Source organism: Apium graveolens, chromosome 1 (assembly GCF_009905375.1).
Source record: "Apium graveolens cultivar Ventura chromosome 1, ASM990537v1, whole genome shotgun sequence".
NCBI classification, from domain to species: domain Eukaryota; kingdom Viridiplantae; phylum Streptophyta; class Magnoliopsida; order Apiales; family Apiaceae; genus Apium; species Apium graveolens.
In genome coordinates, this window is record NC_133647.1 from 142,599,398 (window position 1) to 142,671,486 (window position 72,089).

At 33.4% G+C, this 72,089-nt stretch overlaps 3 protein-coding genes across 5 annotated transcripts; all 3 read left to right on the plus strand.

Annotated features, from left to right (window-relative positions):
* The first annotated feature begins 15,775 nt into the window (after positions 1 to 15,775).
* Positions 15,776 to 21,579, plus strand: LOC141667627 (glycoprotein 3-alpha-L-fucosyltransferase A-like). 3 transcript variants are annotated; one of them, XM_074474202.1, is made up of 7 exons: positions 15,776 to 16,346; positions 17,155 to 17,315; positions 18,206 to 18,447; positions 19,174 to 19,278; positions 19,858 to 20,014; positions 20,198 to 20,425; positions 21,031 to 21,209. In XM_074474202.1, exons 1-7 carry the CDS (start codon positions 15,987 to 15,989, stop codon positions 21,056 to 21,058), a joined length of 1,281 nt encoding a protein of 426 aa, XP_074330303.1. In that variant the 5' UTR covers positions 15,776 to 15,986; the 3' UTR covers positions 21,059 to 21,209. The 3 variants fall into 3 exon arrangements, with proteins under 3 accessions (XP_074330303.1, XP_074330295.1, XP_074330289.1); XM_074474188.1 differs by having other exon boundaries at positions 15,779 to 16,346; positions 21,045 to 21,579; XM_074474194.1 differs by lacking the exon at positions 19,174 to 19,278 and having other exon boundaries at positions 15,778 to 16,346; positions 21,045 to 21,579.
* Positions 21,580 to 22,612: 1,033 nt separating this feature from the next.
* Positions 22,613 to 24,862, plus strand: LOC141707639 (protein FAR1-RELATED SEQUENCE 5-like). The gene has a single exon (XM_074510925.1). The coding sequence runs from the start codon at positions 22,613 to 22,615 to the stop codon at positions 24,860 to 24,862; it is 2,250 nt and encodes a 749-aa protein (XP_074367026.1).
* Positions 24,863 to 53,948: 29,086 nt separating this feature from the next.
* LOC141667642 (ferredoxin--nitrite reductase, chloroplastic) lies at positions 53,949 to 56,650 on the plus strand. Its single transcript, XM_074474213.1, has 4 exons — positions 53,949 to 54,441; positions 54,861 to 55,215; positions 55,350 to 55,638; positions 55,764 to 56,650. Exons 1-4 carry the CDS (start codon positions 54,057 to 54,059, stop codon positions 56,502 to 56,504), a joined length of 1,770 nt encoding a protein of 589 aa, XP_074330314.1. The 5' UTR covers positions 53,949 to 54,056; the 3' UTR covers positions 56,505 to 56,650.
* Positions 56,651 to 72,089: the final 15,439 nt, after the last annotated feature.

A 72,089-nucleotide genomic window follows, 5' to 3' on the forward strand; every position in this document is an offset into this window, starting at 1 on the left:
ATAAGAATTCTAGATAGGCAAGAGAGGGTATTAAGAAATAAGTCTGTGTCATTAGTGAGAGTTTTGTGGAGAAACCCAGTGGTTGAAGAATCAACCTGGGAGCTTAAGAGTGAAATGTTAGAAAAGTATCCTCAGTTATTTGCATAGTGAGATTCTGAGGACAGAATCTTGTTAAGGGGGGGAGAATGTAACGACCGAGGAATTACGCTTGTATTATATTATAATAATGATAAATTATGTGTAGTATTATGTGATTAAATGTGTTAAGTTGTTGAACCCTAACTGCTATGTGTTATGTGTTGGTTGTTTTGATCCAAACGTGTTTTGGATATTTATTGAGCGTTTTATCGTCAGTTATATATATATTATATCAAAACCTGTATAGCTCAAAATTATATTTTAAAAGCCCGTATTTCAAACAAAATCATTGGCCCTATTTTGCCAAAAATGCCCAATCCCATATCGCTATTCTGAACCCCTAGACGTTTTACAAATTGACCTTTTTCGCGAAAAACGACTTTTCCGGACCCCTTCGGGTACCAAAAACCCCACAAAAATCACATTTTTATTTTTATATGATCATGAAATTATTATATATCATTTTTCTTTGTATTTTTGTATTTTTCACAATTTTTGGGAATTTTTAGTATTTATTTTATATTTATTGAATATTTAAAAATTCAATATTAATACCCAAAAATTATAAAAATTGGGGCCAAATATTTTTAATAGGAGTGTAATTAGACCCTTAATTTTACTTAGGGGTATTATTTTCATAAATATAAATACCTGAATTATTATTAATTAAATCAGTTAATTACAATTAAAAATCAGAAAAAAGAAAAAGAAAAAGAAAGGGAATTAGGGTTAGGGTTTGGTGAAGAACAGGGCAGCAGAATCAATCGGACTTTTGAACGTGATTCCGGTGTCAGAAATCGAAGTGTAAGTAGCCGTTTTGAAGCTTATAATCTCTACTTTTCGATTGTGTAACTGTTTTTGTTGTTCGATTAATCGATTTTAAAGTTGTTATTTTCGGGTTTATTTTTTTAATTCGGGTTTTGTGATTGAGTAGTTGTTTGATGATTCTGTTAGCATAGTTGTTTAGATCGTTGAAATTACAGTCGAACGGTACCGGTTTCGTCGAGTTTGGTGTTGATTTCGAGCTCGCCGGATTTTGACGCCGCCGCCGTGTTCGTTGAGTTTCTGGCCGTTGTGGACGACGAGGACGAAGGAGGAACAGGAAGGGAGCGTCGTGGTGTTGCTGTGCGTAGAAAACGAAGAAAAACGAGTATGAAATAGAGCGTTTTGGCTCCGGTTGGTTCGCCGGAATCAGTCCGCCGGCGTCGGATTCTGGGGAAGGGGTCGGTGTTCTTCGTGACCCGATTGGGTCGAAGACGACCCGGTTTCCAACCCGGTTTCGACCCGGTTTCGATCCAAAAATCCCCAATTTGATTTTCTGATTTTTGTTTCTGAATTCTTATTATTTAATTACATTTTATAAAAACAGAAATTAGATTTATTAATTCTAAAAATTTATTTAAAAATTAGTTTTAAAATCTGAAAAATAGTATTATTAATTTCTAGATTATTTTATTAAATTATAAATTTGAATTTATTTATTTAATTAATTATTTAATTATTTATCTAATTATTTATTAATTATCTAATTAATTAATAATTGGGTAATTAATTAATAATTAGGTAATTAATTAGTAAATAAAGATTAGAAATAATTAAGTAATGTGATTAATAATCTAATAATTAGTTAATAGTGCGAGTAATGATTCGATAATTGAATTATTATTCGAGCGTTAGTTATTTGAATAATATTGTAATAATTATTCGTATCGTATAATTAGATATCAGTAATTAATTAATTAACGAATCGTACGAGTTTCAATAATAATCTAATAGATCGATAATTATGCGGGAGTTGCGAGTGGCTCGTTCATATACGAGTGATTAATCGTTAAGTGATCTATAATTCGAATAATTCGTAGTTATTCGATAAATAGCGTATCAGTTAATTAAGTTGATTGATTATTTGTAAATAATCGATCTAATCGAATAAATATCGATAAGTTATAAATATTATAATAAGTTGTGATTAATCCTAATAATTAGGAATTTATTATTTTAAATTATTAAATAAGTAATTATTTATTATTTATTAGTTATTTATTTATTAAATATTTAAAAAGTGATTAATTATTTCGATAATTAATCACATAATTTTCAATAAATCGTAACTTCTTCGTTTTAACTCCAAAAATTATAAAAAAATAATTTTTGACTTTGATTTTTCTTAAATAATTATTTAAAAATTATTTTAGGATTTAAGAGGTTGTAATAATTATTTATATTGACCAATAAATTGAATTATCAGTGTTTAATTGATAATAATTCAACCGTTAATCCGATTTGAGCGAAACGAAGACCCCTAGACTCAGAAAAATGAGACGAATCCAATAAAAGTAGTTGTAAGTTATAATTTCTTCCGAAAAAGAGTGGTTTGGTGATAATTGATAGTTCGTAAGTCCTAATAGGGTATAATTGAGCCGAATAAATCCTGAAAAATTATAATAAAATCAGATAGGGCTAGTTAACGCGGGTATAAGCCTAGAATTGATTCTAAAAATAATTATAAATCTAAAAATTAATTATGTGCTTTATGTGCTACGTGCTTTATGTGATTCTGTGAATAGACGTGCTGTATAAATGTATATATATATACGAGTCAGATAGAAACGCATGGGTAGACTGATAAGGTTACGTGATATCAATTCAAGATACACGTATATAGTAAATTATCTAAACACCTATCTTTCCATGATTTGTTCAGTGTTAGCAAGGCAGAGCAAGCTAGGGTCAGAAGGCAGTGAGTTAAACCAGGTTAAGTACGCGCAAGGCAAGTTTTTCCCCTATTCTAAATTCAGGATAATGATTTATATTTCTTTTCTATCGTATCAATTCTCTTTGATAATCATTGTTCATATACACTGTTACCCATTTATTATTGCTTGTTCCAGTTTCATTTCAATTCTTGATTTACCCAATTTATTGAATTCCCTGTTCATATTTCAATTCCTTTACCCTACATATACTCTGGTATATCCTGGTATTGGGATATATCACTAGCATACCGATTATTTCGGATGCTCAGCCTTGGACTTGATGGTTACTATAAAGGCTGGGTTTTACCCAGACCATTAATTAATAGGCCATAGTTGCCTGAGTACTCCTTATGTTGGTTGGGTCTATGCAGTTGGGTATAGATCCGCACTATATTCTGACTGATCAACAGCTTATAGTGCATATGTTGGCTCTTGTTTCCTGTCTTGTTCATTTGGCACTCGCCATCATTGGCAAATTACTATTCGATACAGATACAGATGGTTGTTACAACCAGCAGCTTATTGTTTCTCTCATTTCTCTTTTTCTATACCATATATATATTTTTGCAGGCTTGTTGAGCAATTTTGGCTCATCCCTTTTTATTGTTACTCCTATTGTTTTACAGTTAAGGTAGAGAATGAAACCCATCAGGACCCGCATAGTCAAGAAACGAGTCAAGCAGCGGGACCCTCTTATACCAAGAGTGTTCCTTCCGATTCCCGAAGAGAGCTTTGAATTGCCAGATCAGGTGTAGCAGGATAAGTAGTAATGTTGGGTTGAATAAAAGTCTTGTGTAGTTTGAATAAAAGTTGTGTAGTGAAACTGTAGATAGAATAAAGTTTTGTATCAAAGATAATTCTTGAGACAGGTTTTATTTAGTTGGGTTTGTAATAATGTGTAGTGCGTGATTCTTGTTTTCAAACTCAGACCTTAAAAGATCCCGAGTAGTGATAGTTCGGGGTAATTATTATATTTATATTCCGCTTATGCAGGTTTAGTCGGTAATTATTGTTAATAATGCCCCAAATCTATACCCCGGATTTGGAGGGTGTTAGAGAATGAGTACTAGAATTAAACGAATGTTACTCGTAAATGTGACTATGTCGATAAAAATGTTTTTAAAAGACAAATATTTAAAAAATGGCCAAAAATAGCAATCAAAGATGTTATATTGTGCATCATTGGCATCTTAACACTGAAACCTAGATCTTAAACCCTAACTCAATAAATTTAATTCAATTTACTTCTAAAATCCAAAATGAGATTGGTGAATCCTAAAATGTTAACGAATATTAAACAGGGTTATACACTTATGTTTTAAAATTGTTTAATTTAGAGTTTATATTATCGAATCATAGGGTTTAAGTAGTTTGGCACTAAAACAATAATAAATAAACTTTAAATCAAAAAAATGTAAAAATAAAAAGGGATGTCAAAATATTACATCAACTGTTTTTATTCTACTCTAGCAGAGGAAAACATTTCATTAAATTATTTGAAAGAATTTTTGACAAAAATTGTAGTTCCCCAATGGAATAAGTTTCTTCATCTTTTTTTAAAAAATTAAATTAAAAAATGAATGTTGAAATCTAACATTAAGTATTGCATTCTACTATAGAAGAGGGAAAAAAATTCAATACATTAAAGGCAAGAGAACTTGGATAAATGTAGTTCTACAATGGAATAAATTTTTAATCTTTTGCAAAAATTTATTATACTCTAAACTAATAAACTCTATTAATAATTTAAGTATAGAACTAACAAAATGGTTTACAATTATAATCAAATAGAATTCTGGTTCTATTATGGAATAAGCCTAAAAGAAAAATTATGCAATAGAAAAACTGCTTCTAAGTGAGTTTACTGTGTTTTTTAAATTAAAAGGGATAGGGAATTATACATAATATGATTATAGACAAACACAGAGAATATTAAATCATTAAAAGCAATCCTTTAAATTAAATTTGTAAGTCAAAAAATCTTCCAAAAATGGTCTTAATACAAATTTGATTAAAATATCCACAAGACAAATATTCTATCAAATAACTTGTCTTAATCATCTTAATCGACAAAATCAAAATGAAAACTACATTTACATATCAGTAAAATTGTCACTATTTATTTCCATAAGCTCTTTAATACCCCCAACGATAAATCATTCACTTTGATGATTAGTCATGTTTGCTGCAAAAGAAAAATATGAAAAAAATATTAGAAACTTATGGTCAGCAATAATTATATCAGAAAACATACATTCGCTACCACATAATAACATTATCAAATTCTACTAAATGTTATTCATGTTATATAATCAGATAAATGTGATAAATGTTAATTTTATGTTTGCAATCTACCTTGAGAAAATAAAAAATGTGTAAGCGCACATTGATGAGGCTTGTAAACATAAACTTTTACCAGTATTTGTGATCATTTAAGAAAATCATATGACAACTATATCCGCGATCAATGAGGCAAATTGTAAAGGCCATATGAGAAGATAGTAACATAAGTAAAGATTGAGATTAAACAGTCAAGGACTTGAGGGCTAAAGCAATTAACTTCCATTTTCACATATTCTAAGATAACAAAACACAAGAGAAAATACTTTAATATCATCATGGATTTCGCAAAAATTTCTAATGAGAAATGATTTTACAGGTCCATTACTTGGTGGGAATAAGAATAAAGGTAACTATTTGCTTTTGCCTTATCCTGTCAACTTGGAGCTTCATCAGAAGTAAAAAAGAGCTCTCACTGCAAGAATTTATGGTCTCGAGACAGGTTGAATTATATCAGGGTTAAAATTGAAATATAACTTGCAGTCTGAACCTACTAATTAAATTTAATATAATTTTTTGTAACCGATGTTATTATAGTGGTTGGGTAAGCTTGTACATTTAAATATAAACAGAGACTCCCAAGACCGTTCATATAATCATATCTATCGGAGATAATTTTACGTACGGAGGATAAGAAACAAAGACAAATGATATTAAAGAACAACAACACAAAAAACAACTAAGAGAAAAAAATGGGGAACATGATACACATACCTGAATTAGAGGATGAAAATAAATGTCGAAAATAATATCAAGTACGTTCCAACTCTTTGTTCAACTGGTCATTAAGTTTATTTGGACATTTACATGAATCATGATATGACTTGATATTACAAGTTTTGCACATCCGTAACTTCCTCTTCTTCCCATCACGACTCAACTCTGCACCACTTACAATTCTTTTTCTGATACCTTTGGTATTGGTTTGAAGAAGGGGAAGAACTTTGCTAACACCAGAAGGCCTTACACCAAAAGATTCTTGTAGAATATCATTCTTTGTAACAACACAATTCTGAAATTTATCTTCAATGCTGATTTTCAAAGATCTCATCCCCTCCAATATAAAAGTCAACCCCAAACTATCATTTAAAACACTCCACAAACATCCTTGAAACTCTGTCCATATTTTCTTTGACGTATCTCATATTATAGAACCATCTCTATTCTCTAATTTATTACTAAACTTCAATTTAGAAAATCTCAGTTCTGCATTTCTCATCCAATGGCTAAACAAAAATTGATATGGTATTCTTTAAACTCTCCAAAGTCCTAAAATATAGAAACAGTGTTTACAAAGAAAACCAACTCTCGTAAAAAGCTTACAAGAACACTCAACATGACTCTCTAGAAATTTGAATTGAACCTCATAATATTTTTCATCAAAGCTTCTATCTCGAACAACATATTTATTCACACCATCAAAAACAATTGGTTGGTTGCCCAAGGAAACAACTAAATTTAATCTGTTTCTGAACCTTGTAGAACATCGTACGAGTGTAAACCTGAGCTGCGTGCTTTTCAATATTCTTCTCTGTTACAAGTTTTGGAATACATGTGTCTCCATTAGTGAGCTTTTTACTTTCATGAGCTTTTTACTTTCATGATTTTTTTTAATGGCACTCTCATAACACATATAAAATTCAAAAAGTGTGTCTCCTTTTTGCACAAAGTGATTGAAGTAAAAATTGGTGCTTTCTGACCTTGATGTGGTTCTGAGTAATGCTCTCATTGGCTTGTCACGAAAAAAGCAGGAATTCATGACTTCCTCATAGCATATATTTCATTCAACCAAACATTTTCACTTAATCCAAATTCCTTCAACACTGCGTCCCGTCCACTTTCAAAATCTGATACTGTCAAATATGATGACCATATAAACTTGTTTAGCTTTTCAATAAAACCAAACTCAGCACAAAAAACAGGACCAACCTATATAAAAAAAATCAAACGCTGAATACAAGGCACTATATCGATGGATTAGAATTATAAAATGATTACCTTGGCCGAAAACTTCTGCATTATACGCCACATATAATATTGACGGATATAATATATAAACACCTTAGATATTGTACTTTTCATAGCAAGGCACTAGTCAGTTATTATACACTTTGGAGGGCGACCAAAAACTTTTAAAACTATCTCACATGCCCATGTAAAATTGGTCTCGTTCTCATGGTTAAGCAAAGCAGAAGCAAACGTAACACTCTTCCAATGATTATCGACACCAATGAAAGGCACAAAAACCATACCATACCTGAAGCACAAAATTAAAAAAAATAAGAATAAAATTAAAAGCTATATTGAAAAACTGATACAAAAAGAAAGGGCAAAATCATTTAATATAATATTAACACTTAATCATGCAAACATAAAATAAAGCATCTTTGACAAAAATATAAGTCAACACATATTCTAAAATGTAATCAAACTACAAAACAAGCATGAGATGAATTAAAATTAAAATATAATACGATATACAATAAACACATATAAAAAGATAAAATAACTTTGATTAACTTACTTATTAGTACGATAAGTTGCATCAAAAGAAACAACATCCCCGAATACTTCATAATTTCTTCTACCTCGAATATCAGCCCAAAATAGACGAGTCAAATGACCATTTGAATCTGTTTGATACTCATAGAAAAATCCTTGATCAGATGTCTCCTTTTTATTTTCAAATTTTTGTAAGAGCATATCTGCGTCATGCTTTCCTATGTACAATTTAATATCTCTAATCCAATTTTGAAAATCCTTAGCAGTAGGCCCAATATCAGAATATAAACCAAACAAACTGTTGTAGATGTCATGAGCTCTATAAGCGCCAATGTTCGATTTTGCAGCATCTAAGATAAATTTACGTTGGAATGAAGTCATAGTTCGAATTGCACGAAGAAACTCCTTTCCCGATTCAGAAGTTAACGGATGGTTATGTCCCTCTATAAAACAAGAAATTGCATAGGTACCATCACACACATACTTGAGAATAACCTTTGCATTGCAATTACATTTTTTGGTAACTGTGTTCCTCCTTTTAACTTCTTCACCAATATAACCATATGTATGTGATGATTCAGATGTACCTCCAGAATCCTTTGAACCAGAAGTATCATATTGTCCTGCCTTTTGGCAAACAAGATACTTCGTCACAATAATCTTATTCTTTACTTTCTAAGTTGATTTGCGAACATTAAAACCACCTTGTACTCCATATTCAGTATAAAACGAAAAACACGACTCAATATCCTTAAACCGCTGACCAGCATATGGTTTGAAACTATGATCTAGGACTTTAGGATTCCAAACATTAGTGTAACTACTAAAAGAGTCATCAAAACCTTCTATCAATTATGTGATATTCCGTTTTTTTCAGAATTATTATTATTATTATTTGAATATGTTTATGTGATTTTCTAATGTGAAAGGAGTAAAATGGTGTATATTTTATTCCTGTTTGATGAGTTCGTGTTATTAAATGGTAATGTGCTAATTGTTAAGTGTTGTATCGATCCTTGTTAATTTCTGAAAATATTTACTTAAATGTATTATTTTCAAAAGTTATTTGAAAGTCGGTCATTATATTGATAATGGTAAATTGAGTTCATTTTGTAATATTAGGGACTGAGTGAATATTCTGTCAGCTATGTGTTGTATGTAATATTAATTGTGTGTGACTCAGTTGTGATTGAGTTGTATTATTAATTATTGAGTCGTATCATTTTGTTTTTGTCTTTAAAAGTGATTTTATTGAAAATTTAATTTCATAAAATATTTAAGTTATCTTTAAAATTATTTTTACGGTTTTATAATTTCAATAATTATTTATAGGAATTTATAAAATTTAGAAAATAATATTTCATCAATTATTTATCCCTAAATAATTTTCTGATTGTATTTAAGTGTAAATTCAGTATTAAATTCAAAAATATTTCAAATAATTATGAAACTTATATTTTATTAGTGTTTGAATATTTCGAGAATTTTAAAATTATTTTGGAAATTTTTCGGATTATATTCACCTGCACGTTTGTTCGTTAAATCGTAAAATGAGGGGCTGCTGTACAATTCAAAGATATTTTAAAAATTATGAAAATCTTATTTTATTAGTTTTTAAGTATTTCGAGAATTTTAGAAGTATTTCAGTAATTTTTCGAGTTAGTTTCACTCGCAAGTTTGTTAATTAAATCAAAAATGCGGGTTAGATGCACAATTCAAAAATATATTAAAAATTATGAAAATTTTATTTTATTTGTATTCAAATATTTTGAGAATTTTAAAAGTATTTTGATAATTTTTTGATTCATTATTACTCCCAAATTATATCATTAATGTATTAAAATGCGAGACAAAAATCAACCTACAGGTCATAATAGGACACGTGTCAAAACAGAGGACACGCGCACTGTGTGAGGGATGTACTCGTGTTTCGGCTGTATAAAAAAAAAGAAAAATCCTAAAACTACCCACCTACACCCCACCCCCCACGCGCCTAGCCCCCTTCTTTCCTTTTCCGCATTTCTTTCTCCCCCATTTACTTCTCTATCTATGTGTCTATCTTCTATATCACATATTTATATTTTTTTTTTAACTTTCAAAAATTCATATCTTACGAACCGTCCGTCCAAATTTAAATTGTTATATATATAAATGATCAGCGTTTCGATATCTACGCATAGGTATATATATATATTGCAAGATTTTGAGAAAATATTTTGCGTGGCATATTTCTGTGTTGATTTATTTTTTAGGCCTGGAAAAAGGAGTTTGACGGTGTTGATTACTCCCCATGATGTTTCAGCACGTGTATGCTTATGACTATTAATTTCGGATTTTTCTGGAGATATTTTCCAAACATCAAATAATCTCTTATGGTTATCATAATTTATTTTGGGTAAGGATTTTGAGATTCCGCTTTTGTATTTGGGTATATTATAGCATGTTAATGTTTATATATTTATTTCATAATTTTTAGAAGTTTTTAGAGAAGTCACTTTTGGTCCGAATTTTGGTTAAGGTGGCCGTGTTTTCGTCTCTCGCGTGTTTATACATGCAAATATAAATTATTCTATGTTTTAAATTTATAAATTTTATTAGAGAATAGTTGGACGGTATTGTTTGGAATTGATTTTGAGGGGTTCTGACCCCGGGAAAAGTCCGTTTTACAAAGACATTATTTCGAAATTTTTTCTAAAATATTTATTACAATTTCAAATTATTATCTTTTATTATTTTTGAAATTCAAATTTGATTTAATTAATTATAATTTATTTTAGTTGATTATTTATTAATTTAACTAAATGATTAATTTATTTTATCAATTAATTTTATATATAAATACTTAAATGAAGTGTAATTATTTATAATTAAGCCAAATAATATTCTAAAATTATTTTTGAGCTTTTAAAATTACATAAAGGTATTGAATATTCAATTAATATTATTATTAATTGAATTATTCTTATTTTATTTGTAATAAATAGACCGTTTGTCCGTTTCATACGACACGAACGCGTCTAGACTCAGAAAAAAATTCCGCTTTCATTAAAAATACTTTCGAGACCCAAATTCTTGTTTTTCGAAAGGTCGCTTGTTTTGCAAGTCATTCTGAGTCGATTATTGATCTAATAATTCATATTTTTGACCCGATTTCAATTCTAAAAGTACTGAGTCAAATGTTTTGACAAACCAAGTCATGTGTTATATGAATTATATGATATGTCAGTTACGTGTTTATGTGTTATATGAATTACGTGTGTAGTTTGGTTAAGAATCTTATGTTTGACTGTTTTATTGATGCGTGGGCTATCATATGGGTAGACGATAGGGTTTTGACGCGCAGATCATCGAATAGTTACCGGTTAGACGATTAAAGTGGATCTTTTAATTATAGATGCGGATCATTCGAGTTGATGAGGACAAGAAGTTGGATAAAGAGTGAAATAGAATGGTGTTAGTTATCAGGATTCTAGCAATTGCTGGAGCAACATATCCGCGAATTGTCGAAATAGAAAGACAGTGATGTCTTGAGACAGAATGTCAGAATAGTCGTGTCACTGCGAGTGTGCTTAACTGCTAAAAATTAAAGGAAAGTTTTCTACGCTATTCTAATTCCAGAATAGTTCAATATTTTACATATCCAACTGCTTATGATCATGCGAATATTGCTTTTCTATTCTCAGTTCAGAATAGATAAATATTTTACATATCGCTGAGTTAAATGCTTATCATGCAAGTACTATCTGCTATTCTAAGTTTAAAATAGTTAAGTGTTTTTGTTTATCCAAATACGGATTTATAAATGTTTTATACTTTGATAAAGATGATTTTGTAGCGATTATTCATGCCTATGTGAATGGGGGAATAAAAAATTATAAGGGTGTCAACTTTTATGACTCATTTCAATAAAACGTTTTAAGATTGGATGGTTGCATAAGAGGCCGTGGCGGTGGTCCAGTGTGAGCTATGTATTATACTTATTTATAATACCTAGCTAGGCCAATATGTGCCTTGGGTACCCCCTTTATTTAGTTGGATATGCTTCAGTATACCAGTGTTGCTCCGTGGATGATCAGCAACGACAATACACCGTCGTTCGAAGATTCCAATCTAAATTTCTTTATTATTTTCATAATCATATGATAAATGATTTATCAAGTATTTCTGTTTCGGATATAATGTGAACTGCAGTTTTAATTTAGTTTTCGGGTTGATGTTGATATTTAGTTTGTTGATAAATATCAAAAGTGGTATTAATATAGATGATTGATATTGACTTCAGTATGGGATGTTGTGAGCATCAAAGTTCGTTTTGATATTTAATTTGATATGACATGAGTATTAATATCAAGAGTTGGGTTTTGAATAAAGTTTATGATTCAGTCCATAATCATTATTTCATGTTATTGTTGTTTACGATATTTCTGTAAATACTGTTTTACGAGTTTTATTCTCGTCAAGATTCAAAGTTTTGCTGAAGAATTTCGCTCAAAAATATCAAACAGATTTTTAATACATTTAAGGAACTAATTATGGGGTTCCTTAACTAAATTTTTTGATTCAACAATTATGATTTATTTGTTCTACTATTGCAAATATCGGTTTTTATATCAAAAGACCATTTATATGTCATACTGAATTTGCTGAGCATTTCTTTCGATCGTACTTGCCTGTTTTTAAATTTAACCTCCATTGAGGATTAACTTGCGCTGTTTAGCCGCGTAATTCGAGGAAGCAAAGAAGAAGTTTTTGGAAGGTGGTCGGTTCAGGGTTTGCGGACTAGTGTAAGTTCTATGGTGTAAAGTTGTTTATATTATATTATATTATAGTTGTGTATTGTATAGTTGGGTCTAGTATACTTCTTTTCGAAGTTATACTAGCGGGTTTAGTCAAGTGATTTGGAATTGTTGAAAAGAGTTTTAAAATAAAGTGAAAAAATTATTTATGTGATTTGGGTATCTTGTTTCTAGAGCTGTAACCTTAAAAGATCTTGGATTAGTTTGGGGTCATAGATGTTAAATATTCAACTGCTGGCATTTATTTATTGACTTAACAGGTTAATTTGGATTGAGGTTTCTTCGTGACGACCAAATCCTCTGACCCCAGATTTGGGGGCGTTACAAATTCTTCAACCATATCATACGAACTAGAATCACAAACACTTTCAAACAAACCATTATTTTCCACGTATGAAACATTTCCTGAATGATAAAAGAAAATATAAAGAATATATGTCAACAAATATGTGCTAGAAAAATTAATCAATATAAGCTAAGATGTTTGATCAAAGCACAAAAGCATATTATAAATTACAGTTTGCAATAAAAATGTATAATAAGATCAGATGCAGGCACATACAAACAAAAACACATAAAAACGATCTAAAAAACTAACACAGACATACACGCAAAATTATTTAAATACATATTCAGTAATTCCAAAGGAAAAGACGTGTAGATCACATCAACTTAAAATGTACATAAGTAAAATACTCAAATAAACACTAATATAGAATCAGTAGTACTTCACAACCCTAGATTGTTTTAAATGCACAAAATTGAAATCTATTTTGTATTCTAAAAAAGAACAGAGGAACAAAATTTTATTATTACAACAAATACTTTGATTCTACTATACAAGCAAAAAAATGCCTAATTGCAAAATAAACTGATATGAGTCCAAGACATACAAACATGAAGCATATGTTGAGTTAATAACATACATTTTGAACTTATTGAACAGTCAATAATACTACACAACTCTAAATTATTTTCAATGCACAAAATTGAAATTTATTTTATATTCTACAAAATAATAGAGGAACAAACTTTTCTTATTACAACAAATATTTTGATTTTACTGTAAAAACAAAAAATTCATAATTATAAAATCAAATAATAACAGTTCAAACCACAAAAACATGAAGCCTATGTCAAAATCAAGCAAAGACAAATAATTAAAAAAGTAATACTAAATTTATTAAGTTGAATACATAAATTAGAGGCTTAATCAACTTAACGATCTTCAAATCAATAAAAATGAAGCTTTAAAGAAAAAAAGAAGAAGAAAAAGACCTGAAGAACAATGATTTTGAGCTGTAGAGTCAAAAATTTGATCTCGATTCGATGAAGACGCCATAATATGTGATAAAGTAATAGAGATTGAAAGATACAGTGACGACTGAGAGAGATGAAGAGTAAAAAAACCTCAATGTAGGTATTTTAATGAAGATTTAAGCTTTAAATCAACAAAACAAGAGAGAAATCACTGAAGAGAATGTAGATTGAAAAAGATACAGTGAGAGAGAGAGAGAGATGACCGAGAGAGATATGAGTGAGAGATAATGATGGAGAGATGCGAGAGAAGTCGCCGGAGAGATTAGAGAGAAATCGCCCGAGAGAACGAAGAAAAGAGAGATAAAGACAAAAAAGTGTATGTATTTGTGTGCATAACGACCATGTGACAGTTTTGTCTGTTTTATTTAATAATTAACTTCTGAAATTTCTGAACTGTTCGATGCATACTAATCCTATGGCTGTGATTAAAATAGATGGTTCTCCACTGGACTCTATTTAATATGGTTCTCCACGAAGTAATTGTCTATATATTTAATTTGACTTTTTCCGTCAAACGATAAGTTTTTTTAAATCCGACTTCACTATATTTTTCTCCATCTTTCAACGATTGATTTGCATACCATATATAATATATTTCAAGTAATTGAAAAAAAAATTATTTGGTTTCTAGTTTTTATTCTAAAATTGGTTTTTATTAGAGTAGCCCATATATATATATTAAATGTTATGAGCACTTTAATATCACAATTATTTCAGTTAATCGTTTAACATCATTTGACTTATCGATCCATCAATCACTCGATTAAGCTCGGTTGTTGATTTTATATCCATATACATTGTACGATTATAAACTACAATAATAAGAGAGTGAACACTGTAACATGAAAATGCTATTGATATAATCCGGTAATTTTCGTGAAATCGAAGTCAAAACTCGATAATAACTCCAATAAGCTCGAAAACTCGATAACCTGTAAAAAAACTCGATAAGCTTGAACTCTTTAAAATGGGACAAACTCCAAAACTTGTTAAAAAAAACTCGACAAACGCGATAAAAAATTCGAAAACTCGCGAACAGCTCGAACTCGACTCGTTTATTTTGCAGGTCGAGTTTCTAACATAATTTTCAGAATCGACTCATCTTGATAAAAAAAACTCGAACTCGAATTTGATATGGACAAACTCGACTCGACTCGAATTACACTCCTATTTTTATGGCTCCGTGTAAATAATACACAGACAACGGCTGATCCGCATAAAAGATGTACGGATGCACACAAGAATTTTTTTTAGTCTTAACCGCTAGGACAACTTAAAAATTAATTGTTATGAAAATATTTTCCAACAAATGACAAATGATCGCGAGAGATTTGGACTAGAGCCGATAATTACGCACACGATAAGAAAATTACGGGTTTGGGCTGACCTTTTCCATATACGAACATGAAATTACAGAAATATATTTAGTATCTGTTTTTTATTTATCTTTAGGTACACAACATGATCGAAAGTACACGAAATAAATAAATATATTAAAATTATATGAAAATTTATCTTAAATTAATATTTTATATATATTTTTTCCGAAAGATAGATACAAAATAGGTTCAAATTTAAATTTGAACTTACCACACTTGCTTCCACATTTTTTTATTGACTTAAAACTCGACTTGTAAAAATTTAATATGTAAATATATATTTTTAATTTTTTTATTTAAAATTACACGAAACATGACACAAAATGTATACGAAATAAAGATACATAAACATAAATACAAGCATGACACGAACACGAAATAAATTCTTAACAAATTGAATTTGGGTTAGACATTTATAATATGAAAATGAAATCGAAAGGAGAAAATAAAGGTTTCTCCCTTCCATGGTCCATGCCCATACTCATCATCCAATCCATAATCCATATGCATACTTGCATAGTTGCATAACACATTTCACTTCAAAAATAGAACATTCAAATGGTCCACAAGAAACAAAAGTAGAACCCACCATTCACACACACAACACTCCCGAAGTCTTCTCTCCTCTTCTTTTACTTTTACCCCCTCATCATCTCCTCAACTAAAACAAACACACCCAACAAAATGTATTCAAAATTAAACAACCCCTCTTTAACCAAATAAACACCAAAGATTCAAACTTTATACATTTAACAATGAACCCCCATCAACCAGACATTACCCATCAAAAATTCAAGAAAAAATGCTCAAATTTAATGCCTTTATGTGTTTGTTTTGTTGTAATTGCTGAGATTTTGTTTCTGGGTCGACTCGACTTTGCTAACAAGAAATCTTTGGTTAACTCGTGGGCTGACTCGTTCTATCAATTCACTAACTTGCCTTGGTCATCTAGCAATTTTAGTTTTGATGATGATGATGATGTCGGGTCGGGTCGGGTTACTGTTGAGGAGAGTTCAGGATCCGAAAGTTGTGAGGAGTTGTTGGAAAAAAATGATTTTGTGGCTTATTCTAGGGATTTTGAGAAAGAACCCGTTTATGTTGCCGGGGTGATTGAGGTTCGACCCATAACCCGTTTTTGTTGTAATTTTGTGGTGCATTATTTGTTTTTGTTGTGCATTGTTTGTTTTTTTTGGTTTTTTAACCTATTATGATTGTACAGTTCTCAAGTTCGATGGTGTAGTTTATGATAAAACGGTACTCATTTTTAGATATTTGTCAGTATTGTACGATAAAACCATACTCATTCTTTAATATTTGTCATTTGACATTTCTGCGTAACTAATAGTTTAGTTCACACAAAAGAATTTAAATAATAATTTTAACTATGCGGTCAATAGTGTGATATGTCGAATGACAGATATGCACGTACTTGTGGATTGTTGTTGGTTGTTTAGAATCATAGAAATCACCATTTTTGTGGGATTCTGAATTATTTTGGTTCTTTTTTTTTGTTGCAGTTTTAGTGGTTAGCAAATTAGCAGCTTATATTGCATATAAGATGGGAGTTGCTATTCCGTGCTCTTCTAAGCAATGTAGCTTTAAACTGATTTTAAAAGTCTAATTGGTAGTCAGTTGTTCAAATATCTGGTTAGCAAATTCTGGTTAGCAAATTAGCAGCTTATATTGCATATAAGATGGGAGTTGCTACTCCGTGCTCTTCTAAGCAATGTAGCTTTAAACTGATTTTAAAAGTCCAATTGGTAGTCAGTTGTTCAAATATCTGATCACTTTATGTCATGTAGATTGTAGATAAATACATACGATTTTAACTGTGGAAAAACTTCTCAACTTTGATTATGTTCTTTTTAATTTTTTTTACAAGTTTGTTGAGTTCTAAACTTTCTCCCGTTTGCATCTACGCAGAGCTCAAAATCTTGTGCGGTGAGATGTATAGTTGGATATCATGATGGGCAGAAGCCTGATGGTACGTTTGGGCCTGAAAAAGCACATAAGGAACCCACTATACTTCGATCAATGGAGCCAGTTAGTTACTATATGGAGAACAATCTCAGTTACGCACGACGGTGGGTAAGCACATTCCGAAATGACTGATTGATGTTTAAATTTAAGATATATGGCACATCTCCTACTGTTGAAACTTATATTTTCACTTTCTGGGACTGAATGGACTGAAGTGTTTATTGGCAGACACGCCTTGCATTTTAATATTGCTAGACAAATTCGGGGAGGGAAGTTAATTTTCATAAGAATTATGAAAAGGCTGTGATTGCATGTCCATTTTTCGTTACAGCACTACCTTGAACTCTTTGGCCGGGGAAAGTTTGACCAAAAACATATCAAGAAACATCCTAAGCTTATTTTACTACCATATAGAATTACCAAAAATAATTGTTTTTAAGAACTTGACCATTTCTTGGCGGTTACTATATCTTATTTGAAATTCCCTTGAAGAAAATCTACTTGGCGCTATAAGTTTTCGTGGTCCAACTATATAAACTAAATTTTCATGCAGAAGGCTTATTTGTTTAAAATTGATTTTGAGAAGAATATATTCTATTTTACCACAGCTATGTTTACTTCTATTTGACTTTTTTTTATAGATTTTTTGTACGTCCCTTGCTCGATATCGTTCCTGCTGTTTCCTTTCAGTATTGCATGTATATGTCATGTTTAGTGATACAAGTTTCTCTAGATTTGTCTCTTTGGAGTTGCTTATACTTTATCATTGATATCAGTTTTTAGTATATTGCTTGATCTTCAGGCGGATTTTGACTCTTAAGATTCAGGTCTCTTTTACCCCTTGAGAATCAAATTATATGCAATGACTTGTACTTTTTTGGTGAAAGTTTCTAGTTTGGTATTTGTAGCAAAGTTGTTAGCTATGACAATCATTATTATATTAAAATCCTTGGCTATAAGTCCAACAAAACTGAGATTGATATTTCATTTCCAGGACGGGATATGACCTCATAATGACAACTAGTCTCTTGTCAGATGTTCCTGTTGGTTATTTTTCTTGGGCTGAGTATGATATTATGGCTCCTTTGCAACCTAAGACGGAGAATGCTCTGGCAGCTGCTTTCATTTCCAATTGTGTTTCTCGTAACTTTCGCTTGGAAGCTCTTGAAGGTCTTAAGAAGGCAAACATCACGGTTGATTCTTATGGTGCTTGTCATGGAAACCGTGATGGAAAGGGTGAGACTTTTCGAACTCTACTTGATTGATGCCCCAACCCTGCCAAGGCATGTGTTGCAAGAGTACTCATATAATTTCATGATCGTTAATTTTTGCTGCAATTTTGTAAAGATTGGTAATCTCTAATCTGTATTACTCAGAGAGGCATTATGTTTTTAAGTTTAAGTTAAGTTTGGCAATTTCCCCTCTTATGGTGCATTTTTGGCCATATACTTATCCACAAAAGAAAAAAAATTTATGTTAAGTTTCTTGGGACATATTATATCCAAAGGTTTCTACAATAATTGGAATAAGGATGGTAAGATCTTTCAATATGTAAGGACTAGAGAGGTCTGCTCTTAAATTTAGTAATTGCACTTCTGGTCTAATTTTTGTTTGGGTGGCTCATTGTAGCAATATAGTACTTACATAAGTTATTAATCTAAGACTTCATATTATTTCTCTCAGTCTTCCTAACCAGTCTCATTATCAGTTAAATAACGTTTCTTCATAACATAATCCATTATTATGTTCTAATCTAAGAGATTGTTGCTCTTACATTTAAAAGTATGTAAAATTTCGTCAAGTGCTCCGGCTAGTTGCCAGATTGTTTTTCTTTACCAGAGTTTCAGTAAAATCAACTTCAGAAAATAAGTTTTAGTCTACTCATGTGTATAGATGTTATATTTAGCATCATATATTGAACGAACGTCATTTTATATTTATTTTTGTCATTTGTCTTTACAGTGAACAAAGTGGATGCTCTGAAGCGCTACAAATTTAGTTTGGCATTTGAAAATTCTAACGAAGAAGATTATGTTACAGAAAAATACTTTCAGTCTCTTGTTGCTGGTATATACTTACCGTTGTATCACTATTTAATCGTGTTTTGGCAGAAAAAGTATTTTTTTTGGAGGCAATGTATATTTCTTTTCCAGTTGCGTGTAATGGAGCTTAAGCAACATAGAGTTTGTATATTTTTGTCTTAGTTGCTTTCTCTTGCCTGTGGGAAGTATGTAAGTATTTGGCCACTCCTCCTGTAGTAAATTTGCAACACTGGTCAATGTCTTGTATTACAATACTAATATATTTTATTCATATTCCTCCTCCATAGTTGCAATATTCCAGTTTGCTGGAATTTCTATCATATTTCATATTTGTTGGTGAAGTATTTAATTGAAATTATGCAATATTCTGTGATGCTTTGAAATACTTTGGTTGTAGATAATGCTAAAAAGCACACTGACTTATATTTTGCCCTATACTTAAAATTAAATAGCAGTATTTTCCCTACATGTTAGGCGTGTGATTGTAGTTACTTTGATTAGCCAGCACTTCTTTTGGATGGCTATGGTGTAGACTGAATCTGCCGTGGACATGGTACTTGGCAATGATGTGGGCTGATATTGTAAACTTTTGTAAATTTTACAGGAACTATTCCCGTCGTCGTTGGTGCTCCAAATATCCAAGACTTTGCACCTTTGCCTGGTTCAGTTTTACATATCAAAGAGGTAGGGGGCATTGATTCAGTTGCCAAGACCATGAAATACCTCGCTGACCACCCTGATGCATACAACCGGTCACTTCGGTTAGCAGCTTTTACATCTAAGTTTTATTTTGTTGATATAATTTGATGAACATATTTAATGAGGCAGATTGATTCCTAATTGGTCGTTCTTTATGTTTGCTTTATAAATGTCCTGGGCACCTTGCATCCTTGACTACTTTTTAGAACTTAATGACCAAATTTTGGGGTGACTACATTATTCAGGTGGAAATTTGAGGGACCATCTGATTCTTTTAAAGCTCTTATAGATATGGCAGCAGTTCACTCATCATGCCGCCTGTGCATTCACATTGCAACAAATATTCGTGCTAAAGAGGAAAAGAATTCGACCTTTTCCAAACGCCCTTGCAAGTGTACGCGAGGTCTAGAAACTGTGTATCATGTATATGTACGAGAAAGAGGGAGGTTCGAAATGGAGTCAATTTTCATTAGGTAATTATATCTATGCTTAAATAGCTTAATAGCCAAATATATATAGCTATTTAACTGCACACATTGTAATGCATTGGTTCTATATAAACTATGTGTGTGTGTAATTCTTTGATATAATGGATGTATAACGGTTCATTAATCTCTCTTCAATATAATAGATTGTGCAAAGGTTACAGTAATATGTTTATGTATGAAAAACAAACCCAAAATTGACATTCTGCACACAACCAAAGTCAAGAGCTTGATTTAATGAATGGACTTTAAGGTTTTAGAGTGTTGTCTAAACCAGGTCTCTGTGAAAACATCTTCTTTAATAGTTCTAGGAGTAAGTGTAAAAGTATTTTATGCCTTACTCTGCACAATATAACTGGTTTGGTTTCCTGTTTACCAGCCCACAAAGCTCCTCGGGAGTAAATTAACTCGCAATCTTTATATTATTTTTTCATCAAGTTATAGGAGCAACATTTGCTCAGGCTACCTAAAGTTGTTATTTAATGTGTTCTCAGTAAATCTTTTTTTTGCTAATTGTGTTCTCAGCATAATCTGGAAATAAACAAGGTGATATGTCCAATTTTTTTTTATAATTTTAAGAAAGTCTCACACAGGTATCTGCTTTCAGATCTGGAAATTTGACTCTGAAGGCCTTAGAATCTGCAGTGATGTTAAAGTTTAAGTCTCTAAATCATGTGCCTGTTTGGAAGGAGGAAAGACCGGTGAGCATAAGAGGAACTGATGAGCTCAAACTGTATCGGGTTTATCCTCTTGGTTTAACACAGCGAGAAGCCCTATATACATTCAGTTTCAAAGGGGATGAAGACTTGAAGCGTCACATAGAGAAAAATCCTTGTGCAAAATTTGAGGTGATATTTGTTTAAGTCTAACACTAACCACAACATTACAACCTCAATTTGTCAGACAATAGAAGAACGGCTGTTTTGCTTCATTTTTCGTTTTCCCACACGTGACGGTCATCGAGAATTTAAGATGCAAGGTGCTACTGCTACACTGCAGGGTATGAAGTCAATGCAAGATAACTTGAGTTTAGAAGCCTATTCATGTAACAAATTATTTATATTTAATGATAGTTGAGTTTTGGTCTCCCTAGCCTATGGACTTCATGTATAGTATAAATGTATAAGAATTAAAGGGTAAAATTCTACAGTCACGGTTGGTTCCATGTGTTGGCAGCCAACAGGAAAATTCTTCCGCAATGTTTCAAGGCGGAAGTCTTCCGCAATGAAACAATGCGGAATACATCCGCATTATTAAGTACTTTATTTTTAAAAAATATAAAAATCAAACATAAAACTATAAATTCAAATTTATTTATCATCAAATTTAATAATGGAGATTTAAATGTTGAAGATAACATGAAACATTCAATATTAGAAATTTCAAATGAAATGATACAACTTACTACTAATAGACATTGTACTTCATTCATACTTATCAAGTGCTTAATATATGTTCTCAACAAAATAATATTTATTTATTTTTTCACATACCTATATTATAAAAAACAAATTAAAATTAAGTATTATATGTTTAGACAATTTTTTTAAATATTTAATGTATTATTTTCATAAAAAAAGGCAAAATATACAATAATAATAAAAAAAATTAATTTTTTGATATAAAAAATTTATGTAATATTGACAAGTAACATGAATGTTATTATGAATTTTAAAATTTTTTTACTAATTATTTTCTTCACCAAAAAAAAATAAAAAATAAACAATTATCAAAACTGCATCCGCAATGAATCATAGCGTAAGCTTTTGCTTCCGCAATGATTCATTGCGGAAGGAACTAATGTTTTGACAATTTATGCGCGTTTTAGCGCGTGGGTTGGCTGAAGCATTAAATACACCTTCCGCAATGATTCATTGCCCCCAGCTTCGTTTTTTACTTTATAAACCCAGTTTTACCATTTTTCTCTATCATTTTTCAATTTGGAGCCAAAAAGAGGTTAGTTTTTTTTTACTATGGCATCTCATTTATTTAATTATTCAAGTTCATCTAGTGAGCATGACGATTTTGATTATTTTACACCCGTTGGGAAAAATCCGGTTTATCGTAAACTTATTGTAGATGATGTTAATGAATTGATTGATGTTGATAATTATAAATGTAAGAAAAAATTGGATATGGATGATGATGATATTGAGTATATGGAAAAAAAAGAATATGGATGATGATGATGATGATGATGATATTGAGTATATGGAAAAAGAGAAATATCATAAAAAAGAAGAGGGAAATTGTAAGGGAAAAGGAAAAATGAATGATGATGATTTTTATAGAGAAGAGAAAATGAATATAAGTGATGATGATGTTGATGATGATGATGAAAATGATGATATGAGTTTTGACAAAAAAGGTTACGGTTTTTCAAAATCAAATATGAATAGTGTTGTGCCTTGCGTTGGTATGTTTTTTAACACTTTGGATGAAGCCGAAAAATTTTATAGAGATTATGGTAGAAGTGTTGGATTTGAGATTATTATTAGGAGTACTCATAGACATTCACGGGGTAATGGTATCTCCTCTCGTTTGTATATTTGTCGTAAAGGTGGAAGACTAGGTTCTAGTACGAAATTGGATGTTGATGATGAAAGAAAGGAAAAAAGAAGGATTAGAGATGTAATTTCGAGAACAAATTGTAGTGCTCGAATGTGTGTCACTCATAGAGTTAAAAATGATAAATGGGAAGTAACTTTGGTTAAATTAGAGCATGATCATGATATGGTAACCTCGGATAAAGTACAATTCATGCAAAAGTCCAAAAATATAGATCTGGTTACCCGAGCATTGCTTGAGTTATTTGATAAATCGGGCATTGAAACCGCTAAAGCGATGAGATTTCTTGGTGAAACATGGGGTGGTGTGGAAAAACATGGATTTTCTAATCAAGATGTTCGTAACGTAATTCGTGATATTCGACGACGGGTGTTCGATTCCGGTGATGCGGGGAGTGGGATGGCATTGCTACGACAATTGAAAGAAAAAAGTTTTGGAAACTTTTTATATCGAGTTGATTTGGATGAAGAAAATAGAGTTAGAGGTTTGGTTTGGGTTGATCATCGATCATTGAACGCATACACGAATTTTGGAGATGTTGTTTCATTTGACTCCACATATAGGACCAATAGGTATTGTATGCCGTTTATACCAATAATCGGGGTCAATCACTATTACCAAAATATCTTGTTCGGGTTTGCACTCATGCGGGATGAGACGGAGATTTCATATAAATGGGTTTTCAAGACATGGTTGGAAGCCGTCGGAAACAAACCTCCCCTCACTATTATTACGGATCAAGATATAGCATTGGGAAATGCTATTGCCGAGATTTTTCCGGATACGAAGCACATATTATGTTCGTGGCACATAAGTAATAAATTTCCCGAAAAATTGTCGGCTTTGTACACACAATATCCGGAATTTAAAGGAGATTTTAATGATTGTTTGTACAAGTCGTTGTCACCAACGGAATTTGTTGGTAAGTGGGAGGTTTTGGTTGATAAGTATGGACTCGAGGATCATGTTTGGCTAAACGATATGTATGCCATAAAAGATAAATGGATTCGTGCTTACACAAAACAACATTTCTCCGCCGGTATGACCACCACCTCAAGAAGCGAGTCCATGAATTCATTTTTTGACGAGTATGTGAAATCTTCAACCGGGTTGAAAGAATTCATTGAGAATTCACAAAAGGCTTTGGAAACACAAATTCTTAATGAGGTTAAAGCCGACTACGAGACCGAGTATAAGGAAAGGAGATTGATATTTAATTCCCCCTTGGAAAATCATGCTTCTTCTATTTACACAAAAGAAATGTTTAGGCAATTTCAAAATGAGCTTAGAAAAAGCACATCTTATGTGATAAATAGTTTCAAAGATGGTTCCAATTACATGTGGAAGTTATATTTAGTTGAGAAGTATAATGTGCCGGAGAATCTTAGAAGAAGGTATCGGGTAATGGTTTCTTTGGAAGGAAATATTGATTGTGAATGTAAAAAATTTGAACATTCCGGGATGCTTTGCAAACATATCCTACGCTATCTTGACAAGAAACAAAAAACTATGATACCAACAATTTTTATCAAATCAAGATGGACGGCGAGCGCAAATAAAATTGATGGTTTTTCGCCTTATAATCCTCCCGTTCTTGTTGATGTTGGTGATTCAACAACGACAAGGTATAATGCTTTGTGTAAATCTTTTCAAGGTTTGGGTGCTCTTGGAAGTTGTTCAAAACCACGATACAATTACGTCATGGATTTGATTGAGAAAGGAAAATATTACGTGATTGAAAAGTTTCGTGAAGAAGAAAATAATTCAAGAATGGAGAAGGAGTTCCAAGTTTACGATGAACATGATCCAATATTCAATCCTCCAATGTCACAAACAAAGGGAAGAAAGAAGGATTAGGCAAGGTATAAAAGTGGCATTGAGACATCAACATCAAAGAAAAATTCAGGAAGGTCTAAAAGTGGTATTGAGACGTCAACTGAAAAAATCCATTATTGCGTGGTGTGGCCGGACATGATAGGAGGCGTTGTCTTAAAAATCCAAATAGAAATTTTAAATGATTTAATTCTATTTGAATGTAGAAATTTAAATTAATGGAATGTAATATTTGAATTTGGAATGTCATATTTGAATTTGGCTTTTAAATATTATTTGGTATGTATTGGAGCTATAATTTACTTTTTTTATAACTACAAATTTTAAAAAATTAATAGCTGAAAAAACAGGGGAGTAATGCCTACTTCCGCAATGATTCATTGCGGAATGCTTTTCCTTCCGCAATGATTCATTGCGGAAGGTCCCCTGTTTTCCCCTATTTTTCCTTAGCTTCGAATTTTTAAGGAATTAATTCAATTTTAAATTTTTAAAAAATTTAAAATTAAATGGAACAAAGTCAGAAATGGTGAAAAAAAATTAGTGACAATATTTTTTGATAATTTCAGTCTCTCCTCTAATTTTTGATTATTTTTTAATAAAAGTCCATTTTTATATTTTTTCTTTATTTTTAATTCAAATTAATACAATTAAATGAAAAAAATCAAAAAAAAAAAGAAAAATGGTGAAAAAAAATTAGTGACACTATTTTTTGATAATTTCAGTGTCTCCTCTAATTTTTGATTAATATTTAAGAAAAGTCCATTTTTTTATTTTTTTTTCTTTATTTTTAATTCGAATTAATACATATTATTAAAGGAAAAAAATAAAAAAAAAGGAAAAAAGTCAGAAATGGTGAAAAAAATTAGTGACACTATTTTTTGATAATTCCAGCGTCTTCTCTAATTTTTGATTAATTTTTAAGAAAAGTCCATTTCTTTATTTTTTTTTCTTTATTTTTAATTCGAATTATTACATATTATTCAAGGAAAAAATCAAAATAAAATGGAAAAAAATGAGAAATGGTGAAAAAAATACAGAAATTATTGTTTAAAATTTTCAGTATTTTTCAGTGTTCCAGGCATTTTTTGCAATAATTGTAAGAGTTTTTATTATTTAATTCAAATTTATTCATATGCAGTGACCAAATTATAAAAAAATGAAATAAGGTGATCAAAGTGTGATTTTTGCAGAAGTTTCAAGCTTCCGCAATGATTCATTGCGGAAGGATAAGCTTCCGCAATGATTCATTACGGAAGGGTACTGAAATCTGCAGACTGCAAGTTTTGCTGTTTCTGCAGCCAGCAGTTTTCTGCAGTTTTCTGCAATTCCTAATTTTCCTGTCCCTGTTTCCACGCTACAAACTCAAGAATAAAAATACATAACCATTCCAACAAATCAAACACCAATTCAAATTAACCAATCCAACAAATCAAACAACAATCCTCATCGAAAATAATAAACATTTTAAATCATTTATTCTAACATTCAAAAGCTAACCAAATCAAAAATCCAAACCAAATCCAAATCAAAAATGCAACCCAAATCCATACGAACAATTTAACCATTCTAAATAAGTTCATACCAACATGAACAATCGAAAAACTACTACAAGAACCAACATAAGTATACAAATTCAAGTCCAATAAATCTTCTAAATTTAAGAAATAAATCATAAACCCAAATTTCTTTGGGTCAATCCTCATTCTGAAAGATGACGAGCACGCCCCCTACGCAATTCCCAAGTAATGCGATAACGAAATGTCTCTACATCATCATATAGATGCCAGACAGCGTGCTCCAATCTAATCCCATTAAGAATGGCATCCAGATACTTGCATACATAGACGCCGCAGTCAACTCCAGTATCTTGCTTCGGTCGAGCCGTAACTATAGCCATCTTATGAATTTCTTTGTAAATCTCTGGGGGTCCAAGTAATTTAGCCAGCACGGGAGGACTTTCTCCAACAATTTCAAATAATTAGTAACAAATATGAAATAATTAAGCATGAATTCTTTTCTATAAGTCTTTATTATGCATTTTATCCTAAATATGCAAATAATAAATCAAATTAAGGTCTAAAGTACATGAATTCTTTTCTATAAGTCTTTATTATGCATTTTATCCAAAATATGCAAATAATAAATCGAATTAAGGGCTAAAAGACATGAATTCTTTAATATAAGTCTTTATTATGCATTTTATCCTAAATATGCAAATAATAAATCAAATTAAGGGCTAAAAGACATGAATTCTTTTCTATAAGTCTTTATTATGCATTTTATCCTAAATATGAAAATAATAAATCAAATTAAGGGCTAAAAGACATGAATTCTTTAATATAAGTCTTTATTATGCATTTTATCCTAAATATACAAATAATAAATCAAATTAAGGGCTAAAAGACATGAATTCTTTTCTATAAGTCTTTATTATGCATTTTATCCTAATTATGCAAATAATAAATCAAATTAACGGCTAAAAGACATGAATTCTTTAATATAAGTCTTTATTATGCATTTTATCCTAAATATGCAAATAATAAATCAAATTAAGGGTTAAAAGACATGAATTCTTTTCTATAAGTCTTTATTATGCATTTTATCCTAAATATGCAAATAATAAATCAAAGTAAGGGTTAAAAGACATGAATTCTTTTCTAAAAGTCTTTATTATGCATTTTACCCTAAATATGCAAATAATAAATCAAATTAAGGGCTAAAAGACATGAATTCTTTTCTATAAGTCTTTATTATGCATTTTATCTTAAATATGCAAATAATAAATCAAATTAAGGTCTAAAAGACATGAATTCTTTTCTATAAGTCTTTATTATGCATTTTATCCTAAATATAAAAATAATAAATCAAATTAAGGGCTAAAAGACATGAATTCTTTAATATAAGTCTTTATTATGTATTTTATCCTAAATACGCAAATAATAAATGAAATTAAGGGTTAAAAGACATGAATTCTTTTCTATAAGTCTTTATTATGCATTTTATCCTAAATATGCAAATAATAAATCAAATTAAGGACTAAAAGACATGAATTCTTTAATATAAGTCTTTATTATGCATTTTATCCTAAATATGCAAATAATAAATCAAATTAAGGGCTAAAAGACATGAATTCTTTCCTATAAGTCTTTATTATGCATTTTATTCTAAATATGCAAATAATAAATCAAATTAAGGGCTAAAAGACATGAATTCTTTAATATAAGTCTTTATTATGCATTTTATCATAAATATGCAAATAATAAATCAAATTAAGGGTTAAAAGACATGAATTCTTTTCTATAAGTCTTTATTATGCATTGTATCCTAAATTTGCAAATAATAAATCAAATTAAGGGTTAAAAGACATGAATTCTTTTCTATAAGTCTTTATTATGCATTTTATCCTAAATATGCAAATAATAAATCAAATTAAGGGCTAAAAGACATGAATTCTTTAATATAAGTGTTTATTATACATTTTATCCTAAATATACAAATAATAAATCAAATTAAGGGCTAAAAGACATGAATTCTTTTCTATAAATCTTTATTATGCATTTTATCCTAAATATGCAAATAATAAATCAAATTAAGGGCTAAAAGACATGAATTCTTTAATATAAGTCTTTATTATGCATTTTATCCTAAATATGCAAATAATAAATCAAATTAAGGGCTAAAAGACATGAATTCTTTAATATAAGTCTTTATTATGCATTTTATCCTAAATATGCAAATAATAAATCAAATTAAGGGTTAAAAGACATGCATTCTTTTCTATAAGTCTTTATTATGCATTTTACCCTAAATATGCAAATAATAAATCAAATTAAGGGCTAAAAGACATGAATTCTTTTCTATAAGTCTTTATTATGCATTTTATCTTAAATATGCAAATAATAAATCAAATTAAGGGCTAAAAGACATGAATTCTTTAATATAAGTCTTTATTATGCATTTTATCCTAAATATGCAAATAATAAATCAAATTAAGGGCTAAAAGACATGAATTCTTTTCTATAAGTCTTTATTATGCATTTTATCCTAAATATGCAAATAATAAATCAAATTAAGGGCTAAAAGACATGAATTCTTTATTATAAGTCTTTATTATGCATTTTATCCTAAATATGCAAATAATAAATCAAATTAAGGGCTAAAAGACATGAATTCTTTTCTATAAGTCTTTATTATGCATTTTATCCTAAATATGCAAATAATAAATCAAATTAAGGGCTAAAAGACATGAATTCTTTAATATAAGTCTTTATTATGCATTTTATCCTAAATATGCAAATAATAAATCAAATTAAGGGCTAAAAGACATGAATTCTTTTCTATAAGTCTTTATTATGCATTTTATCCTAAATATGCAAATAATAAATCAAATTAAGGGCTAAATGACATGAATTCTTTAATATAAGTCTTTATTATGCATTTTATCCTAAATATGCAAATAATAAATCAAATTAAGGGTTAAAAGACATGCATTCTTTTCTATAAGTCTTTATTATGCATTTTATCCTAAATATGCAAATAATAAATCAAATTAAGGGCTAAAAGACATGAATTCTTTTCTATAAGTCTTTATTATGCATTTTATCCTAAATATGCAAATAATAAATTAAATTAAGGGCTAAAAGACATGAATTCTTTAATATAAGTCTTTATTATGCATTTTATCCTAAATATGCAAATAATAAATTAAATTATGGGCTAAAAGACATGAATTCTTTTAATATAAGTCTTTATTATGCATTTTATCCTAAATATGCAAATAATAAATCAAATTAAGGGCTAAAAGACATGAATTCTTTAATATAAGTCTTTATTATGCATTTTATCCTAAATATGCAAATAATAAATCAAATTAAGGGCTAAAAGACATGAATTCTTTCTATAAGTCTTTATTATGCATTTTATCCTAAATATGCAAATAATAAATCAAATTAAGGGCTAAAAGACATGAATTCTTTAATATAAGTCTTTATTATGCATTTTATCCTAAATATGCAAATAATTAATCAAATTAAGGGCTAAAAGACATGATTTTTTTTCTATAAGTCTTTATTATGCATTTTATCCTAAATATGCAAATAATAAATCAAATTAAGGGCTAAAAGACATGAATTCTTTTAATATAAGTCTTTATTATGCATTTTATCCTCAATATGCAAATAATAAATCAAATTAAGGGCTAAAAGACATGAATTCTTTTCTATAGTCTTTATTATGCATTTTATCCTAAATATGCAAATAATAAATCAAATTAAGGGCTAAAAGACATGAATTCTTCAATATAAGTCTTTATTATGCATTTTATCCTAAATATGCAAATAATAAATCAAATTAAGGGCTAAAAGACATGAATTCTTTAATATAAGTCTTTATTATGCATTTTATCCTAAATATGCAAATAATAAATCAAATTAAGGGCTAAAAGACATGAATTCTTTTCTATAAGTCTTTATTATGCATTTTATCCTAAATATGCAAATAATAAATCAAATTAAGGGCTAAAAGACATGAATTCTTTATATAAGTCTTTATTATGCATTTTATCCTAAATATGCAAATAATAAATCAAATTAAGGGCTAAAAGACATGAATTCTTTTCTATAAGTCTTTATTATGCATTTTATCCTAAATATGCAAATAATAAATCAAATTAAGGGCTAAAAGACATGAATTCTTTCTATAAGTCTTTATTATGCATTTTATCCTAAATATGCAAATAATAAATCAAATTAAGGGCTAAAAGACATGAATTCTTTAATATAAGTCTTTATTATGCATTTTATCCTAAATATGCAAATAATAAATCAAATTAAGGGCTAAAAGACATGAATTCTTTAATATAAGTCTTTATTATGTATTTTATCCTAAATATGAAAATAATAAATCAAATTAAGGGCAAAAAGACATGAATTCTTTTCTATAAGTCTTTATTATGCATTTTATCCTAAATATGCAAATAATAAATCAAATTAAGGGCTAAAAGACATGAATTCTTTAATATAAGTCTTTATTATGCATTTTATCCTAAATATGCAAATAATAAATCAAATTAAGGGCTAAAAGACATGAATTCTTTTCTATAAGTCTTTATTATGCATTTTATCCTAAATATGCAAATAATAAATCAAATTAAGGGCTAAATGACATGAATTCTTTAATATAAGTCTTTATTATGCATTTTATCCTAAATATGCAAATAATAAATCAAATTAAGGGTTAAAAGACATGCATTCTTTTCTATAAGTCTTTATTATGCATTTTATCCTAAATATGCAAATAATAAATCAAATTAAGGGCTAAAAGACATGAATTCTTTTCTATAAGTCTTTATTATGCATTTTATCCTAAATATGCAAATAATAAATTAAATTAAGGGCTAAAAGACATGAATTCTTTAATATAAGTCTTTATTATGCATTTTATCCTAAATATGCAAATAATAAATTAAATTATGGGCTAAAAGACATGAATTCTTTTCTATAAGTCTTTATTATGCATTTTATCCTAAATATGCAAATAATAAATCAAATTAAGGGCTAAAAGACATGAATTCTTTAATATAAGTCTTTATTATGCATTTTATCCTAAATATTCAAATAATAAATCAAATTAAGGGCTAAAAGACATGAATTCTTTTCTATAGTCTTTATTATGCATTTTATCCTAAATATGCAAATAATAAATCAAATTAAGGGCTAAAAGACATGAATTCTTTAATATAAGTCTTTATTATGCATTTTATCCTAAATATGCAAATAATAAATCAAATTAAGGGCTAAAAGACATGAATTCTTTAATATAAGTCTTTATTATGCATTTTATCCTAAATATGCAAATAATAAATCAAATTAAGGGCTAAAAGACATGAATTCTTTTCTATAAGTCTTTATTATGCATTTTATCCTAAATATGCAAATAATAAATCAAATTAAGGGCTAAAAGACATGAATTCTTTAATATAAGTCTTTATTATGCATTTTATCCTAAATAAGTATAAACTCTTTTTATAAGTCTAAATATGCAAAGATTAGAGGTTACCATGAAGTAATACTGGACGGAGTAAAGCATCTTGAAATTACAGAAGGGCCCATCCTCACGAAGTGGATCAACTAATAGAACTTTCATCTTGTTCAGGTCCACAATAAACAAGATCCAATGACCTCCAGTGCATGTAGGAAATAAAGCATAATCACATAAATTGATGTCTGGCCCTTGAAATTGCCTATGGTAGGTCTTAAAGAAGTCAATCTGTTCAGCAAGCTCCTCTCCTGTCTTCTTGTGTGGATCCATCTGTAAAATAGACGTCAGTAACAACACAATTCAAGAAATAATAGACATTTGTAATTAAAGAGAGGTAGGTATTAGATGTTAGTACATTTAGATTTGTGCTAACATGCTTTGTCTGGAACATGAGGAAACTAGGAGCAATGAAAAACCTCTTTGCCGGCGAATGTAGATCCCCGTTTTGCCACATATACCTTTCTCGAAGCCTTACCAACTCCATATAAGCATTGACAACATCATCCTCCAATTCATTCCCGGGTGCCAGGGTCTGTACTTGCTTCTTACTGAGGAACATGGTAATATCTGTGTGCCTTTCAAAAACATATGGCAGATCACCAGCCCACCAATGTGTAAAAATCCAGTCGATCTTTCGGTTCTTAATTGGCCTAGTCAAATCACCCCGTCTGTCCTCACCACCGCGCCTCTCCTTATCTTTATAAAAGTCTTCACTTCCGTCGATCTGCAAATACATGTCAAAATAATGAACACATGTAACAGAAGTAACTAAATATGTCAAAATGCATTAATTCTTTTAAAGTGTACATCAAATATGGAGGCTAACTTAGCAGGAACACTTGTAACATTACCACAAAAATCAACAAATCCTCGTGTAACAGGAGTACCACTAGCAAGCTGCAATTAAATCAACAAACATCATGCAACCATTCAAGAGTAGTTATACATGATGAATTTTAACTCAACACTGAGAAATAAATGATACCTCCATATCAACAGGATGAAAAGCAATCGGGAGAGATGGTGTAGCAGAAGCAGGTGTAGCACTATCAATCTGCAGTAAATATGAACAGCAAAATAATTTAGTCCCATATAAGAAATACTAACTAAGTGGTGGTTGTGATTAAATATACTGATTAGTACCTGAATTCCTGGAGGATGAGTGACAGGAGTGGTCAGCTGTGTCAGAGGAGTACCAGTCTCAACCTCCTAAAATAATAAAAAATAATAATCACACACAATGCACACAATGCACAAATGCAGTTTTAAAGAACCAAATTAATACACTACCTCGACACCGACTGAAACAGAGGTAGAAATGGGAGAGGATGTTGGAGGTGGAACAAATGTAGGAGGGGTAGCGGATGTAGGAGGTGGAACAGATGTGGGAGGGGGAGCCGATGTATGAGGGGTCTGCTGGGAGGGAGGAGGTGCTGTACTACCGACAGGATGGGTAGTATGAACATCAACAGTCTCACCCTACAATAACATGTTAATACATATCAATGCATTATTTAAGAAGAGAGTACCATATCAATGCATTATTTAAGAAGTTTATCAAGGAGTACCTGGCGTAAGCGTTTCTGGGAGACATGAAGTGGGTCCTCGGAAGACTGTGCATCACTAGTCTCAGCCTGCGGTAACATTTACAACATTTCAATACATTATCAATTGTAAACAAGTTTATTGTGAAATTTCTGACAAATAAATAATACTACCTCGCGTGCACGTTTATGAGATACAGTGCCATGATCAGGTCTTTTAAAGGAGGGTCTATCAACCAAATGACCCCTCCACTCGGTCATGACTCGATCATATCGAGTCAAAAAATCAGGAACCGCCTCATAAAACCAGTCTCCAACATCATGACTGTGTACCACCTGAGCCAACCTCATAGCACTCTCCAACTAAAATATAAAAAAATGATAAATAGTCAGGCATTTTATTCCTAAAAATGCAAGATTTAATCAATCAAAGGGGTAAAATGCATTAATTCTTTTTTTAAGTCCTAAATATGAAATAATTAGGCATTTTATTCCTAAAAATGCAAGATTTAACCAATGCAAGGGGTAAAATGCATTAATTCTTTTTTTAAGTCCTAAATATGAAATTATTAGGCATTTTATTCCTAAAAATGCAAGATTTAATCAATTTAAGGGGTAAAATTGCAAGAGTTAAGGAAGAGTTATAAAATATACCGCATCAACCATATTCTGCTGGTTATACCAATCACGAGGCCGTATCTTAGTGGCATGCTCAGCTACAAACGGTGCTATCTTCAATTTACTCACCCTCATATACCAGTACATATACTCTGTCATCGGTACATAAGCCCCCTCCATAAGCCCCCTCTGTAATAATAGGCATACCCGTGTCAACAAAAGAATCCCACTCCAATATAAACTGTCTCAACAAAATAGTATGGTTATCCCGTTGTATACGGGACAACCTCTCCACATGTAGAAAACCGTGATCCACCGGCTCCTCAGGAATATGCTGCAGCATACCAAACTGTCTCAGAACCCTGTCCGGCATGACATACTCCACCATCTCAAAATGAATCATCGGTATGCGACCGAGTGCCATATGCAACATATCCATCATGTCAGTATCATAATCATCGGCACTATAATCAATCCTCCTATAAAACTTCCGATATGGCTGCCATGTCAACCAACTCATCTGAAAGCTATCAAAATCTCCCCGATAACCTCCTGTGTGATGGTGAGGGTTACTCCTCCTGTTAGCTACCGGTCTAGCCCACGCTGTAGCCCTCGGCAACACAAACCTCGTACGCGGTGCAATCTCCGGACGGCCAGGCAATACCCTCTCCCAAGCCCACAACATCAACAACATAGCACACCCGTTCAGACTGCCTGAAGACTTATGCACAACCTTCGACAAGCATCTATACAAGTAGCTCAGAACAGCAGCCCCCCAAGCATAATCAATAATATGATTAGTGTCCTGTATAAGTTGTAGATATCGGGGGTGCACCACATCCCGAGATGAGGTAAGAAATAATATACCTCCAATCAGAAACAGAAGATATGCCCGGGTGTAAACTATAGGATCCTGCTGAAGAAACTCTGGACTCTGCTCCCCCTCTGGCCTAGAACCATATCTCGTGCGTAACTTGTGAAGAGTCACCCCGCCTCGACCATACATCTCAGCCCGCTCCTTCTCAGTCATCCTCAAATCCTCCCAGTTGGTCACCCAATACGGTTTCGGATTATCAAGCTCCGTATGGGTAACAGCACGACCAGTAATAGGCAGCCCCAAGATCATGTAAACATCCTCCAATGTAATGGTCATCTCACCGAATGTGAAGTGAAATGAGTTAGTCTCTGGCCTCCACCTCTCCACCAGTGCAGTGATCAAACGAATATCATTCTGCGGAACAACCAAGGGGTTAACAAACACCCCGAAACCCCAGCCTGTAAGCAAATGTATCTGCTCCTCATCCAATACCCAGTTACCTATGTTAGCAGTCAACTGTCTAACATCGAGCGTCTCCCTCTCACCCCCATGCCATATAAGAGTACTAATGTGATCATCCTGCATGGTCAGCAATGATCGATCCATAGGCCCACATTCCATATTCATTTTATCTGTAATTTTCAAAACAAGAATTATTTCAGTTTGATATTATAATGCACAAATAAGGGCAGAATAACAAGCAACTAAACAAATAACTGCAAATAAACAAGTAATTAAATCAGTATCTTCGAATCATTTAACCAACCAAACTGTAACACGGCCAATTTAGACAAACCTACAAATAAAAATCAACTTGAAAATTTCTAATCATTTAGAAACCCAACAGTACCACAACAATGCAACCTATTCAGCTAACATGGGAATCATATCATACGACCATTAACTTTATATCATCCAATTACTTTATCAACCTATCTGTTATTTCTAGAGAACTAACAATGAGATTTACAGAAGGGGGGTTGAATGTAAATCTCAAAACTTTTCAAGTTTTGAGCAGTTTATAAAGACTGTGTGTTCAAGATGAACAAGTGTGTGAATTGCTTTAAGCTGATACAGACAGATATATATTCAAACACAAATGTAAAGAACACAATAAACCTTTAAAAACTTTTCTGGTGGATTTGTTGTTCCACCAGAGATGGTATTTCAGAAATTCTGTGATCTAAGAATTTGATCACAGCTGCATCCTAGTACAAACTAGATAATTTTTCTCTCAAGATTTTTCTAAACAGCTCTGGAAAAATTCTTATCTAATTACTAGCTACTACTTGGTTTATGTATTACCAAGTTTACAAGTGAAGACAAGGATATATAAAATAATAAAGTAAGATCTCCACTTGTTTCTTCTCCAGTTCACTCCAGTACTTTGTTGACTTAATGTCTCTTTATACTAGAGTAGAACGGCTGCTTTTTCTGATGTTCCTGAAATTAGGCTGCCACATTTCAGTTATCTCTGTTCACCCACGTGCCTCTGTTTGTAGGTATAACTACCACTTATCAACGGTTAATCAACAGAACATCCGTTGAAGCTTTCATCCGTTGATGCACTCATCCGTTGAAGGATGTTATCCGTTGAAGCTTTAGAGACATTCGTTGAAGCTTAGCTTCTCATCCGTTGAAGGTCTTTAAGTCATCCGTTGATACCACTTCATTTATACAAAATTACAAGGCATGAAATATTTACAATTGGCCTTCTTATCTGCATATCTTCTAGTAGTCAACATGACTCATAGTTTCTCTCAACTTCTAAGAATTACATCTTAAATACAGAGACTGAAATATGCTACAACACTAGACTTATTTCTAAGTAAAGCTACACCATCAACGGATAGCCAAAGTGGTCTTATCCGTTGAGGCTACAGACACTTAATTTCTACTTAAGTGTTTTGTTAAACATATCATCAAACTAATGCACATATATTCCTAACAATCTCCCCCTATTTATGTCTATAAGAATTGTAGGCATAAATTCAGGGTTAACTTGATGATAACAAAACACTTAACAGATATATGAATTGAAACTAAGTAGAAATTTGTAAATGCTGCAAAAATGTATGTACTAGGAGGAAATTGAAGATTTACAGTATTTCCAAGGATACTCCTTTAGCCTGAGCAAATCATCTTTTTCTTCTTTGTTCCCTGGTTTTCTTTCCTAGCCCTTTGTCATTTTCCTCAATTTGGAGTTGGAGTTGTCTGAAGAATTCAGCTTCATCTTCAACACTGATATCCAACTTAGATTGCATTTCCTTGAGAGTTTCATTGCTGGCAATCTTGAGTTGGTCTTCAAGTCTGAAAAATCTTCTGACTCCTTTATCATCTCTAAATTCCATCAACCAATGAGGTGATTTGTGAATTGTAATTCCCCTTTCTTGAATGAGTAAAGTCCTGGGTAAAGCATTGGGCTCCCTCCAAGTTTTCCTTATATTGGCAATCTTGTTGAGAATTTCAGTCTTGGCAGTTCTGGTAAAGCCAGAATCCTTTTGTATAGCTGAAAAGACTCTAATCAAGGTAGAGTAGCCTTCAATCAGAATCCTGTGGAGAGGCCATGTTCTTTCCCCAGCTCCTTTGTATCTAAACACTAATCTCTCTGGTAGCTGTCTGTAAGCAGCTATTCCTCTTACATCCTCCAGCTCATCCAGATAGAGTTCAATGTCTGAAATTTCTTTTATGTCACAGATGTGAACATAATCATCTTTAGAAATGGATGGCTTAGGCTTAGGCTTTTATTTTTGAGTGAATTTCTTAGAGGTTATGAGAGGTGTAGATTTGGGTTTTCTTTTCTGTTTCTTTGGTAGTGGAAGAGTGGTTAGAAAGGTAGGCAATTTGATGGTGTCCCAATCAATAGGTTCCTCTTTTGAAATGATTGGTTCACCATGGATGTTTATAGTGGGATTAGCAACAAGAGGTTCAGGTATGAAAGGTAGTGGTTTAGATATAGATTTGGTTACTTCAGTATTATCTTCACTCCTTCTATGTGCCTTGGCCTTTCTTCTGTTTCCCTTCTGCCATTCCTCTCTTTCTTCCATACTCTCACCAAATATACTCCCAAAAACCTCATCTAGGTTTGCAATCTTGTCTTCACCCCTGACTTCAATTCCTTTCTCTTCTTCAACTTGACTTGACTTTAGCTGTTGTTCAAGCTTTGCTTGTGCTCTTTTGTCAGCCTTTAGTTGCTTGACTTCTTCCTTCTTGGCTATTGAGAATTTGGGATGTCCTTGCATCACACATATGCTCTTTCCCTCTCTAGAGATAATAGCCCTATTTCTCCTTACAGCCTCATCCATGGTCTCTTTGAGATAAGCAATACTCCTACCTAAAAGCTTGTTCTCATCAGCTTTTGGAGGAGGAAAGTCCACTTCTTTTAAAGGATTCTTTGTAGAGTCCTTATTGGATCTTTTATTGGGCTTGAGAATTATAGCTTGTAGTTCTTTGGAAGAAGCTTCTCCATCCTTATGTCTCCCTACTGGCTTGAGCTCCATGTTGATTGGTTCAATCTTTGTGCTATATTTCACAGATGTTGATTTATCTTGTGTAGAGCCAAACAACAGTTGCAACCTTTCATCAATTCTCCTCCTTTGCTCTTTCACTTGAATTTCAGCTGCTACTAGCTGAATCAAATCAATTCCATCAGGCTTTCCTTTGATTTGAATGATTGGAGAAGTAGTGATGGCAGGAACTAGCACTTTAGATATTTTGATTTTTGTAGATGGCTCTCCTTCCCCTTCCCTTTTACTCTCCCCCTTTTTGTTATCATCAAGGAGAGAGGTCAAGCCTTGTGCTTTTGCCAGCTGCATTAGGAGACTGGTTTGAGATTGTTGGTTGTGAAGAATGGTGGCCACAGAATCTTCAATAACTTGAACTCTGTCTTCCAACTTGGCCAGCCTTTTCTCAGTAACTGATTCCTTTTTCAATCTCAAAACCAAGTCCTGCAATGTACCATAGGGCATGACTGAATCCAATTTTTCAGAACTGTAGGATTTCAAGTCAGCAATATCCTTCCTGAGATCATCCATACTCAGATTCTGCTTTACTTGCTGCAACTTCATGAGATGCAGTGAGTCCAGGTGAGCTTGAAGGATAGCCTTGATACTTGCATGTGAAGTGTTCTGAATGGCCTGTTGAATAGTGTTGATTTGTTTGACTAAGGAGACATTGAATTCCCCTGATCTATACTCCTTTGTCAAAACCCATTCAGGTAGATTTGGAATTGAACTAGGGCCTTCATCTCCCCCTAAGTTCATGCTTCCATCAAAAGAAACAGAGTCATCATCATCAGAATTTACTCCAAATTCCTCAGATGGCTCACCAGCTGTAGAAGGCATCTTGGTAATAGCAGCTTTATCCCTTTGAAGAGATTCTGTTGTGTGTACTAGATGTAGTGTCTTTTCTGCCTCCTCATTGCCCTGAGCAGCCAACATTTGATAGGCTGACACAGGATGAGTAAAAGTGTCAGCATCCAAGGAAATGTTATCAATTACAGCTTTGTAATGTTGCTGAAATTGTCTTTCCTTTTCAGCATCATCCACAATCATTGACTCACTAGCAATGGCTGGTTCCACCCTTATATCTACTGTACCTGCCTTTCTCTCTTTTTCTCTATTTTCTTGCATCAGGGGCTCCCCCTGGCTCACACAACTCACTCCCTCACCTTCACCTACTAAGGTGGTACTCCTCTCACTTACTTTTGCCATGCTGGAAGAAATAGCATGCATTTTTGAGCTCTCAATCTCTCCTTTTGCCTGGGAGCAACCCAGCCTCTCACTCAAATTTTCACTCCCTTCCCTCAATCCTAAGAGTGATTGCACAGTATTCATGTCTTCTACACTTGGAATTGATTCAGTTATGTGTGGAGAGACTATCAACGGATGTGGAATATCCGTTGAAGGTGAAACTGATGTTATCAACGGATAACTGCTGTTAAGCTTATCCGTTGAAGAGCAACCACTTGTCAACGGATGAGTGATATCCGTTGAAGAAGGAAAAGAAGTTGAAATTGAAAGTGATATAACTGTTGAATCTGTGTAGATTGATTTGAGATGTGGTGACACAGATCCTTCAATTATATCTGAAAGAATTTGCGGGTGATCCAACAAATCATCTAAGAGATGATGATCACCTGTATTTGAGTGGGGCTCCTCCCTGAGTTGTAAAGAGGGAGAATCAGGAATTGATGGGAATAACATATCCACATCCAGAGATGGTGATGAAGTGTTTGGTGATTGATGTGTGATTATTGTGAGAGATTGGGGCTGTGACTCCACATTTATTGGAGCCACATCAAACTGAGTTTGAGAAGGCATAGATACAGATGGATGTATCTGTGCAGTGTGTGCACCCTGTGTAGAAGATTGGGTTCTAGCCTTCTTTCTTCTAATAAAAGCTTTTGTTGGTGAGTGTTTGGCTTCAGTGTCCCTCCCTCGTTTGTTCTGTGTTCCTGGTTGGGAACTATTTTCAATAGTAACATCCTTTTGGGAGGATGCAACTAGGGATGTGCTAGATACCTTTTCAACCACCACAGCTTTTTGAGAAACTGTGGCTTGGCTAGCTTGGGAAGCACTTAACTCTCCTTCCTTATCCTGGGGGTTTCTTTGATGTTCACCCCTCCCCTCACCACTCACACCCTGTTCACTCCCCTCAGGGTTAATGTTTGGTGTTACAACTGTTGTCTTTTGAGAAACAACAGAGGTGGTTTTCTTTGTCTTTGATTTTGAAAGTTTAGTTTTGGTGACCTTGGTAGAAATCTGTTGGGGCATTGTCACAGATTTCATGGCCACACTAGAAGATAAAGAAATAGAGGGGTTGGAAGAAGTAGGAGTTGTAGAAGCAATTACCTCACCTACCTGAGGTGCATTCATGATTGGTAAATATACCAATGGCACACTGCTGTTGAGATCCATTCTCAATAAATCTGCAAGAACTCTTTTCTCTTGTGCCCAGCACTTGAGTTTATTATTCTCATTGATTATGACCAAACCTTCAGCAACATGGTTAGCCAATAACATAAAGAATCTAGCATAATAGATGTTATTAGGTCTATTAGCTTTGTTACCTAATCTAGTACCCAATTCTAGCATCACATAGTTGCTAAGGTTAAAATACCTATCAGAAACAAGCATATAGAGCATATTAACAAGAGATGAAGTTATGGCATCAAAATTACTAATTTTCCCAGAGAAAACCTTTATAAAGGCATCCCCAAGAAAACTCCATTCTTTCCTAAGGCATTTTCTTCTAATACTCCCTAAACTAGCAGAGTTAAGAGAATAACCTATGGAATCTAACATGCTGGATACATCATTATCAGTGTGTGGTGTCATGGCATTGTTCTCAGGTAATTTAAAACATGCTTGTAAATCATCACAGTTAATACAGTGATTTTTACCTTTGAGAGTGAAGGAGATAGTCATATCTATGGAGTTGAACTCAGCAGTTGTCCAAATCTCCTCAACTACTTCACAGTAAATCGTTGGGGCTTCCAGCATTGCATAGCTAAGTTTACAGTTTTTGATGAAGTCCATCATTTTGTGATAGTCTGAATGGGCTTCATTCTTTTCTACCAAAGCTATGAAATTGTTCTTCTCATAGATGAACCCAGATTGAGACATAATTTTCACGACTGGTGCCATTGTTGTGAGTAGAAATTGCAGAGAATAACTTGAAGGTTTTGCAGAGAGAAAATGGTAAATGCTTGAAATTTTAAGAAAGCGTAAAGTAAAAATGAAAAATCAGAAGGGCTTATATGCTTTCAAAAAAAAAATAGTAAAAGATTAATCAATAAGTATATGTTAGTGAATTTCAGCCGTTTAAGAATAAACTGTAAGTATTCTAACAACTACCTTTAAAACCAATACATACAGATGTATGTATGAGTATCAACGGTTAAGAAAATAGAATCAACGGCTGTGAAACACCTGAATCGACTGATGTGACATTTCAACGGATAAGGCAAATTGTCATCCGTTGAAAGGTACTTCAGTTTTATCCGTTTACGGATAAAAATTCCAGAAATGTATTTGTCTTTCAACGGATAATGAATATCCGTTGATAGAGCAATTTTGACTTTCAACGGATAGGAAACATCCGTTGATGGTATAAACTTTGTTAAAAGTCAAATTTGTTCTAGCAACTAATATATTTCAGGCTTCAATTCAAATTGAAATAAGGACATGAATTTTAAGAGTAATTAAGCATACCTAGCTCACTTACTAATCTTGTGAATGTTGATTCATCAAGTGGCTTGGTAAATATGTCTGCAATTTGTTGTTCACTTGGAACAAAATGTAGTTCCACTGTACCATTCATGACATGCTCCCTAATGAAGTGGTACTTGATATCAATGTGCTTGGTTCTTGAGTGCTGTACAGGATTCTCTGTTATGGCTATGGCACTTGTGTTGTCACAAAAGATAGGAATTCTATCAACATGAAGTCCATAGTCAAGGAGTTGATTTCTCATCCATAACACTTGAGAGCAGCAACTTCCAGCAGCAATGTATTCAGCCTCAGCTGTAGAAGTAGAGACTGAATTTTGCTTTTTGCTAAACCATGATACAAGCTTGTTTCCCAGGAATTGGCAGGAGCCTGTTGTACTTTTCCTGTCTATTTTGCAACCTGCATAGTCTGCATCTGAATAACCAATTAGATCAAAGCCAGATTCTCTAGGATACCAAATACCTAAATTTGGTGTACCCTTGAGATATCTGAAAATCCTTTTGATAGCTATTAAGTGAGACTCCCTAGGATCAGCTTGAAATCTAGCACACAGACATGTAGCAAACATTATATCTGGTCTGCTAGCAGTTAAATATAAAAGTGAACCAACCATGCCTCTATAACTTGTAATGTCCACAGACCTTTCAGTCTTATTTAATTCAAGTTTGGTGGCAGTGGCCATGGGAGTTTTTGCAGAAGAACATTCCATTAAGTCAAACTTCTTTAAAAGATCATGAATATATTTAGTTTGACTAATGAAAATTCCATTACTAACTTGTTTAATTTGTAAACCAAGAAAATAGGTTAGTTCTCCCATAAGGCTCATTTCATAATTACTTTGCATTAGCTTAGCAAACTTTTTACAAAGTTTATCATCTTTAGAACCAAATATTATGTCGTCTACATAAATTTGAACAAGTATACTAGAGCCATTAACATTCCTAAAGAAGAGAGTTTTATCAACAGTACCTCTAGTGAAGTGATTCTCCAAAAGAAATTTTGATAAGGTTTCATACCAGGCTCTAGGTGCTTGCTTCAGTCCATAGAGTGCTTTCAACAGATAATATACATAGTCTGGAAAATTTGGATCTTCAAATCCTGGAGGTTGACTTACATAGACTTCTTCCTCTAATTTCCCATTTAGAAATGCACTCTTGACATCCATTTGATAGACTTTGAAATTGGCATGAGCTGCATAGGCTAGAAAAATTCTGATGGCTTCAAGTCTTGCAACAGGAGCATATGTCTCATCAAAATCTATTCCCTCTTGCTGAGAATAGCCTTTAGCAACCAATCTGGCTTTATTCCTTATGATAATGCCATTTTCATCCATCTTGTTTCTGAATACCCATTTTGTGTCAATAGGACTCTTGTTCTTTGGTTTGGGTACCAGCTTCCAAACTTGGTTTCTCTCAAATTGGTTTAGCTCTTCCTGCATAGCTAATATCCAATCTGGATCCAATAAGGCTTCTTCCACTTTCTTAGGTTCCTCCTGAGATAGAAAACTACTATACAGACATTCATCTTGAGTAGCTCTTCTTGTTTGCACTTTAGATGATGCATCACCAATGATCAGTTCAAAGGGATGATTCTTGGTCCATTTCCTTTGAAGTGGAAGATGTGCTCTAGACGAGGTGGCCTCAGTATTGTCATGATGTGAGACAGAGTGTTGACTAGTTGAAACTCCCCCTGAGTTGTTGGTCCTTTGCAGGGAACTTGGAGTTCTATCAACTGATTATGTAAATCGATTATCCGTTGATGAACTATGATCAACGGATGCTTCATTTAGTACTTCAACGGATGATACACCATGTCTTTCAACGGATACTGCATTGCCTCTATCAACGGATGCAGAATTCTGACTTTCAACGGATGCAGTATTTTGTGCATTATCCAAGGGCATGTTTTGAATCCCTTTTGAAGTGTTATCTCCATCAGTCTCCTCTTCACTATCATCACAATATATCTCAATGTTGTCAAATTTGAGTCTCTCATATTGTCCCTCATCTGTTAGTCCATCAATCTTTTTATCATCAAACACAACATGCACAGATTCCATAACAATGTTGGTTCTTAGATTGTAGACCCTATAAGATTTTCCAGCTGAATAACCAACAAATATCCCTTCATCAGCCTTTGCATCAAACTTCCCTTTATGGTCAGATTGATTCCTTAGTATAAAGCATTTACATCCAAAGACATGAAGAAAGTTTAGAGTTGGTTTTCTTCTCTTGAACAACTGATAAGGAGTCATGCCTTTAGCTTGATTGATCAAAGAGATATTTTGAGTGAAACAGGCACAATTAACAGCTTCAGCTCAGAAATATGTTGGTAACTTTGATTCTTCAAGCATTGTTCTGGCAGCCTCAATTAAAGATCTGTTCTTTCTTTCAACTACCCCATTTTGCTGAGGTGTTCTTGGAGCTGAGAACTCATGCATGATTCCATTTTCTTCACTGAACAGCCTCATTGATAAATTCTTGAACTCAGTTCCATTGTCACTCCTGATATTCCTAACCTTCAGGTCAGGATGATTATTGACTTGCCTGATGTGATTGATAATGATTTCACTTGCTTCATTCTTTGATCCAAGAAAATAGACCCATGAAAACTTTGAGAAATCATCTACAATCACTAAGCAATATCTTTTTCTTGCAATTGACAATACATTGACTGGTCCAAACAAATCCATATGTAGCAGCTGTAATGGTTCATCAATTGTTGTTTCAAGCTTCTTTTTGAATGATGCTTTCCTTTGTTTGCCTTTCTGGAAAGCATCACACAAACCATCCCTTGAGAATTCAACAAGAGGAATTCCTCTTACTAGGTCCTTTTTGACTAGATCATTCATTGTCTTGAAATTCAAATGGGATAGCTTCTTGTGCCATAGCCAACTCTCAACTGAACTTGCTTTGCTGAAGAGACAAGTAATAGATTCTGCATTTGCAGAGTTGAAGTCAGCTAAGTACACATTTCCTTTTCTAACTCCAGTTAGAACCACTTTGTTGTCTTTCTTACTAGTGACAACACAGGCTTCAGAATTGAAGGAAACTGTATTCCCTTTATCACATAGTTGACTGATGCTCAGTAAGTTATGTTTGAGACCATCAACTAATGCAACTTCATCAATGATGACATTCCTTGTTGAAATCAAGCCATATCCCATAGTAAACCCTTTGCTGTCATCTCCAAAGGTTATGCTAGGGCCAGCTCTTTCCTTAAACTCTGTGAGCAGGGAGAAATCTCCTGTCATGTGTCTTGAACAGCCACTGTCCAAGTACCATAGATTTCTTCTATTTCCCTGCACACCATAAAATCAATCAATTTGATTTTGGTACCCAAGTTTCCTTGGGTCCATTCTTGTTAGCCTTTCTCCTAGACTTCATTCCTCCTGCATCTCTAGACTTAGGTAACTTTGAGTCAACCTTGGTCTTGGATGTAGTTGGTTGAGGTGTAGGGTTAGTCACAGAATCATTTAGCACATTTGGAATATGATAAGGCATGGATTGTGCATACATGTTATTCCACATAGGCATATTGTATGGCATTTGAGGCATACTAAATGCAGCAAGATAAGGATTGTTAAAATATGGCATGTTTGCAAAATGTGCATAAGGATTCTGTTGAGACATAGTAGGCATAGCATGTAGAGATGATGCAGACATGTTAGGCATGGAAGAGGGTACAGTTATGGGGGTTTTCTTAATAGATTTGCAATTAGCAGATAGATGATTAACACTACTACAATGCACACAGCTTTTTCTAGGAGCATACCTATCAGGTGTGTAATTGTTATGTTTGTTAACACCTACCTTCCCATTTCTGTTAGATTTTCTTTTAGTTTCCTTTTTATCCTCAACCATCTTGAGCCTATTATTTAACTGTTCTAAGGTCATGTGCCCTATATTCACCTTACTGACATCTTTGGATGTGCTTGCTTCTTCTTTAACAAAGTTCTTGGAAGTTGAACCAAACTTTTTGTTGAGTTTCTTTAGATTTTCACTAATAGAAACATCTGCCTGTTTTAATTGAGGAACCTTCAACGGATGCTCATTTTCTTCCTTCAACGGATAACCTTCATCATCTGTTGATTCCACATCCGTTGACAGCCCATCAATTAATTCCAGTTTCTTTTTGTTTTTATCCCAGGCAGTTTCACAGAATGATTCAATTCCTTGGACCTTGGCAATTTGAGCACTAACATCCCTAGATGTTTTCCAGGCTTTAATCACCTCTTGCTCTCTCTTTAATTGATTAGAAAGTATTTCTACTTTCTTAATAGATTCAGCTAGTTCATTCTCAACAGATATACAATGCAGCTTGGTTTTCTCTAGGTCAATCAACTTATCTTCTAACATAGCATTTCTATTACTTAAAAACAGATTGTTCTCTTTAATCCTACTATTTTCTTTAGCAAGAGATTTAAGAGACACACGCAAATGATACAATTCAGTAGACATGTCATTAAAAGCATCATTGCACTCTTCTTTAGTAAGTTGTGTTATATCAGTAGTGATTACCTGAGTTGTTACCTGATTGCTTGATGAACTAACTTCATTTTCCTCAGAATCAGCCATGAGAGCTAAGTTGACATACTCCACATCTTCATTCTCTTCCTCTCCATCAGCTGCCCAATCTTTTTCTTGAGTAATGAAAGCCCTTTCCTTTTGCTTGAGCAGATCAAAATATTTCTTCTTGTAATCTACTTGGTCAAATTTCTTCTTTTCAGAAGTTGGCTTTCTGCACTCACTTGCAAAGTGTCCACTTATACCACAATTGAAACACTTGAACTTTGATTTGTCCACCATGTTCTTATGAGGTTTAGTGGCTCTAGTGTTCTTCTTAAACTTCATCTTTGCAAATCTCCTGGACAGAAATGCAAGATGCTCATCAACACTATCAGAGTCATCTTGACTGGAGTTGTCTTCATTCTCAGCAACTTGCTCTTTTCCTTTGCTTGATTCCTGATATCTTGTACCATCTTTGGAGTTTGATGTAGATCTCACAGTTTCTTGTCTGCATTCCCTCTCATTTTCAGCTACCAATGCAACTGAACTTCCTTTCTTTCTCCCCTTCTCCAATACCTCATCCTCTCCAACTCTAGTTCATAAGTCTTCAAGATTCCATATAATCTTTCAAGAGTGAAGTCCTTATAATCCTAAGAGTTTCTTAAGGAGACAGTCATGGGTTTCCATTCCTTTGGCAAGGATCTTAAGAATTTAAGATTTGAATCCTTCACTTGGTACACTCTACCATACAGCTTCAATCCATTCAACAGCTTTTGGAATCTGTTAAATGTGTCATTTAAAGATTCATTTTCTTCAAAATGAAAATACTCATACTGTTGAATGAGAAGCTGCATCTTGTTCTCTTTTACTTGTTCTGTACCTTCACACAACAGCTGAACTGTGTCCCAAACCTCTTTGGCAGTTGAGCAATTTATCACATTATCAAACATATCCTTGTCAAGACCATTAAACAAAATGTTCATAGCCTTCTTATCCTTGTGGACTTCTTCTGTGTCTTCCATTGTCCATTCTGCTCTAGGTTTTGGAATGGATTGACCAACAGCAATTGTGGCCGTAGCAACTGTGGCTACTTTGTGGGGAATGTGAGGACCATTCTCAATACAGTTTACATAACCTTCATCTTGGGAGAGTAGATGAAGGTGCATTTTCACCTTCCAGTGGTGATAACTGTCTCTGTCAAGAACTGGGATTTTTACTCCAATATCCTTCTTACTCATCTTTGTTAGATTCCAAGATCTTTAAACTCTTTGTTTGTCAAGAGCCTGCTCTGATACCAATTGTTATTTCTAGAGAACTAACAATGAGATTTACAGAAGGGGGGTTGAATGTAAATCTCAAAACTTTTCAAGTTTTGAGCAGTTTATAAAGACTGTGTGTTCAAGATGAACAAGTGTGTGAATTGCTTTAAGCTGATACAGACAGATATATATTCAAACACAAATGTAAAGAACACAATAAACCTTTAAAAAATTTTCTGGTGGATTTGTTGTTCCACCAGAGATGGTATTTCAGAAATTCTGTGATCTAAGAATTTGATCACAGCTGCATCCTAGTACAAACTAGATAATTTTTCTCTCAAGATTTTTCTAAACAGCTCTGGAAAAATTCTTATCTAATTACTAGCTACTACTTGGTTTATGTATTACCAAGTTTACAAGTGAAGACAAGGATATATAAAATAATAAAGTAAGATCTCCACTTGTTTCTTCTCCAGTTCACTCCAGTACTTTGTTGACTTAATGTCTCTTTATACTAGAGTAGAACGGCTGCTTTTTCTGATGTTCCTGAAATTAGGCTGCCACATTTCAGTTATCTCTGTTCACCCACGTGCCTCTGTTTGTAGGTACAACTACCACTTATCAACGGTTAATCAACAGAACATCCGTTGAAGCTTTCATCCGTTGATGCACTCATCCGTTGAAGGATGTTATCCGTTGAAGCTTTAGAGACATCCGTTGAAGCTTAGCTTCTCATCCGTTGAAGGTCTTTAAGTCATCCGTTGATACCACTTCATTTATACAAAATTACAAGGCATGAAATATTTACAATTGGCCTTCCTATCTGCATATCTTCTAGTAGTCAACATGACTCATAGTTTCTCTCAACTTCTAAGAATTACATCTTAAATACAGAGACTGAAATATGCTACAACACTAGACTTATTTCTAAGTAAAGCTACACCATCAACGGATAGCCAAAGTGGTCTTATCCGTTGAGGCTACAGACACTTAATTTCTACTTAAGTGTTTTGTTAAACATATCATCAAACTAATGCACATATATTCCTAACACTATCAGTTCCAGAACAGCAGCCCAATTGAGCTAAGTATAAGAATCATATAATACAAATAATAACTCGAAATCTTCTAATAATTTTAACAACCTGACAGTACCACAACAACACAACTAATTCAGCTAAACATAAAAATCAAATCACACAAAAACTAATCAATATCTTCTAATCAGTTCTAATGTAACAACTTAACAGTACCACAATAGTGCAAATGACACAACTAGCTTTCAAATTTATATCACACAAACAATAACAGGTTAACATTATATCATTCAAATAACCTAATAGTACCAAAACAGCGCAACCAATTCATTTAGAAAAATGAATATCACACAAACAATACAAATACCATCCAATTATTTCAACAACCTAACAGTACCAACACCGCAACCACTTCAACTAAACATACGAATCCTATCACGCTAACAATATCCCGGTGTAACACAACAATCCAAACCAATTCAGCTAAATGAAACATATAACTCAATATCTTCTAATCATTCAAACAACCTAATAGCACCACAACACCGCAACCAATTCAACTAAAAACAGAACCATATCATGCTAACAATATCTCCGTATAACAACAAAAAAAATCTCTTCAACAATACGAAATAATCGAAACCGATTCAACTAAATTCAGCTAAACCTACGCAACACATAACATCTTCTAATCATTTCGAAACGCAACCAATTCAAACATAATTACACATTCAAATTACATCACGCAAACAAAATTAACAACCTAATTACACATAATTAACAACACAACGCCTTTTAATCAAACAAACAGCTCAAAACTCAAATCATTCAAATTAACAACAATAATAATTCAATTAAATAATTAAAATCGCAAATAAAATGAATAAATTGTACAAAAATAATTAAAATTTTATCCAATTGATGAGAAATTACCGTGAAATGTGAGGAGATAGAGCCAGCTATGATCGATAATCTTGATTAACAAGTCGCCTGGTAGGTAAAAATATGAATTGTATATTGATGTTTGTATGTATATGTGTGTATACAGTGTGTGTGTATACGGTGAGAAAAACAAACCTCAGAAAATCGAGGAGGGAGAAGAATAATGAATCGCCTGAAAATAACCTTGAAATCGCCTGAAATCGGTGTGGTTGTATGTGTTTTTAGTGTTTTAATCGAATGAAAACTGTTAACAGTCGCTGGTTGTGTTTATCAGTTAACGACTTCCGCAATGAATCATTGCGGAAGTATTAAGGGCAAAAGGGTAATTTCGATCTACCCGCAATGATTCATTGCGGAACCCTCTGACCTTCCGCAATGATTCATTGCGGAAGTGAGGAGCCCTTCCGCAATGAATCATTGCGGAAAGATGGGTTGGTTCCGAAATAGATCCCAACCAACCATGGTTGGGGAAGGGCACTCAAGAATAAATTCTAGGCAAATGGATTGATAAACAATAATTGATAATGTAAAAGTATATCTTTAAATTGTGTACGGATCAAAATTTAAAGTTATAATGTAGGGGTGTACTTAGAGATGCACAAAAAGTCCGGGCCCGAAAATCGGGCCCGGCGCGATCCGGTCAAAATCCGGCCCGGTCCCGGTCCGGGCTTAGGGCCTTGAAGGGCCCTATATTTTTAGGCAAAACCCGGCTCGGGGCTTAGGGCGATCTGATTATTCAAATATATTTTCTTATATATTTATGAATTCACATTTACTATAAATATAAATAATACTTTAAACACATATATATTTATATATTTGTGATTAATAATATTATTTATATATTTCATTGCATAAATAATGAAAGATATATATTTACATATTTGTGATTAATAATATTATTTATACACTTCATTGCATAAATAATGAAAGAAGATATAGTAAATATATTATATATATTTGGATAATAATGATAAAACATATTATTCTATACACATGTTTATTTCTTGCCGAACTTAAATATTTTCAACGAAGTAATGTTTTCATAAAATATTCCATGTAAACTAATACATTTTTACGATGATCTATTGGCTAACATATGTAGTCTTCGGAATCTCTAATAAAACTCGATCCAATTTAAATAAAAAAAAGTCCGGCCCGATCCGATACGCCCGAAAAAAGCCCGGTTAGGCCCGCCTCAATAGCCCAAACCGGACTCTGATATTTTCGGAAAGCCCGGCCCGGTCAAAGTCAAAACCCGAAAAGCCCGGGCCGGTCAAAGCCCGGGCTTTTTAAGGCCCGGTCAAAACCCGACATGGGGGGCCTTTTGTGCATCTCTAGGGTGTACAGACGAACTGCTCGCAATCGAACCGTATTTTGTGGATAATCGCGAAACGCGGGTTGGTTGTGGATTTAAATTTTAAAAACCGCTCATTAGCGGTTTGGATGCGATTTTAAATTCTTGAAAATCGCAAAATCGTAACCGCAACTCGCAACATATATTTATAATAAAATATATTTTCAAAAATATACTTGATATCATATAAATTAATAAGTATACACATTTATTAACTAATCTTAGGTTAACGTTAAGACTTCGTTCATAATATTCACAATCATTATAAGATATATAACTAAACAAATGGAAAATGTAATCAACATGTAATTTTTTTTATCCTTATCTTTTTTCTTTTCTCTTGTCTCCATATTTTTGTATGTTTTTAATATTCTTGCTCCACATGGAGCATTAACTTGTATTTTATTTTTGAATGTAAATTTATCACGTAACTTAAACTTGAATGTATTAATATTCCGAATTTATTTTTTTACAAATTATTAATTATTTTAAAGTAAGTGGTTGAACCGCAAACCGATCCGCAATAACAGCAAATTCGTAGCCGCGATTGACGTGGTTAACCGCAACCGCAAATGCGGTTGCAGCGGATGACAATTTTCTAAAACCGCTATTCGCGATTTGATTCGACTTTTATCCAAAACGATCCGATCCGAACCGCGTACACCGTACTAGAGTGTACCGTGAATGGAAGTATCATTTCTAAGACTTGTATGCTTGCAAAAAAATCAAATGGATCCCTATACCAGTGCGTGTGGCTGAGGCACCAAGGGTCGTGTGGCGCCTTGTTTTTTCAGGGCCACCTTAACTTTTGGCTGATTGGGGAGGCAGACTCCTCTTTATTTTTCCTTAGATTCTGACAAATATTTTATGCCATCGAAAATTTTTCACGACACATCCGATATTAAGAATTTCATAACCAAATAAAAAATTCAAAAAAAATTTATATAAATTTCGATCAAATTCCGTAACTGTTTACTATCAAAGGTTGTAAACTCATACTTCTGTGCGGGGAGATAGATATATAAATAAAAAAAAGATGCTTCGTTACGAAGCAAAACAATTAACAAGTACTCTACTGTGTTTTGGGACGTTGTCCCGAACCTCTATCAAGAGTCAAGAGTGTCATGCTTGTTATTACGAAGTGGCTACAGAACAATGGTATATATATATATTCTTATAAAGACAAAAACAAACCAAGAGGGACACCTAAATAATAGTATGATAATAGTAACTAATGTTAATGTATACACGTCACAAAGTCGAACATTATTTAAATGTGATTCAACTCTTATCCAGCCACACCACACCCTCATGCAGCCGCGAAATTTTGCACACTCACATGCCACACTTTCCAATGCACTCAAATTTCAAGTCTGTTGGAAGCTTCATGTCAATTTACTCTTTTTCCGTTACGTAAATCTAAATATTCCCCTACATATAATTACATTATATTTTTAACTTTTATTTGTTATCGTTATTAATAAAATTAATTATTTCATATTTTTTATGAACTTATAAATTATGAAATTTTGCAGCGCCCAATTTTTTTGTTTTCTGCCAAACTAATATTTCAATTACAGTTTTTATATGGTATAACTTTACAACCCGTGCCTTTTATTAATACTTTTATATTATTTAAATTTATAATAAAAAAAATTGAATCATTATTTTATTAGTATACTTTTAAATAATATAAATATATGTTGTTAGTGAGATCCTAACTTGAATTTTGGGTAGTGTATAGATAATAATATAAATATTGGATGTTTGTAGGGTTCCAAGATGTTGGTAGGCTTCCAACCTGAGAGTTTTAGTACTGTATATATATATAAATATTTGTTGTTTGCGGGTTCGAATATGGGAGCTTTAGTTATATATATTCTTTTAATAATTGAATCTAACGGTTCTGATTACTTGATTAAAAAAATCTGACGGTCACGCGGATAACCAAAACAACAAAAAAAAAGGCATACCAAGTAATATCTCATTTCGATTATTATAATATAGTATAGATGCCCCCATAAACACATAATAATCACAAATTTATATATTTTTGGCTTGTTTTGATTGGGCAACACTTCTTAATGGTAGACTCTCGCCTTCACAATAACTAAAAAAATCAGAATATTTCAAAATTATAAATTACATTGCTTAGCATGTGTTTATGAGCAAACATAATTTTACGACCTGATTAGTAATCCGATTTATTGATAAAAATAAACCGAACATAAATAGCTTAACCCGAAAATAACCCATTATCAAATATTTCAGGCCTTTACACTTAAATATTCAATTTCATTTAATTTTAAATAATTTAAACTTGGCCCACAACCAGAAACATTATACGACCGCCTCTCACAATTGCCCAAACCCAATTATGATACTCCTCCATCTTTAAATATTTTTCCCGTTTATATTATATATGTTTGTCGATGTATATTTTTTATTATTGATATTTTTAATTTCATATTAATATTAAATATAATATTTTTGTTTTATTAAGTAGTTATAAGTAAGAATCTAATAAAATCATTAATAATTATATTTGATCTTATAAATTAAAAATAAATTAATAATCAATTATTTATCATAAATAATATAAAAGTTAAAACGAAAAACATTATTTGGGACGGAGGAGGGAGTATCATTTTGTCTTTTCACAAATTTCACCATTTCCAAACCAAAAAAATCACATTTTACACCTCACAAACACAAAAACACACAACTGCCCTTTGGCAATCACCAAAGTCCAGCAAACCTCATATTTCTATCTACAAAATGGTCATCACCTCCTCTCTCAGCCATCACACACCACCACTCTCTCCGGCTGCAGCACTAAAATCACCCCTGATCATCATCCAACAAGATGTCATCTTTTTCAGTCAAGTTCTTGGCACCTCCAATGCTACAAAACACAAGCTTTTACAGCAAGAACACTAGGGTACATGCAACACCTCCTGCTCAAACTGCTGTTCCTGTGCCTTCTGTGGTTGTCGACGGTGTCGAAAGGCTGGAACCTAGAGTGGAACAAAGAGAAGGTTATTGGATTTTGAAGGAGAAGTTTAGGAAAGGTATTAATCCTCAAGAAAAAGTTAAGATTGAGAGTGAACCTATGAAGTTGTTTATTGAAAATGGTGTTGAAGATCTTGCCAAGATTCCTATTGAAGATCTTGATAACTTGAAAGCTACTAAGGATGATATTGATGTCAGGCTTAAGTGGCTTGGTCTCTTCCACAGGAGAAAGCAGCAGTGTAAGTTTTTACAGCCTCAAAATTAATATTTTGTTTTCAGAAGCTTAGTGTTGTATTAATCACTAGGCAAATATTTCCTATTGAGGTTTCGAGATTTTTAATTTTCTCCCCTTGTTGATTTTATATCTTGGTTTCATGTTTAGTGTTTTTGTACAAATCATGAATATGTTTGAGATTACAAGGATCTCTAATTTAGAGTATGATTACGCTTATTTGGAAGGCAAGCGAGTAACAAGCTGCGCTGTTAGTACTTTTCGGATAGCAAAACCAAGCTCCTTCAAAGAATACATCATTATTTAATTTTTTATTTAGATTTTGTGGTTTTCCGGTACCCCTAAATTGTGTTGGTTGGATTTATCATAAAATGGCACATCTTCGCCTTTTTCTTCCTCTAAATTGTCTTTATTTGGTGTGCTCAGATGGTAGATTTATGATGAGATTGAAGCTACCAAATGGAGTTACAACAAGTGCACAAACTCGATACCTTGCTAGTGTCATAAGGCAATATGGAAAGGAGGGCTGTGCTGATGTTACCACTAGACAAAACTGGCAAATTCGCGGTGTTGTTCTGCCTGATGTGCCAGAAATACTAAAGGGCCTTGACGCGGTTGGCTTGACAAGTTTGCAGAGTGGAATGGACAATGTGAGAAATCCGGTTGGGAATCCACTTGCAGGAATTGACCCGGATGAGATTGTTGATACAAGGCCTTATACAAACTTGCTATCCCAATTCATCACTGCTAATTCCCGTGGAAATACAGACTTCACTAACTTGTAAGATTCAAAAATCTCTTGGTACTTTTTATTGTTCATATTTTAATTTATTTTTAAAATCTAAACATAAGAATTAAAAAAATATATATACATTTTTAAAGTTGACATTAACAGTCATTTTCTGAACATAACAGGCCTAGAAAATGGAATGTGTGTGTTATCGGTTCACATGATCTTTACGAGCATCCCCACATTAATGATCTTGCTTACATGCCTGCCATAAAGAATGGCAGATTTGGGTTCAATTTGTTAGTGGGTGGATTTTTTAGCCCCAAAAGATGTGCTGAGGCCATTCCACTTGATGCCTGGGTTCCAGCAGATGATGTGATCTCATTGTGTAAGGCAGTATTAGAGGCATACAGAGATCTCGGAACAAGAGGGAACAGACAGAAAACTAGAATGATGTGGCTAATCGATGAACTGGTAAGCAGTGATTTCTTAGTAATCATTTTAACTCCTTTTGTCCTTAAATGAGGCACATCAGACCTTAGAATAAACATAAAAGATAAATTTATTTGCCATAAAACTTGTGCATTGTGGAACTGCAGGGTGTAGAGGGATTTCGATCAGAAGTTGTGAAGAGAATGCCCCAGAAAGAGCTAGAGAGATCATCTTCCGAAGACTTGGTTCAAACACAATGGGAGAGGAGAGACTATCTTGGCGTCCACCCACAAAAACAAGAGGGCTTTAGTTTTGTAGGCCTTCATATTCCAGTAGGACGTGTTCAAGCGAACGACATGGATGAGCTAGCTCGATTAGCAGACGAGTACGGATCAGGTGAACTCCGTCTCACTGTCGAGCAAAACATCATCATCCCAAATATTGAAAACTCAAAGCTCGATGCTTTGCTCAACGAGCCTCTTTTGAAGGAAAGGTTCTTACCAGAGCCACACATTCTGTTAAAAGGATTAGTAGCTTGTACTGGCAATCAGTTTTGTGGACAAGCCATAATTGAGACCAAGGCCCGGGCTCTCCAAGTGACTGAAGACGTGGGGAGACTAGTATCCGTGACACGGCCTGTTCGAATGCACTGGACAGGATGCCCAAATACATGTGGACAAGTTCAAGTTGCTGATATTGGATTCTTGGGTTGCATGGCAAGGGACGAAAATGGGAAGCCTTGTGAAGGTGCAGACGTGTACTTGGGAGGCAGAATTGGAAGCGACTCACATTTGGGAGAAATCTACAAAAAGGCTGTTCCTTGTAAGGACTTGGTTCCAGTAGTTGTGGAAATTTTGGTGAATAAATTCGGTGCAGTTCCAAGAGAAAGGGAGGAAGTGGAAGATTAGTTTTGATATAATTTGTTTCATAATTGTGATACATGTAATAAAAAGTACGGGTACATTTGCAAGAACCCTTAATTTTCGACAATGTAATAGGTATACTATTGTTTTCTTTTATTTGCCAAATGAAATATATTATTTGTCTCTGTCTAGCTATATATGTAATGGATCAGATTTTATGCCAACATTAAGACCCCATTTGTAAATTAGGCTTAAAATTTTAACATGGTAAATTAAACCTTTGCAAAATTAATTAGGCTTACAATTTGAAAATGGTAAATTAAACCTTTGCAATATTAATTTAGAGAATAGATTAGTGTGCAACGGCCTGCATCTTATAATCTTCGGTGAAGTTTCAGTATGTATCTTCAACAGTTTAATGAAAGCTTAGTGTTATGTCCAGATTTTTTTCGCATAGAAGAACGACTTTCGGTCATTCAAAAACAGCCTTCGGATTAGACCTGAAAAGGAAAAAAATGTAATGGATTGTTTTCCCGATTCACCTCTAGTGTGAGAATCGGTAATCTGGATGCATATAGGTTTTAGAATACAAGATTACAGAGAGAGTTTTTGAGAGTGTATTGAGTCATCTTGTATCATATATTTCTAGGGATATTTATACTCAAACATGTAATTAAAGTTCATCTTGTTATGAGAAGATTCTGGTTGAATGTTGGAGGAGTGATGTGGGGTAGCTGTTTCGATTCCGTACTCTAAACACCTGGTGAGAGGCTAAGTGAGCCTTCGGCCTTTGAGCTGTGTGGGCTTTTGGCCCAAAGCCTTGATGGGCCTTATTGGACCTACAGCTAACATGTCTCTGTTTTTCGACCGGTCCATCGGTCGGTCGATAGATATAAAACTTGGCCCATTTTGGAATGAAAACCCTAGGATTCTCCTTCTGTCTTTTCTCGGATTCGTCCGGCCACGTGGCAACATCGTGGGGGAACTGTGAACTCATTGAAGTGGACAGCCGTCCTACACATTTATCCATGATCTCATTGTGGCCATAAAATCTCAACCATTTTCATCTGGGTCGTTGGTTCAAAAATGACCGGGAAGGATTTTTGGTACCCAATCGTTTCTTTTGGGGTGCCTATATAAACATTCAAATCCTTCTTTGTTTTCATTTTCCCACCCAAACACCAAAAGTTCAAGCACCAAGACAAAAAACACTCCCAAATTTTCCAGCAAACTCAAGACGGACATCGTTAATTCTACCTTTCCAGATTACCCTATTTCTCTCGAAGAGCATCTTGAAATCAATAAGTATCAATACCCCTTTTGTAACACCCCACTTAAACAAGTAGATGCTACACAAGCTAAGCCTTTTATTAATGGAAGTAAAAACAAGTTAAATATAATTTATTAAACTAACAAAAGTTCAAAAGATCCAAAATAAAGTTCTCTAACAAGATACAAAATAATATGGAATAAAACATGTTCTTGACTTTATTTTCAACTAGATAAACAAGTTAAAATCTGGGCAGCACTCATCACACCCCCACTTTACCCCTGACTACCTGTGGAAAGAAATAAATACGAGTGAGCCAAATGCCCAGTACGAATATATCATTAAATAGTAAAGCAAAATAATTATTTGATTTTAATAATTAGCCAAAAAGATGAGTAATATGACAGTAATTATTTAGAATCAAGGAACAAACTAATCCAAACAAAATCAAAGAAATGGCTGAGAACAAGTAAGGTGGGTACTAATAAGGGCATCTTATAAAATCTCTGCTCGCTAGTAAACACCAAGCAAAGTACAGTGCAAACAGTTCCTTCCCCGGTTATCCACGGGAAGAATAAAATGAAATGTATAAAACATTTCCACAAATAAATAAAATGATGATGATCCTAATCATGTCTCATACCCTAGAGACATGCTAGTATACTCACAACATTGATACGAGTTAGTGCCTAGAGCACCAAAGACAGCAAAAACTCCACGTGTCTCGTCTGTGATTTACCCACACAGATAAGTTTAAGAGCCCATAACAAATGGTTACAAAGTGTTGCCAATAGTACATAAAATAAAAATTGTATGGGAAAAATCAAGTATACTAATAGGCAACATGAATCAAAAGAGATTAAGAAACAACAGAGATCAAAGATGGCTAAGCAAAAATTAACAAGTCACATACACGAGATGTACAACTTAACAAAATAAAATATGATAAGATAAATATAATAGAAGAGGAAGAAAATATATTTTAAAATGAAGAGAGAATGGAGGATACTCGTACCTGGAATGAGTCTAAAATATTCAATAATGCTCACACAACTACCTAGCTCCAAATCAACCTCCAACTCAATCTATAATATCAACAAAAATATAACTTATAAATGCCAAACTCTGAAACCCTTATATCACTAAAATATAAGCTAACAAAATTATAATATTTTATACAGTTGCCACACCTAACACAGATGATCACAGTGTAATATAAATATATAACTAACAAATAATCTGAATAATATACAAGTTGGTTTATAAAATATAAAAGATATTTTATTAATTTATAAAAGTAATGTAGAAATATTTAAGCACATAAATTCATAAAAGTAGATAAATATAAATTATACATTAATTTAACACATTAAATTGTAACAAAAAATTAAGAAAATGATAAAAATAAATATAGCATTTATGCTCTCTGTTTAGCTACACATGCTGACAAGATTTATCAAATCCACCTCTGGCACATTAATACTACACACTACATACAAAATTTAAATTATTATGGTAAAGCATTAGATACCATAATTAATATCATATTGGTTATAAAAAAAATAATGAGACTAAAGTTTCAAATATACTATGCATGAGGAAAATATAATAATGTAATATGATTAACAAATATAAACAATTTATAATTTTAGATAAACAAACAACCAATTGTTAATTACTTAACTTAATTAACAAAATACTTTGACTACATATTTCCTGTAAAATAAAATAATATACATATCATTAGTCCCACACATACATATTTAGTCAATTTTAACAAATCTCAATAAAGTAAATCTTGTGAAAATAGATTTTATTTTACAAATATTTTTACATATTAACAGACTAGCACAATATAACATGATAATATTGTGAACAACTCACAAACTTAACTGGTAAATAATAACTAACAAAACTAGTCAGACACTAACAATATTAAAATGTACCATATCACCCACTTAATAAAATGTAAAAACCCTGAGAATCATATAATTTTTTAAACAAACTTAATGACATAAAAATTAAAAACAAAAATAACAAGGAACATGACTAATTAGACCACTACTAATTAAACACCTTCTGGCCATTACAAATAACAATTAATTAAACAATTGAATCAATTAAACATGCATTGAACAATAACCTAACACAATATATAAACACATAAACAAATAATATAATAATCTAATAACACTTACCGAATTTAGAGCCTAATATAAGTATGTAAAAATGTGTACAAATAGTTATAAACCTGAAAATAAAATGACTAATATTAGTATACAGTATTAAATTACGCAATGATTAAATTTTAAATAAACCTCCTCAAGATGTACACTTCTCTGAAAGTTTTGGTACGGCTTAACATAACTTCCTTGTAATTCTCTTTCTCCTCCTCCTAATATTTAATAACCCAGTATTTAACAGTGAAACTCCAGTTAGCTCTTCTCTGACCTTCTTTAGCACTAACAGTCTGTTTATATAATAAGTAGCTCAACAAACTATGAAACTCTTATCACCTGGTTTGACTCATAGCCAATTATCTACATAAAACATTATCCATAAATTTTGAATTCTAAAATCAATTAATAAAATATTTACTAAGTTATTATACCAACAATGTACCAAATAAAATATGGGGTACTATATTCTTCCCTCCTTAAAATAATTTCGTCCTTGAAATTATAGTGAAGTACCTGATTCGAAGAGGTACGGATATCTTGCGCGGACTGAATCCTCGATTTCCCAAGTAGGTACCCGAACATCATGATTTTTCCATAAAACTTTAACAAATGGATCGTGTTCTTGCGCAACACTCTATCCTCCCTCGCCAATATATCTTCAGCTTCTTCTTTACAAGACAAATCTTCACGAAATGCATCTAAGGGATACTGAACAACATGATTAGAATGATACACATACTTCCTCAGAACCGATGCATGAAACACATTGTGTACTCGTGACAATTATGGCGGTAAAGCAACTCTATATGCCACTGCTCCAACCCTCTCAAGAATTTCAAAAGGTCCTATATACCTCGAACTTAGCTTACCCTTCTGACCAAATCGCTGAATGCCTCTCTGAGGAGATATCTTAAGGAAGACCTTGTCTCCTGCTTTAAATTCATATTCTCTCCTACCCTATCAGCATAACTCTTCTGTCTAGATCGAGCTTGTTCAAGTCTTTTTCGAGCAACTGCTACCTTATCTGTAGTGACTTGGACTAGATCGGGACCCTCTAAAAGCTTCTCTCCTACTTCATTCCAATAAATAGGTGTTCTGCACTTGCGCCCATAGAGTGCCTCAAAAGGAGCTATACCACTGCTGCTCTGCCAACTGTTGTTATAAGCAAATTCAACCAAGGGCAAATAGTCATCCCAATTTCCATACCACTCTAATGCACATGCTCGCAACATGTCCTCCAAGGTCTGAATTGTCCTCTCTGACTGCCCATCTGACAGTGGATGAAAAGTTGTGCTATAGTTCAACTCGGTACCCCATGCCTTTTGAAATCCTTTCCAAAACCTTGAAGTGAATCTGAAATCTCTGTCGGACACGATCGAAACTGGAATCCCGTGTAGTCTAACAATCTCATTCCTGTATAATAACGCTAAGCCCTCCAAGTTCATGTTCTCACGGATTGCCAAAAAGTGAGCAGATTTAGTGAGTCTATCTACAATCACCCATATCGCATCATGTTTCTTAAAAGTCTTAGGCAATCCTATGACAAAATCCATGCAAATATTCTCCCACTTCCAAGTAGGTAACTTTAATGGTTGTAATAAGCCACTTGGCCTCTGATGCTCAATCTTCACCTGTTGACAAGTCAAACACTTTGAAACAAAATCGGCAATATCTCGTTTCATGCCACTCCACCAAAAGTGTTCCTTTAAATCTCGAATACATCTATTTCTCACCTGGATGAATAGAAAATAGTGATCTATGAGCCTCTTCCATCAATTCCTCCCTGAATTCCTTGTTAGCAGGCACACATAGACGATTATACATCCATAGAATGCCATGATCATCAAAATGAAATCCTGGTTGCTTTTCAGGATCAATATTCTGGACAAAAGACCACAATTCTCCATCTCCATCTTGAGCTGCCTTAATCCTAGTGATAAGACTAGGCTCGACATGCAAACTTGCTACCATACCAACTATATCCTGATGATAAAACTCCAAACCAAATTTCTCAATCTCACATTGAAGAGGTTGTTGCTGTGTCACCAACGCGGCTAAATTTCTAAAATCCTTCATGCTTAAAATATCTGCAACCTTATTAGCCTTGCCGGATGATACCGAATGCTCACATCATAGTCTTTCAATAATTCAATCCATCGTCTTTGCCTCATATTAAGCTCTTTCTGCGTGAATATGTACTTCAAACTCTTGTGGTCAGTAAAGATCTCACACTTATCACCATACAAATGGTGCCGCCATATCTTTAATGCAAAAATGATGGCTGCAAGCTCTAAGTCATGTGTCGGATAATTCAGCTCGTGAGGCTTTAATTGTCTTGAAGCGTAGGCAATCACATTTCCATGTTGCATCAATACACAGTCAAATCCCTTCTTCGAAGCATCACTATAAATCACATAGCCTCCCAATCCTGATGGTAGTGTCAATAATGGTGATGTCACAAGTCTCTTATTCAATTCTTGAAAACTAGTATCACACTCATCAGTCCATATGAACTTGTTGCTTTTTCGAGTCAACTGTGTCATTGGCATCGCAATTGTTGAAAAGCCTTCTACAAATCGACGATAGTAGTCCGCAAGTCCCAAGAAACTCCTCACTTCTGTCACAGTTCTAGGTCTTGGCCAATTGGTAATAGCCTCAACCTTGGCTGGATCTACCTTGATTCCATCTGCTGATACAATATGTCCCAAAAATGCAACTTGATCAAGCCAAAATTCACACTTCTTGTATTTTGTATATAAATTTTTATTCCGCAGTGTTTCCAACACAACTCGAAGATGCTCATCATGTTCTTCCCTTGACTTTGAATACACCAATATATCATCAATAAACACAATCAAAAAATTGTCCAGAAAATCCTTGAATACCCTATTCATTAGGTCCATGAAAACTGCAGGTGCATTTGTCAATCCAAAAGACATAACAAGAAACTCGTAGTGTCCGTAACGAGTCCTAAATGTTGTCTTCGGAATATCACTTACCTTCACTCTTAGTTGATGATAACCTGACCGTAGATCAATCTTTGAAAAATATTTTGCCCCTTGAAGCTGATCAAATAAGTCATCGATCCTCGGCAATGGATATCTATTCTTCACCGTGATTCGATTCAACTCTCGATAATCAATACAGAGTCTCATCGAACCATCCTTCTTCTTCACAAATAGAACTGGTGCTCCCCAAGGTGAAACACTGGGTCTAATAAAACCCTTATCAAGTAACTCCTCAAGATGTCCTTTTAGCTCTTGTAGCTCTAACAGAGCCATTCTATAAGGTGCCTTGGAAATAGGTTGTGCATCTGGTAACAAATCGATAGAAAATTCTACCTCTCTTTCTGGCGGAAGACCCTCCAAATCCTCGGGAAATACATCTAAAAACTCACGAACAACAAGAACATCTTCTAACTTTGGCTGCACCTTAGACGTGTCAATCACATAAGCCAAAAATCCTTCACATCCATGAGCAATCATCTTCTTAGCCTTGATGGCCGAAATGAATTTTCCACAACCACTAGGCTTCGAACCCTGAAACTCGAACTCGGGCGAATTAGGGTCCCCAAAATTTAATCTTTTTCCTGGACAATTAATCGTAGCTTTGTGTCGCTCCAGCCAATCCATTCCCAAAATAACATCAAAGTCCCTCATCTGAATAGGTAAGAGATCTACAAGTAGTTCTCTATCGTCTACTCTAATCACACAATCATGATATTGAGTATTCACAAACATAGTTACACCCATAGGAGTGCCAACAGAAAAATATGATAAAAGTGTAGTAGATGCAATGTCTAAGTGTTTAGCATAAGATGTAGAGACAAATGAATGAGTAGCTCCAGTATGAAATAAGATGGTAGCATTTCTGTTAGGTATGAATACAACACAGAGGGGGGGGGGGTGAATGTGTTTTAGCTTAAATGTTTGATTTTTGATCGACTTAGGCTTTAGCAGTTGGTTGTTATCAATGATTTAGTAGAATAGATGTTAAACATAAATAACTGTGCAAATATGTAAAACAAAGATCTTCAAAACTCACTTAATTTTATATTAAAATTAAGCAGTGTTTTGCTACAAAATCTTTAAGTTCTTGTTTTAGAACTTAGCTTCTTTCTTGAGAGAGAACACCCAATTTTCTATCTAGATTGTTCTTCTTAACTAGAGGACCAGTGTTAACTTTATAACTCAGTTAACTGCTGGTTTACACAGTGGATAATAAACATGCTATTAGCTTTTCTAAACTGTCACTTGTCATTTCTATTTATAGAAAATCAAATCTTCCATTTCTGGCTTAGCATATCTTTAGCATCCCGTGATTACTTTAATCTTCTCTGTCAGTTAATCTTTGCCATTGATCTTGCACATCTCTCAAGCTGCTTTTTGTAGACTTGTCAATCCAGCTATGTGAATTGTTTGTTGATTTGCAACCTTGAATATTAAACTGTTCTGCAATTCTGTACTTAGAGAAATTTCTTCACTTCGAGATCTCCAACTAAGCTGTAGAGAACTCGACATCTCGATAGGCATGTTGGCTTATCGATATCTCTGAAACTTCATTGTTGACTTGACTTATCGACAACTCTAAGTTCTCTAGTGAATTTTGATTTATCGATAACTCAGAGTTCTCTAATGGACTTTGGCTTATCGATAACTCAGAGTTCTCTAATGAATGTATACTTGTCGATATCTCTGAGTTCTCGAATGGGTATCTGACTTATCGATATCTCCAATAGCATTTCCTGAGTTCTCGATAGACAGTTCCTGAGTTCCCGATAGGCAATTCCTGAGTTCTCGATAGGTCTTTCTGAGTTCTCGAATGACTTCTCTATAATACTAATTCTGTGACTTGTAGAGATCTTGACTTAGAATGTTTTACACCAAACAGATTTATTCAACTCCAAGCTTCTTCATAATTCTTCTGAGGCATGATCTTCTTGATCTTCTTCCAGATAGAATTCTTAGGCTTGACACTGTTTAGAGAAAAATGCTCCAGTCTGCTCTATTTACATTTATAGACATTAAGTGTTACAAGTATGAATTACAGATTAAGGTTATAATACAACTAATCTCAGGGTTGTCAGTATGACTTAGTCTTGTTATGATACAGGCATGTCTTGCACAACAATCTCCCCCAATTTGTGAGAAGATTGCTTATCACAAATTCATGCATGTTAACAAGACTAACCCCAAGTTAAAGAAAGAAAATAAAATGATACAAAAGTTGTTACAACACTTGTGCATTGAACATTTGATAGCTTACAATAATTAAGTAAAGACTGAGCTTTTTGATTCTTTCTCAATTATGTTCTTAATCTGCACAAGTATTTCTAATTCTTCTAGGATGGGGGTGTCAGTTAGAGCCTCTATTAGTTTCAGCAAATCTGGCTTAGGATAACTAGCTAACATCCCTATCCTGTATCTTGACAAAGAGCCAACTTTTATATTCAGAAATCTTCCATCCTTTGATATTCTGCTCTTGCCTGCTGCCTTCAACTCTTCTGATCTTCTGATATACTCAGATCATAGATGTTGATGATATTATTAGCTCCAGTAATCTTTGACATCATCTATTATATATTACAATCTCCCCCAACTTGTTCATTATGAAATTATGCACAAGTTCTGATTGATGATGTCAAAACTTTATCCAAATGCAGAAACCAAAACCAATCAACTTCCCATTAGGTCTTCTTTTGTTAAGTTGCATTTAGATTTAATCAATATCCATTAGCTGTTTTGGCATTTAGATATATTCTCCCCCTTTTTGACATTATCTCTAGGAAGAAAGATCCAGCTAAATGCACATTGTTCAAGCTGCTGTCATTGTCCATTTGGAACACTGTCTGCAGCTTCAAGCTTCATCGAGATTCATGGTGATGAATTTAAAAAAAATAGAAGTTTCACTTGGATCTACAGAAAAAGTTTGTTAGTGATAAAAGTCCTAAGCTCTCTGTTCTTTTGAATAAGTAGTCTCACCAATTCTCACTGCACTAGTCTAATGACTTTTGAGAGTCAGAGTTCCCTCACAAGGATTACTAAATCCATACATTCATCTACCTCTCCTTTTGCCAGGAAGGATCATGCCTCTCTTATTTTGTGTTTTTTACTCAGTATTTTCTCTTATCCTCACATGAAATGCTCAAATGTTGTTTGACCTACAAAAATAAGAGGTGGCTGAGAAGAGGTAATTTGTGATCATATGATTAGAGGAAGACCATATAGGGCTAATCATACTCATTTCACCAGAAAAATGAGTGCATTAGCATCTATGACTGGGGTCACAGTTTGACTCACAGATTGCTCTGTGGTTGTGACAGTGTGTTGTCCTCCAGTTGTAGTGGGATCCTCCATTAGAATTGGAGAGGATTTGACCGGGTTACTGTCATGTACACCAGCCTCAAACCTTTGTGCACCTTGCAGAGCACTGTCACATAAATGTGATGGACTTGCCTCTTCCATATTAGGGTCATTGGTAATTGTACTCCTAGCTTCAACTGTGAAGGCAATTTCAGCTAGGGTTTTGAGGGGAGTTGTTCCTTCTAGAGGAACCTCCAATTGAATTGGAGAGGATTTAGATAGCTCCCCCTCAGGAGTACTACCCTCAAACCTATTCATCTGTGAAGATGATGGTGCACATGAAGGTGCAAGAGAAACATTCATGAAATATTCAGTAAACTGATAAACTTTCATGTTTGTGGATTCTTTTCTTAAACAACCGAATCAATCTGAAGGTCATCAAGAAATTGTTGTCCTTTTATAAAACCAGGTGGCTTTTGAGAGTCACCTGAGTGGGATTGTGTTTGAGTTTGTGTTTGTGTTACTGTGCTTAGTTAAACCACAGTTTGGTTTTGAGGTGTTTTAGCTGCAGTTTTAGCACTAATACCTGTGAATTGATTATTTGAATTCCCTGTTGATGTCTTGTATTAGACCTGAAATGCATTGAGCAACTGTATCTCTTTGGAGTTTCATTAGACAAATACATTGTAAGATATTTTAGTTGCAAGCATTATTGCAGAGAAGAAAAATTTTAATATAGATATAAGCATATAGTAATTATTACACAAACAAGAGATTTCAAGACAAGAATCAGAACTTTCAGACAAGAATCAGAACTTTCATTAAATATGGAAACATAGTACATTAAGACATAGATTTAACGAGTATATCCTAATCCTGACTACTCTAATTCAGACTCCTTCTTCTCGGCCTCCAACCTCCTTGCCCTGCGCTGGTAAGCCCTGGACATGGAGTGTGCAAGAGAGATGATCCTCTCCTGCAACTCCAAAGCAGCAAGGCGTTGCTGCTCAGCCACCCTGGCTCGTCTCTCCTGCTCGAACGAGGCTTCCATCTCAAAGAAAAGAATGTCGATTTGATCATCCCACGAGAGTTCGTAAAAGACCTCAAGTGGAATATCAAAGGGGCTATAAACAACCCCCTTGAGGCGGACACGAAGTCCGAAAGGATCAAAATTACACTAGATCATCATCCAAATGATGGACCGGTTGATAAGCTCCATTAACAAGTCTGTAGAAGACTGGGGCATCCATTTGAATGAGAGAAAGAGAGATGAACAAAAGGTGAGTTTGAAATTTGATGTTTGTGAGAGTATGAGAGTGATGAGTGATAAAGAGTGAAGCGTTTTAATTTACAGAGGGAGTAAAGATAGAAACCAAGAGACTCTTGAGTTGCCCGGATAATAGGAGTAATAATCACATAAGCCTACTAGACAGCTAGAAATGACTAGTGACTATTCCCCATGCAAGTACTCAAGAATATTAGTTTATTTTAAAGAGTAACTATTTCCCATACAAATAAGCACGTACTCCCTACACAAAAAGTAACTCTCCCTATCAGCAAACTATCAGATAAATTTATCACTATCAGCATACTCAAAATAACACAAATAATGTACTAGTCTACTAACATTGGACTAACATATTTCCACGTAAGCAAGAAATCATATAAGCATGTAAATGTGTCAATAAGTCAGAGAAATTTAGAGACAAAGTATGTCAAAAGTATTTTTATGAACAGAATTTATGAATTAAATTTGTTCAGCTTTTTATACTTTTTGCTTCTTTTGATCTGTTATTTATTAAGTTCACATACTGAAGATATGACGTAATAAATATTCAGTATACTTAGAATTTTGAGAAATTCCAAGTTAAGATTAATGGAGAAGTCTGGGTATTTATAGAAAAAGTAAAATACTTATCGAGAAGTCAAATAAACGTTTGATATTAAACTTATCGAGAAGAAATTTTGAATATGAAAAAGGTACATTCGAGAAGTCAAATGACTTATCGAGAACTCTGATAAATGCCCAGTTTGTCCAAAAAGGACTGAAATAATTCTAATTTATTTGAATTGAATCAAATTAAAATCAGAATAAATTTTCCAAAAGTATTTGTCTAAAATAATTCATTGAATTAAATTATTTTAGTTCTGAGTTATTGATAAGTCTCAAAATATCCTTGTCGAGAACTCTGTGAATTAACACTATTAGAGAACTCTACATGGTCTTATCGATAAGTCATAATAGAGCTTATCGAGAAGTCATTCGAGAAGTCTGTAAATAGACTTGTCAAGGACTCACTCGAGAACTCTAAAATGACTTGTGATAAGTCATTTTGACTTATCGAGAACTCAGTTCTCTATACCTTTGAGTACTGTAATTCTGCCTTGTGTTAATTTTACACATTTAAGATGTAAATTAACAACTGAGCAGTTTACTTAGAATTTTGAAATATTCTAAGTTAATTTTTGAATTTTTAAGAAAAATAAATATACAGAGATTCTGAAATATTTATAATTCATATTTCAGTTAATTTCCAATTAAATCAAACTAGGTTGATTTATTAGAAATTAATCTGCTGCAACACATTAGCTGAGTTCTTTGTCATCGGATGAAGAATTGAGCATTCCAATTTCACTCACAAGTCTAGTGAAGGTTGCTTCATCCAAAGGTTTAGTAAAAATGTCAGCTAATTGTTTTTCTGTTGGAACAAAAATGAGCTCAATGGTACCATTTGCAGCATATTCCCTGATAAAATGGTACCTAACATCAACGTGCTTTGTTCTAGAGTGATTAACTGGATTAGCTACTATAGATATGGCACTAGTATTGTCACACATAATAGGAATTTTGTGTAACACTAGACCATAGTCCATTAGCTAATTTCTAATCCAAAGCACCAGAGCACAACAACTTCCAGTAGCTATATATACGGCCTCAGCTGTGGAAGTTGACACATATTGTTGTTTCTTAGTGTACCAGGACACAAGTCTTTGACCAAGAACTTGACAGCTTCCACTAGTACTTTTCCTATCAACCCTGCATCCAGCAAAATCTGCATCTGTGTATCCAACAGCTTCAAAATCAGTTCCCTTAGGATACCATAATCCCAAGTTTGGAGTTCCCTTTAAGTATCTGAAAATCCTTTTTACAGCCATCAAATGTGATTCCTTTGGATTGTCTTGAAATCTGGCACATAGACAAGTAGCAAACATGATGTCTGGTCTACTAGCAGTCAAATAAAGTAATGATCCAATCATCCCTCTGTAGCTTGAAATATCCACACTCTTGCCTTTCTTGTCTTCATCCAACCTGGTTGCAGTAGACATTGGTGTAGATGCAGGTGATCTATCCATCATACCAAATTTTTTCAATAAGTCATTCACATATTTGGTTTGGATGATGAAAATACCATCACTTCTTTGACTAACTTGAAGGCCAAGGAAGTAACTCAATTCTCCCATCATGCTCATTTCATACTTACTCTGTATTAGCCTAGAGAATCTTTGACAAAGTTTTTCATTAGTAGATCCAAAGATGATATCATCCACATAGATTTGAACTAGGATCATATCTTCACCATGCTTCTTGTAGAAGAGAGTCTTATCAATAGTACCTCTGATAAAACCATGTTTGAGTAGAAATACTGACGGTGTGTCATACCAGGCTCTAGGTGCCTGTTTCAGTCCATATAGAGCCTTGAGTAATTTGTAAACAAAGTTAGGGAATTCTGAATCTTCAAAGCCAGGTGGCTGTTGCACATAAACTTCTTCTTCTAGTTCACCATTAAGAAAAGCACTCTTGACATCCATTTGATACACCTTGAAATTTGAGTGTGCAGCAAATGCCAGAAAAATTCTTATTGCTTCTAGTCTTGCAACAGGAGCAAAAGTCTCATCATAGTCAATTCCCTCTTCTTGTGAGTAGCCTTTAGCAACCAACCTTGCTTTGTTCCTATTAACAATTCCATTTTCATCCATTTTGTTCCTATACACCCACTTAGTTCCAATTATGCTTCTATTCTTTGGTGCATGAACTAATTTCCAGACTTTGTTTCTCTCAAACTGATTCAGCTCCTCCTGCATAGCACATATCCAATCAGGATCCAATAGGGCTTCTTCAGTTTTCTTGGGCTCTACTTGAGATAGAAAGCATGCATGTAGGCATTCATTAGCAGTTGCACTCCTAGTTCTCACACCAGATGATGGATCACCAATAATAGCTTCTAGTGTATGACTCCTATCCCACTTTCTAGTGTGTGTCTGTTGACTAGTGCCTTCATCATTTTCTTCAGTATTACCATGACTGTCATTTCCATTCTCTTCTTCTCCCCCTGAGTTTTTGCCATCAAATTCAGGTGTCTGAAGAGAGCTTTCATTCCCATGATTTTGTTCAGAAGTCTCTTCATTTGTCACTTGTTGTGCCACAACTTCATCTTCCTCATCAGAATCACTATCAATGGTTAGATTTTCAAATGCAAGGGCTTCAACATTATTTACATCAAGGCATTCCAAGCCTGGACACTTGTCATCATCAAAAGTCACATCTATGCTTTCCATAATTTTCTTTTGATCAATCACATAAACTTTGTAGGCTGTTCTTTCCAATGAATATCCCAGAAAAATTGCTTCAAAAACTTTAGAGTCAAATTTTCCTACATATTCAGAGTTGTCTTTTAAAATATAACACTTGCTTCCAAACACATGTAGATGCTTCACTGTAGGCTTCCTGTTAGACATGATTGAGTAGGGTGATTTTCCATGAGCTGTGTTGATGAGATATCTGTTTTGAGTGTAGCATGCAGTATTAACAGCCTCTTCCCAAAAACTAGTTGGCAATTGAGCATCTTGTAGTAAAGTTCTAGCAGCTTCAACCAATATTCTATTTTTCCTCTCAACTACTCCATTTTGTTGAGGTGTTCTAGCTGCTGAAAATTCTTGAACAATGCCTTTGCTTTTTTAGAATTCACTTAATGTTAAGTTTCTGAATTCTGTTCCATTATCACTTCTCAATCTTTTCACACTAACTTTTCCTTCAGCTTGCTTCTCAATTTTCTTGATGTGCTCAATTATAATGTTTGGAGTTTCATCTTTAGAATACATGAACTCAACCCAAGTGTATCTTGAAAAATCATCAACCATGATAAGGGCATATTTGTTCCTTGAAATGCACAAGACATTTACTGGCCCAAACAAGTCCATATGAATAAGTTGCAGAGGTGCACTTATGAAATTCACAGTTTTTGACTTGTGACTAGATCTTTTCATCTTTTCTTTCTGACAAGCTTCACAAACTTCCAGTTGAGCAAATTCCAGACTGGGCATGTCTCTCACAAGCTCCTTCTTGACTAAGGTGTTGATTGCTTTGAAATTCAAGTGAGATAGCTTCTTATGCCATAATTTGCTTTGCTCTTCTGATGCCTTGGTGTAGAAACAACACACTCCATCCTTATTTGTTGAGTCTAAGTCTGCAACAAACAAGCTTCCTTTTCTTACTCTTTTAAGAGCAATTTCACCAGTCTTTTTGCTAATAAAAGCACAATCTTCTTTGTTGAAAACAACTTGAACACCTCTGTTTGCAAATTGACTAACACTTAGGAGATTTCCTTCTAATCCAACAACTAGTGCTACATCTTCAATGACAACATTTTCAGAAACAATCTTTCCATATCCCATTGTGAATCCTTTGCTGTTGTCTCCAAAGGTCACCAAGGGGCCAGCCATCTCCTCAAATTATGATAGCAGGGCCTTATCACCTGTCATATGCCAGGAACATCCACTATCAATGATCTATTTGACTTTCTTTCCTTTGCCCTGCACACAATGAGGATTAATTGTGTTTAGTTACCCAAGCTGTGTTGGGCACTTTCTTCTTGTTAAC

Coding starts and splice junctions, on each gene's coding strand:
- LOC141707639 (XM_074510925.1), top strand. CDS start 22,613: ATGGATGATGATGATGATGATGATGATATTGAGTATATGGAAAAAGAG.
- LOC141667627 (XM_074474188.1), top strand. CDS start 15,987: ATGAACCCCCATCAACCAGACATTACCCATCAAAAATTCAAGAAAAAA. Junction 20,015..20,197: donor GCATACAACCGGTCACTTCG/GTTAGCAGCTTT, acceptor TACATTATTCAG/GTGGAAATTTGAGGGACCAT. Junction 20,426..21,044: donor ATGGAGTCAATTTTCATTAG/GTAATTATATCT, acceptor ATCTGCTTTCAG/ATCTGGAAATTTGACTCTGA.
- LOC141667642 (XM_074474213.1), top strand. CDS start 54,057: ATGTCATCTTTTTCAGTCAAGTTCTTGGCACCTCCAATGCTACAAAAC. Junction 55,216..55,349: donor AATACAGACTTCACTAACTT/GTAAGATTCAAA, acceptor TGAACATAACAG/GCCTAGAAAATGGAATGTGT. Junction 55,639..55,763: donor TGTGGCTAATCGATGAACTG/GTAAGCAGTGAT, acceptor GTGGAACTGCAG/GGTGTAGAGGGATTTCGATC.